The 72,089-nt window shown below is 40.2% G+C and overlaps 1 protein-coding gene across 1 annotated transcript; it reads right to left on the bottom strand.

The window, feature by feature from the left end:
- Positions 1 to 20,491: 20,491 nt before the first annotated feature.
- On the bottom strand, positions 20,492 to 59,209 carry UGCG (UDP-glucose ceramide glucosyltransferase). The gene is made up of 9 exons (XM_055579320.1): positions 58,712 to 59,209; positions 40,778 to 40,919; positions 32,968 to 33,070; positions 32,166 to 32,267; positions 30,526 to 30,638; positions 27,021 to 27,199; positions 24,564 to 24,650; positions 23,872 to 24,061; positions 20,492 to 23,066 (listed from the first exon to the last, which is right to left on the bottom strand). Exons 1-9 carry the CDS (start codon positions 58,807 to 58,809, stop codon positions 22,896 to 22,898), a joined length of 1,185 nt encoding a protein of 394 aa, XP_055435295.1. The 5' UTR covers positions 58,810 to 59,209; the 3' UTR covers positions 20,492 to 22,895.
- Between the last annotated feature and the right edge of the window lie 12,880 nt (positions 59,210 to 72,089).

Here is a 72,089-nt window from a genome sequence, read left to right as displayed (position 1 = left end):
TTGGTCATCTCTTTTTTAGGTTCTTTTCTATTATAGGTTATTGCAAGACATTGAATATAGTTCCCTGTTCTGTGAGTCAGTCCTTTTTGTTTATCTAATTCTATATATAGTGTGTATCTGTTAATCCCAAGTTCCTAATTTATCCCTACGCTACTGCCCTCCTGCCTGTACTTCTTTCTTAATAGTATAAGTTACAAGATACACTCAACTTTTCCTTTGAGAGTAATATTCCAATTTCTGAACTTTATGAGGAGTTTATACTTTAATCAGGTGGCAGCCCCCTGACTTTTCAGTGGCTACATCTCTCACTTTTGGAGAAGGAAATGGAAACCCACTCTAGCATTCTTGCTAGAATCCCATGGACAGAGGAGCCTGACAGGCTACAGTCCATGGGATTGCAAAGAGTCAGACACGACTTGGTGACTAAGCAACAACAACTACAGACTCTCACTTTAGATACTAGTCAAAGTATCTAGAGCATCTGCTACACGCTGGCTTCCAAGTCTTGTTAGTTTGATGTCATCAACATAAGAAGCCAACATCATGTCATGTGAAATAGGGAGTAAGTCAAGCATGGACTAAATTGTGGCCCAGATGCAGAGTTGACATAATCCCAAGGCAAGACAGTGGAGATGGACAGCTCTTCCTGCCATGTGAAAACAAATTGCAACTAACACTTTCTTCCTGTTTGAATAGACGGAATAGTTACTACATCCAAAGTTGAAAGTGAAAGTTGCTCAGTCGTGTCTGACTCTTTGAGACCCCATGGACTGTCCATGGAATTCTCTAGGCCAGAATACTGGAGAGGGTGGCCTTTCCCTTCTCCAGGGGATCTTCCCAACCCAGGGATCGAACCCTGGTCTTCTGCATTGCAGGTGGATTCTTTACCAGCTGAGCCACAGGGGAAGCCCAAGAATACTGGAGTGGGTGGCTTATCCCGTCTCCAGGGGATCTTCCGGACCCAGGAATCAAACTGGGGTCTCCTGCATTGAAGGCAGATTCTTTACCAACTGAGCTATCAGGGAAGTCCCAAAGTTGCATACCAGATGTTAGGAACTGTACTGGTTTACTCTAGTAAAGAGGCCACATCTGGGACAGCAGGTGCAATTTGAGTCATTAGCTAATTAAGGTTTTAATAATCCTCTGTCACCAAGGTTATTTTGTAACAGTTGTGCTGCTGGAGAAGACTCTTGAGAGTCCCTTGGACAGCAAAGAGATCAAACCAGTCAATTGGAAATCAATCCTTAAGATTCACTGGAAGAACTGGGGCTGAAGCTGAAGCTCCAATACTTTGGCTAACTGATGTGAAGAGCCAACTCATTGGAAAAGACCCTGATGCTGGGAAAGATTGAGGGCAGAAGAAGAGGGCGACAGAGGATGAGAGGGTTGGGTGGCATCGATGACTCAATGGACATGAGTTTGAGCAAATTCTGGGAGATAGTGAAGGACAGGGAAGCCTGGTGTGCTGTAGTCCATGGGGCAAAGAGTTGGACACAACCGAGCGACTGAACAACAATAAGGGAAAGAATCTGAAAAAACTAGATATTTATGTATTCCCTGATAGCTCAGTCAGCAAAGAATCCGCCTGTGATGCAGGAGACCCTGGTTTGATTCCTGGGTCAGGAAGATCTGCTAGAGAAGGGATAGGCTACCCACTCCCGTATTCTTGGGCTTCCCTTGTGCCTCAGCTGGTAAAGAATCCACGTGCAATCCAGGAGACTTGGGTTCAATCCCTGGGTTGGGAAGATCCCCTGGAGAAGGGAAAAGCTACCCACTCCAGTATTCTGGCCTGGAGAATTCCATGGACTGTATAGTCCATGGGGTCACAGAGAGTTGGACATGACTGAGCGACTTGCACTTGCATAATTAAATCACTTTGCTGTACACCTGAAACTCACACATTTTAAATCAACTAGACTTCAATTTTAAACAAGTCACAATAAAAAATAATCCTCTGTATTTATTCAAGATCTATCTGATAGTTGCATAGACAAAATAGATATGTTAAAAAGGATATAATAAAAACCATAATCCCCACAACTCTCAGTCCTTTTTTGATTTCATTGCACATGCATTTCTGAGACTCTTCCAGGAATAAGGCACTGTTTTGGGGTTATTCTTGCAGTGGGGAGGGGAAGCTCTGAAGCTGTGCTAACACCATAGCTACTAGCCACATGAGCACTTGAAATGTGGTTAGTCTATAATGAAGTATTCTATAAGTGTAAAAAAAATATGCATCACATTTTGAAGACTTGTTGAGGCCCTTTAATGGACCAGAACCTGGTCGTCTGGAGTCAACTGACAAGAAAGTAAAGGAGAGAGAAAGAGGCTGATAGTCCTTGGTTTACGCAGAAAGCCAATAAAGCCCCTGGCACAAGGCTTGCTCTGTTCACGGAGGCCTCAAGCGCCCTCTCGATGGGGTGAAGGCACAGAGCGCCTTCTCGAGAGTGTCTTAGAAGCCTGGGCAGGAAAATGAACTCAGAGAGCCTCTGCGCTCCAGGGGATCAGCCTGAAAAAGAGAGAGAGAGAGAGAGAGAGAGAGAAAGCAAGACATGGGGACCAGAGCTCTGATGGAGCAAAGGTGTTTTATTCAACATTGTGTAGGTATTCATACTGTCTTACAAGATAGCTATTTTCAGCAGAGATAAAATCAAAACTTACAAGGAAACATGAGGTCATCCATATGAAAGACAGAGGGTTGTAAATAATCACTTTTACCGTATGGTTCACAAGAAGGAAGCATTCACCGTATAGAAAAACTAATGAAGGAAATGCCTGGATCCCTCAACCCCCGGGAGAGGCTTGCCTCTCCTCTTAATTTCTGAATATTCAGGAATTAATAAGGAACAGAGAATTCCTGACGGATACAAAACAGCACACAGGAAGCCTCCTGTTAAATGCTTCCTAACAAAGACTTAGTACAAAAACAGGTATATTAAGAAGTTTTGTATTAATTGTATATTGCAATGATAGTATTTTGGATATATCATGTGAAATAAAATATCCTATTAAAGTTAATGCCATGTCACTCGTTTCTTCTTGTCTTTTAAAAATATGGCCACTAGAAAAGTTAAAATTAGATTTATGTCTCACTTTATATATCCAGGTAGCAACTACTTGAAGGCTTCAATTGCTTTTCTTACCATAATAGCTTCCATGACAGAGGAAATTGGAAATTAGGCCAGTGATTGAATTTATCTATTCCAGCTACATGCATAACCTCAAGATGAGTTTGGGATCTTGTAGTGTCCATGGTAAAGCTTATTAAAACTAATGCATTTATAATTCAAACACCATAGCCTGCAATTGACTTGTAAGCCATAGTGACATTCTAGCTTACCTTTATTTCAAAGCCAAAGGTTGAGGTTTTTTTTCCCCTAAATGTGCATTTACCCTGATAAATAGCTGTCTCTTTGGAGAAGGGGAAGAGTAAGAGGCACAGTACAAACCTGTCACATTATCAGAGTCTTTTGTCAGGGGTATGCAACCTTCCTTTCATTTAAGGGGTTCAGAGTTTCTGAAATAAATCAGGCTTGGGGATTGAGGAAGGAAGTGGCATTCTGTATAGTAGCAGCTCAAGTAAGGTCTCTTTCCAGCAGACTTTTTTCTTTCCCCAGGGGCTTGTGATGGTGGTGGTTCATAAATCAAGAAAAACCTTGTGGTTGGCTGTCTTTGTTTCACTTCTGGATCTTCTGTTTAGGTAATTGGATACCATAGTACTTTTTCCAGTTATGATAATTATCCATACCATGCCTCAGAGGGTTAAGTCTGATGCTTGGCCTTGCTTAAGTGTCCTGCCCTTTTCTTATTACCATTGTTGGAAATCAAAGAGATGATTTCAGGACAGCTAGTTCCTCCCATCTGCATTCCTGGCCTGTATGTGCTTTTCAAAGTTTCTAGCTCTTCTAGACTGATGTATTTTTGAATGGTACTGTGATATGAGCACAGATCAGATCAGATCAAATCAGTCGCTCAGTCGTGTCCGACTCTTTGCGACCCTGTAAATCGCAGCATGCCAGGCCTCCCTGTCCATCACCAACTCCCGGAGTTCACTCAGACTCACGTCCATCGAGTCAGTGATGCCATCCAGCCATCTCATCCTCAGTCGTTCCCTTCTCCTCTTGCCCCCAATCCCTCCCAGCATCAGAGTCTTTTCCAATGAGTCAACTCTTCGCATGAGGTGGCCAAAGTACTGGAGTTTCAGCTTCAGCATCATTCCTTCCAAAGAAATCCCAGGGCTGATCTCCTTCAGAATGGACTGGTTGGATCTCCTTGCAGTCCAAGGGACTCTCAAGAGTCTTCTCCAACACCACAGTTCAAAAGCATCAATTCTTCGGCACTCAGCCTTCTTCACAGTGCAACTCTCACATCCATACATGACCACAGGAAAAACCATAGCCTTGACTAGACGAACCTTTGTTGGCAAAGTAATGTCTCTGCTTTTGAATATGCTATCTAGGTTGGTCATAACTTTCCTTCCAAGGAGTAAGCGTCTTTTAATTTCATGGCTGCAGTTACCATCTGCAGTGATACGGGCACAGTGGGCTCCATATATGGGTTCAACATCCAGGGATACAGAGGGCCAACTGTGTACTATGCCATTTTATATAAGAAATTTGAGCATCTGTGGATTTTGGTATCACCAAGGCCTGAGGAGTGGGGATGAGGGTGTCCGGGAACCAGTTCCCTGCAGATCCTGAGGAATCGATATATTCTTGATTTCTACTGGGAAGAAGACTGAATCACCTATGATAAATCCACTCCTAAATCCCTATCTTCCTAAGTCTTTCTATTTGTTCCTCTCTATTAAACCCTGGAATTTCTGACTTCTTGGCTTATTTGATGTGGTCCATCTTTGAGTCAGTTCTCAGTCTGCCAGCTGAGAAAAACAATTAGATTCACTCCAGCTGCTGGAGCTATCTTTTCATCCAACATCTCTGGAAAGAATACCAGATCGAAAAATAGAGTCTAATCTTTATTTATGTCTTTCTTTCCTTAGCCAAGCCCTTAATCTCACATACATTCTCCAAGGTTTTGCTGATAAATTAGGAAAGACTTAAAGTCTTTTTATGTCTTAAACTTATTCCTGGTTCTGGGTCCCTGGGGACATGCTAGGCTATAATTCTCATTATAAGTCTGAAGTCAATCAGAGATGATAAGGATCTGGAGAGAACTGGCTCCCTCTTGCAAAGTAAATATCTATAGCAAGATAACTGTAGGTTCCCAGACAGGAGAGGAGGAAAAAGAGGAGGGGGAGGAGGGAGAAGGGAGGGGAAGGTATTAGGGGAAAGGAGGAACTGAATCTGCTGCCAAGAGAGGCTCAGTGGGGATTTGGGATACTCTGAGTCACATGAATTCCCCCAAGTCAGTTCTTGGCACCCACTTCTTTCTGGTCAATGCCATAACTTTTGCAATAGACTTGATGAAGCTCTGAATTTAACTAAGGTTTGAATTTAATATGCTTCAGAATCAAACTTTGAATGTTAGGAAGCATCAGGGAATGCAAGCTGGCCATCACATGCAGAATGTGAAGGAGACCAGACAGGAAGAGAAAGTCAGTAGCACTGAGAGCAGCCAGCCATACAATGGAAGCAACTAGAGAATGATGCCCTGGATTGCTCTGGTAAAGCTGGGGAGTCAGATGAAGTGGCTGTGATCCTGACATGGACTTTTCTTGGCTGTCAGCCTTCTGGGATCTTAGGGGGTCAGACCCTCTAAAGGCAGACTTGGGGGGACTTCCCTGGTAGTTCAATGGTTAAGAATCTGCTTTGCAATGCACGGGACACAGGTTCAATCCCTGAATGGGGGACTAAGACCCCACGTGCTGTGGGTCTATGGAGCCCAAGCACCACTACGAAAGATACCACGTGACACAGGAAGACCAAATGAAGCCAAAGAAGTAAAATAAAGAGCAAAAAAAAAGGGGGGGGGGGAGACTGGGTTTTTATGATACAAAAAAGCATTCTCATTGTAGAAAGTTAGCAGCTTATAAGTGATACATTCCCATCTGACCCGTACAAAAGGAAAAAAAGAAAAGCTTCTATCCACACTTGGGTCACAGGGCTGTATAGGGTTTCTGTAAATAAATAGAATTCCTCAATGGGATTAGAGAAGCAACTTCCCTGCTAGCTTCTCTGCCTTCAAGTTCATCCTGTCTACAAGCTCATTCATCTCCAGACAGCAGCCAGGGATATCTTTCAAACACATGAAACAGCTCCCCACTGCCTTCAGAAAAAAGCCCAAGCTCTTTAACCAGGCTCTCAAACCTCTGCACGCTCCACTCTGCTGACGTCTCCAGCGTCATCTCATTGTCCCCATCTCCATGCTTATCCCTATTCTCAACCCTATAGCTTTTCACTGAAAGATGACACACGTTCTTTTTTTCCTTAATTAATTAATTAATTTTGGGGTCTTTGTTGCTGTGTGCAGGCTTTCTCTAGCTGCAAAGAGATGGGGCTACTCTTCATTGTGGTGCATAGGTTTCTCATTGCAGTGACTTCTCTTGCTGTGGATCACAGACTCTATTAGGTCCACGGGTCTCAGTAATTGTGGTGCACTGGCTTAGTTTCCGGGTGACGTGTGGAATCTTCCCCGACCAGGGATCAAACCCATGTTCCCTACAGTGGCAGGCGGATGCTTATCCACTGTACAACCAGGGAAGTCCCTGATACAACTTCTTACAAGACTCTGGAGCTGATGGGGAGAAATGTTCTTCAAAAAGGCACAGCCTTCTAATGAGGGTGGATGCTGTCCAAAGGAAGATCATAATCACAAATTTTCTGCTAGGCTTTTTTATGACTAAAGGATAAATTGTTCCTTTTGTTCAGCTATCCTGGTGGACTTTGGATGGGCAGAGGTGAGTGTGGAGTTAAGTTTGAAATCTATAGTTAATTTGGCCTATGTAAAGACTGGGATGAAGATGGGAAGGGACAAAAAATGATGAAGAGCTCAGAAGGTAAAGAAAGGAGACAGCTAGATTAAAGAGAGAAAAGAGAGAGAGAGTGAGACTACTGCCAGTAAGAAATCCTCGGTGAAAGAACAAAGGGCTTTTCATGTCTAAGGAACAAGTTTAGGTTATTTTTTTGTCACTGTAGCCCCTCCTTCAAGACAAAAACTCATCAAAGCTTGGAACAGCTTTTACTTCCCCAATTTCTTCTTTCACTCTCCTACTGCAAGGTTTTGAGATAACTTAGAATTTTAGCTAAGGCTATTGAAATTTCTCCTAAAGTAGCTCTTATCTGATTAAAAAATTCTTAGTATTCCACATCATGCTAGCAATGTCCATTCAGATTATAACCAATACAAGGTTCATTAATCACCATCTTTTTTTTTTTTTTTTGGTACTCTTTGTCATTTTCCATGCAGAGATTTTTGTTTGGGATTGTTTTCTTTGGAACTTTGTTAACTATTTTCCTCAGAGTACATGGGTGCAGACTTTCTAAGCCACTATGCATTTCCAAAATGCCTTCTTTTTGTCCTTATATAATAATATTTTGACTGGATATAAGATTTTCAGATCATAATCCATTATCCCCCCAATAGCCTATTGATATCATCCTTTTGTCTCTCAAGAGCTTCCAGTATTGTTGATAGTCCAATGACGTCCTCTGTCTCTCTTTTTTTTCCTTAATAATTTGCTCTTTCCAGTTGATCAGAGTTAAATTAATCCTTGAAGCTGAGCACTGGAGTGTGTCATTTCATTAAACACTAAACAATGTTTCATTTCATTGTTAAATCTAAACAATCAAGCCTTCTTGAAAAACAAATATTGTATATTAATGCATATATGTGCAATCTAGAAAAATGGAATTGTTGTTGTTCAGTTGCTAAGTCATGTCTGACTCTTTGTGACCCTATGGACCGTGGCATACCAGGCTTTCCTGTCCTTCATTGTCTCCCAGAGTTTGCTCAAGTTCATGTCCATTAAGTCGGTGATGCCATCCAAGCATCTCATTCTCTCTCGCCTGCTTCTCCTTTTGCCTTCAGCCTTTCCCAGCATCAGGGCCTTTTTCAGTGAGCTGGCTCTTGATATAGATCATCTTATGTGCAAAGCAGAAATAGAGACACAGACATAGAGAACAAACACATGGATATCAAGGGGGAAGAGGTGGTGGGATGAACTGGGAGGTTGGGATTGACATATATACCCTATTGATACTATGTATAAAACAGATAAATAATGAGAACATGCTGCATAGCACAAGGAACTCTACTCAATTCCCGGTAGTGACCTAAATGGGAAGGAAATCCACAAAAGAGGGAATATATGTAAACACATAGCTGATTCATTTTTCTGTACAACAGAAAGTAATACAAAATTGTAAAGCAACTGCTGCTACTGCTGCTGCTAAGACGCTTCAGTCGTGTCCGACTCTGTGCGACCCCATAGACGGCAGCCCACCAGGCTCCCCTGTCCCTGGGATTCTCCTGGCAAGGACACTGGAGTGGGTTGCCATTTCCTTCTCCAAAAAAGCAACTATACGCCAATAAAAATAAATCAATAAATAAAATCAAGTTTTCCTTTAATTTTCTTCTATCTTCTCCTTCTGGAACTCTTATTAGACTACTAAGTCTCCACCTGATTGGTCCTTTATGTCTTGTATCTGTGCATTTTTCTTAGTAGTTAGTATGCTGTACTTTCTTTTGTATTGGGTTATTGGGACAACCCCACCCGCCCCCCCCAACACCAAATACTAATTTAGTTTTCATAAGTTATGATTCTCTGTAACATCTACATTGAAGTTCTCAATTTGGCAATCATGCTGTTTAGTTGCATAATTTCATTTTTTTATGCTCTAATTCTATCTTCTTAAAAGTTCTTGTTATGATTCTTCCCTCATTATGTTCTAATTGAATTTTGCTTCTGTGTCACCCATGAATTTTGCCTCTACTTGTCCCCATCTCCTGGCCATTCAGTTTGGACTCTTTCCTAAAAATGACATGTTCCCTTTGTCTGTAATCTCTCTCGCTTGATAATTTGGCAACTCAGCAGTTGGAATCTCTCAAGCAGAGTGGATTGATTGCCACTGTAACATGGGCCAGCAGTACTGGGACAGGAAGTCGGAAGTCTTCAGTTGAGTAGGTTGTGGCTTGGGGTGAGATCATTGTTCTCAGACACAAAAAGCTAGATCTGCTTTCTAGTCCTTGGTCTCAGTTTTCCCCAGAGGTGATCACAGCAGGGAAGAGAAGGTAAGGCAGACAGATCTGGATCCTTACCCCTAGATGTTAAATAAGGAACTTTTAGCTCTTTCTGATAGTTCTGGGCTTCCCTGATAGCTCTGTTGGTAAAGAAGCTGCCTGCAATGCAGGAGATCTGGGTTAGATCCCTGGGTTGGGAAAATCTTCTGGAGAAAGGAAAGGCTACCCACTCCAGTACTCTGGCCTGGAGAATTCCATGGACTGTTTAAGTCCATAGGGTTGCAAAGAATTGGGACACGACTGAGCGGCTTTCACTTTCACTTTCTTTCTAGCTTTCTCTGGAGGCTTCCCTGGTAGCTCAGCTGGTAAAGAATCTGCCTGAAATGCAGGAGACCCCAGTTCAATTCCGGGGTCAAGAAGATCCCCTGGAGAAGCAATGGGCTATCCACTTCAGAATTCTTGGGCTTCCTTGGTGGCTCAGACTGTAAAGAATCTGCCTGCAATGTGAGACCTAGGTTCAATCCCTGGGTTGGGAAGATTCCCCCAGGAGGAGGGCACGGCAACCCACTCCAGTGTTCTTGCCTGGAGAATCCCATGGACAGAGAAGCCTGGTGGGCCACAGTCCATTTAGCAACTGAACAGCAACAATGGAGTTCCCATGCCCTCTCAGAGCCTACTGTTCTCCCCAGATCTCCACGTGTTCATCAACTAGGAAGGCCTTTGAGCTCTGTCCTTTTGACTTTTTATGGAGGCTTCAATAAAAAGACACTATTGATTACATCATCATCTATTGGTAACTGATTCAACTTCCAGCCTCTCTCCCTTTCCCCAGGTCATGGGGGTGGGCCTACAAGTGACAGCTCTCTCATCACAGGTTCTCCTGACAACCAGCCCCCAATTTAGAGGTGGTCCAAAAGTCACCTCATTCATATAACAAGACACTTTCATGACTCGCATCCCTTAAGGAATGCTTTAGGAGCTCTGTGCCAGGGATGGGGATGAAGACTGAATATATGGTTTTCATTATCATATTCTTATTATAAATCACAATATCATGGCCACTTCACCTAGAGATCATTTGTCCTAATGATGTCCTAAGAGTGGAGTCTCAACCCTCCTGCGCCCAAGGCCACCACCTCGCTCCAATGTCCTTGACATCCTTAAAGTACATCCCTTGGTGATAGACCTCCACTGAAATGCTCCTCAAAATGTACTGGGAGGTGCCTGCATCAGAATCTCAGGAGAGCTTATTGAGGCTGAGCATTCTCAACGTGTGGTTGGCATTTAAAATAAGTCTTACTCATATGACAGTTTGGGAACCATAGAAGCTATAAAGCCTTGCAGAAGAAAGCTCCTAGTTCTAGAAAGATCTCAGTTTCCCACACCCACTCCCACCCCATCCCCCCCAACCCCCGCCACACACACTGCTCTCAGTGCCCCAGGTCGTAGAACACCTGGGAAACTGCCTTCGAATTACACAAAATCAGTTGTCTTTTTAAAGAATGATAGCTGGGAACATTCCAGTCAGATAAAATTCCTTGAGTGCTGCCCATCTCGGGGTGCATCTCATTTCACAGAGCATGTGCAACGCCCTACCATAAAAACCAGGTTCTCTCAGCTTTGTGGCTTCATGGATTATTCTCGCAAGAATGTAGGCTTATGTCCTGAGCTCTTGTAGCTGCTTGCCATGCTTTGCAGCTCAGTCCATTGGTATTAACATTCTGGATAGCACTATATAGGCTTACAATAGCACTGTTTATAATAATTCTAGTTAATCTGATAGATGTTTCTCCTTGAACACCAGAATATTGACTCTGAACCATCAAGTGCTGAGGGCGTATTGTATAGAGAAGATCATGCTACCCGCCTCCATTAGATTCGGAACCATTCTTTTCCTCAAGCCTTGAAGGAAAGAAGAGCTACTTTGTGGACTTGAGTAACCAAGTTTTCATTCTCACTTAGTGACCACAGTCTGGCGCTGGAGATCCTTATCATAGTAACACAATGCTTTTACTGAGAATGTGGCTTTGCATATGCATTATCTCTAATTTTCAGATCCATCTGAAAAGGAAGTAACACTGGTTTCCACTGGAGGCACAGAGAGGTACACGGAGCAAGTGGTGATGCTGGCAAGAGAACCCAAGAAGGCTGGCTCCACTGTCTGCATTCCTAGCTATTGAGTGATTAGCTATAGGCATAAGAGTCATGATCAAGACTTGCTTACCTGGATTTGTTCATTAATTCCTTCAATACCATGGACTTTGTGTCAGGTCCTAACCTAGGTTCTTAGGACAAAAGTTGGGTACTACTGACTCTCTCTGCCCATGACATTTCCAATCTAAGGATGAACACAAACAGCTAAACAGGCAATTAAAATAATGAATGTTAAGTGAGGGGTGAAGTTATAAAGCTACAGACATGGGGGCACATAACCCATAGTTACATAAATCTTGGAGGAGTTGGCTTCTGAGTAGAGTCCCAGGGTCAAGGTAGGGGTTAGTTAGAGGAATTGGGGGACCCAATTAGAGGAAGCAAAGCAGAATGAAGGCTCAGAGGAGGAAAGGGCACATGTCAGGGGAGCTGCAAGAAGTTTACTACCAGGAGAGTTTCTCTGAGTGGGTTAGGGCAAGTGGCAGGGGACGAGGTTGGAGGGGTTGCTGTTGTTTAGTCACTCAGTTGTATCCAGCTCTTTTGTGACCCCATGAACTATGGCCCACCAGGCTCCTCTGTCCATGGGATTTCCTGGGCAAGAATACTGGAGTAGGTTGTCATTTCCTCCTCCAAGGGATCTTCCCAACCCAGGGATCAAACCCAAGTCTCCTGCATTGTAGGAGAATTACTTATCAGTGAGACACAGGGGAAGCCCCTGGAGGGGTTGGCAGGGGCTTAAATGGCCTCTGAATAAGAAAAGCTGGGCTTTAACCCAAAGGTAACATGAAGCCATTCAAGTATTATAAGGGTAAGAGGGTCAACTTTTCTGTATATTAAGAGGATACTGGCGCCACAGGAAGGGCGGCCTCACATGTCACTCACCTCTCAGATCCCAGAGGCCCAAGTTCAATCAGCACAGGGGCTGCAAAGTTCCTGGACAGCAGCAAATTTGACCAGAGTTTGTAAAGAATTATGAAAATGCTATGCGCATCTCTATGATGTAAACCACTAAAACTGACTTTTTAAAATAATGTACAAAATATGAACTGACTATTATCAACGAAATAAACTCAAAATGCACTCAAGTGCCACATTCCTGAAGTTTTATGGGTAAATTGTTTTAAGCTTTCAAGCAACAGATAATTCCTAGCTAAATAAAAATTTTTTTCTGGAGCATAGGCTTTGTTTCCCCATCACTTCATGGAAATAGATGGGGAAACAATGGAAACAGTGACAGACTATTTTCTTGGGCTCCAAAATCACTGCAGATGGTGACTGAAGCCATGAAATTAAGACGATTGCTCCTTGGAAGAAAGCTATGACCAACCTAGACAGTGTATTAAAAAGCAGAGACATTATTTTGCTGACAAAAGCCCATCTAGTCAAAGCTATGGTTTTTCCAGTTGTCATGTATGCATGTGAGAGTTGGACCATAAAGAAAGCTAAGTGTGAAGAACTGATGATTTTGAACTGTGGTGTTGGAGAAGACTCTTGAGAGCCCCTTGGACTGCAAGGAGATCAAACCAATCAATCCTAAAGGAAATCAATCCTGAATATTCATTGGAATGACTGATGTTGAAGCTGAAGCTCCAATACTTTGGCCACCTGATGTTAAAGCAGACTCATTAGAAAAGACCCTGATGCTGGGAAAGATCGAAGGCAGGAGGAGAAGGGGATGACAGAGAATGAGATGGTTGGATGGCATCACTGACTCAATGGACATGAGTTTGAGTAAGCTCCAGGAGATAGTGAAGGACAGGGAAGCTTGGTGTGCTGCAGTTCAAGGGATCACAAAGAGTCAGATACGACTGAGGGACTGAATGACTGAACAACAAATTGACTTTGTAGTCAGCATAACCTCACTCTATAGCCTTGATAATATTTCATAAAATGTGCGTGTATGCTCAGTCACTCAGTCTTGTCGGACTCTTTGAGACCCCATGCACTGTAGCCTACCAGGCTCCTCTGTTCATGGGATTTCCCCAGCAAGAATACTGGGAATACAAGAACACAAGCAAGAATACATTTCCTCCTCCAGGGAATCTTCCTGATGCAGGGATCAAACCCATATCTCCTATGTCTCCTGCATTGGCAGGCAGATCCTTTGCCACCGTGCCACTTAGGAAGCCCATTTCATAAAATACCAGCAAATAAAGTTCAGAAATGTATTGAAAAACCAGTATGCCAAAGCTCTAAGTAAACTTTATTTTAGAAATGTGAATATATGTAGACTCTGAAAATAATGTTACTTCAGAGTCAAAAATGGTTTTCTTTTAAAAGAAGAAGAGAAATAGCATTTGGGAAAAATCAAACTTTGATCTGGACACCTGGAGAAGGCAATGGCAACCCACTCCAGTACTCTTTCCTGGAAAATCCCATGGGCAGAGGAGCCTGGTGGGCTGCAGTCCATGGGGTTGCTAAGAGTAGGACACGACTGAGCGATTTCACTTTCACTTTTCACTTTCATTCATTGGAGAAGGAAATGGCAACCCACTCCAGTACTCTTGCCTGGAGAATCCCAGTGACGGGGGAGCCTGGTGGGCTGCTGTCTATGGGGTTGCACAGAGTCAGACACGACTGAAGCGACTTAGCAGCAGCAGCAGCAGCAGTGTCTGACAAATGGATAAACAAAATTTAGTATAGCCATACCATGGAATAGTATTCAGCCTCCAAGAGGAATGAGGTACTGATACATGCCACAGCACAACCTTGGAAACATTATGCTACATAAAACAAGTTAGAAACAAAAGGCTACATAGTATACGATTCCATCTGTGTGAAATCTCCAGGGTCAGCAAATTTGTGGGGATAGTAAGTAAGTAGATCAGTAGCTGCCAGGGCCCTGGCTGGAGGATGATAGAAAAGAGGAGTGATTAGTTACACATATGCTAATCAATTATTTCCATGCCTACCCCATCTTGCCTTGGGGAAATATCCTAAAGGCAAGATTTTAACAGTGTGTTCTGGTTGGCCTTGCAAATTCTTTTATATGGTTTAAGAGGTTAAAAAAAAAAAAAAAGAGGTGTGCAATAAACAATAAGAAAGCCTTAAGACTCTCATGTAAATAAGACTAAGAAATGGAAGAGGGGCTTCCCTGGTGGCTCAGTGGTAAAGAATCCATATGCTAATGCAGGAGACATGAGTTCAATCCCTGGTCTGGGAAGATCCTACATATTGTGAAGCAACTAAGCTTGTGCACCACAACTATTGATCCTGTGCTCTAGTGCCCAGGAGCCGCAATTACTGAAGCCCAAGTGTCCCAAAGCCTGTACTCCACAACAAGAAAAACAACCACAACGAGAAGCCCTCACACCACAACTACAGGACAGCCCGTGCAGCAACAAAGACCCACACAGCCCCAAAAAATAGAAATGGAAGAAACTTCAGTGGCTAAAAATCATACATACAAAAATACTCAACCTCAGTCAGTCATTTAAAAAATCTACAAGCAATGAGAATATTGCTTATACAAAATCTACAATATTTTCATCTGTCAAATTTAAAACAATTTACAAAAAGGCAATTCTGAGTTCTAGCCACCATGCCAAGTAATGAGCAGTTACAAACCTCCTCTCTTGAAACATTTCAGCAATATGTGTCAGAAAGAAACTGGAAAGAAATTATGCATTAACATTTTATTTTTATTTTTTATTTAAAAAATTGAGATATAATTCCCATACCATAAAGTTTGCCTTTTAAAGTGTGCCATTCAGAGATGTTGTGTGTGTGTGTGTGTTTTTAAGTATAGTCACAATGTTGTGCGACTGATCACCACTATCTAATTGCAAAATATTTCCATCATTTCAAAAAGAAACCCTGTATCTGCTGGAGTCACTCCTCTTTCCTACCATCCTCCCGCCCCTGGCAGCTACTGATCTACTTCCTGTCCCCACAGATTTGCTGACACTGGACATTTTATACAGATGGAGTCATATACAATGTAGCCTTTTGTATCTAACTTGTTTTATGTAGCATAATGTTTCCAAGGTTGTGTTGTGGCATGTATCAGTACTTCATTCCTTTTTGGGACTGAATACTATTCCATGGTATGGATATACTAAATTTTGTTTATCCATTTGTCAGGTGATGGACATTTGGGTTGTTGTCCACTTTTTGGTTATTATGAACAATGTTGCTATGAATATTCATGTTCAAGTTTTTTGTGGGCACATAGACTCCTTGTTTTCAATTCCCTTGGGTGTATATCTAGGAGAGCTTTTATTTACCTATGCATCCGTTCTTCTATAGTAAATGTGTACTATTTTTATAATTTGAAATGCAATACGTTACCTTAAAAAAACTAAAAACACAAGAACCAATAGGCTTATGGGGTGTTGGTGACGTGGTCACCTCTGATTGCTTCCAATAATCACTGGCTTCTCAAATTTAAAACCAAATAAAAACAAAACAAGAAAACAGAACTTGACAATTCCAGAAGAGTGAAACAAAATTTTAGTGTTTTACTCACATGCAGAGAAATCCTTTTGTCAAGCAGAAGGTGGGGGGGGGGGGTGGCGCAGGAAGGAAACAGCAAATACACTGCCAACACAAGCAGGTGAAAAGATGCTAAGTGATATTTGAACTAGTATTAGGGAGTTTCTCCTCCATTACCAATGAGAACCATTTGTGAAAGTACTGGAGGGAAGGGAAGGTGAGAGAGAAATGGACACAAAAATGACTAGAAGGACATGCCAAGTTCAGGCCATTAAAACGCTGGAAATAACTCAAGGACACAAAACTAAATGCCTGACCAAACATAACAGACAATAATGTGAGCACACAGCGCTCTGGAGAGGTCGTGGACTGAAAGCGAGTTGAGGGTTAAAGGGCAGAGGATCCTAATAGAGAAAATGAAGTTGGAGGGAGAGAGAGGAACTTTCAGACCACAGAAACAGCATGAGAAAAAGGAAGTACTGGCTCAATTTGAAGAACAGGGGGTGGAGTTGGAGTGGTGGGAGAGAAGGTGGGATGAAGTGAAAAAAGGAAGGAGTCTTGAGTGATGCTGAGGAACATGGGGTCAGAAAGAGAAGCCAAAGTCAGTGAGAGGTTAAGCTCTAGGTTAATATAGAAACAGAGCAGGGAGTAAAACAAGGAGAAAAATAAAAAGCAAAATAAGAGCAAAATTAAAAGGTGCAGACTATGGGCAGATGGGCAGGGCTGGGAAGTCAAAAATGTTTGTTGAATGCTGATCATGGTATAGACAGTATCTGTACTGTCTCAAATTAAGTGAACCATCTCAAATAGTCACCGGGCTGGAAGACTGGAAGGGATGCTTCATTGCCTGTGTAAGGAATTCAAGTCAGAATTCTTTTTGGCCTAGGATTACTGGGACCTTGGATGAAAAATGCATCACTGTTGCAATTTCCAAGTATCTGTAGTCGAAACTTTCATTAATTCCTGGCACGCTCCTTAAGTCCTAATAATCTGATTTTGGTTCTTTTCACTCTTCTGAATGTGAGGAGCAGCCAGCCACTCATTTTTTGGGGGGTTTTGGCCCTGCTGTGCAGCTTGTGGAACCTTAGTTCCCCAACCCAACCACAGATTGAGCCCGGTCCCACAACAATGAAAGCAGAGTTCTAAACACTGGACAGCTAGTCCAGACAGTGTTCCCAGAGCAGCCATTCTTAAAACTTTTTTTTGGCACAAGAGTCAGATGGTTACTCTCAGGGTCAGGAGCCATTTATAGCTCTATCAGAACACCTCTCCCTTTTCTCTTTCCCTGAAGAAAATACAATGTAAACCAAGACAGACCATCCATAAAGAAGCTGAATTCTCATGTTGTTGTTCAGTCGCTCAGTCATGTCTGACTCTTTTCGACCCTGTGGACTGCAGCACGCCAGGCTCCTCTGTCCTTCATTATCTCCTGGAGTTTGCTCAAACTCATGTCCACTGAGTTGGTGATGCCATCCGACCATTTCATCCTGTCACCCCCTTCTCCTCCTGCCTTCAATCTTTCCCAGCATCAGGGGTAATGAGTTGGTTCTTCACATCAGGTGGCCAATGTATTGGAGCTTCAGCATCAGTCCTTCCAGTGAATATTCAAGGTTGATTTCCTTTAGGATTGACTGCTTTGATCTCCTTGCTGTTCTCACACGCTGACACTGCAGGAAGTACGTCTGCTCCTGAACTCACCAGCCTTCATTCCTTTTTGTCCACGACCTCACTATTTTCTTCTTGAAATCTAAGGCACCTGTGATATTCCTTGCACTACTTTTCTTCTTTGAAAGGAGAGAGGAACTAGCCATCACTGTATGTGTATATATACATATATACACATATATACATATATGTATATATATGGAGAAGGCAATGGCACCCCACTCCAGTACTCTTGCCTGGAAAATCCCATGGACGGAGGAGCCTGGTAGGCTGCAGTCCATGGGGTCGCTAAGAGTTGGACACGACTGAGCGACTTCACTTTCACTTTTCACTTTCATGCATTGGAGAAGGAAATGGCAACCCACTCCAGTGTTCTTGCCTGGAGAATCCCAGGGATGGGGGAGCCTGGTGGGCTGTCGTCTATGGGGTTGCAGAGTCAGACATGACTGAAGTGACTTAGCAGTATATATATATATATATATATTATTACCTCCCCATTTCACATCGTTAAGAAACATAGGGTCAGAAAGATAACTGCCTCAAACTCCATAGCTACCAAAAGGCTGTCTGCCACATTGGCAACCTCTTTACCTGGGTGCTTTTCTCCCACTGAATGTCTAAATAGGTGACCAGGATCCTGTCCTTAGTTCTTGTTCGTTGACACTGTCTTTGGTTATTGTTTTCAGTGGTTCTCAGCTATCATCTCTATGGAAATGACCCCAAGTCTCCACTTCCAAACTCACTCCTTGCCATGCTTTGCAACCCCCTGGAATGTAGCCTGCCAGGCTCCTGTGTCCATGCAAATTTTCCCAGTAAGAATACTGGAGTGGGTTGCCATTTCCTACTCTAGGAGATCTTCCCGACCCAGGATCAACCCCGTGTCCCTTGCCCTGGCAAGCGGATTCTTTACCACTGTGCCACCTGGGAAGCCTCCACGCTCCACAGCAGCCCATCAATGGTCTGTGGAATTCTCTAACCTCCTGCCTGTGTTCCTTCCACTGGCCTGGTATTGGTCAGGTGTTGGAATATGACACAAGTCCCAGGGTTGATGCCAAGGGTAAGGAAACAGCAAAAACAAGGTCAAAATGGGAGCTGTGGAGGCAGCAGGGGAGGGCATTAACAGATACTTTCAGTCCTGGTATAAAGAAATGATACCCTTATATTGTTTCATTACAAGTCCATGGTGTTAGCACAGCTGTCTTCATGACTAATAGACCAAACAACAAAGCACATGGAGCCACCCAGAGTCTCTGCCAATCTCTCCCGGGACAGGGCAGGGGTTGTGCAAAGTGTTTAGCACATTCTGGTTCTTAGGCAACTAGCTGCTTAAGAAACAAAGTTATATACGGGCTTCCCAGGTGGCACTAGTGGTAGAGAACCCACCTGCCAATGCAGTAGACATAAGAGACATGGGTTCCATCCCTGGGTCAGGAAGATCCCCTGGAGGACAGCATGGCAACGCATGGGATGCCTGGAGAATCCCATGGACAGAGGAGCCTGGCGGGCTACAGTTCATAGGGTCACAAAGAGTTGGACACGACTGAAGCAATTTAGCACACAGTTACATATTTTTATTTGTTTAAAAAAAATGTGGAGCTAGTGATTCTAAGCTATCTCACAGAGGTTCGTATTTTTAAGACAAATTACTCAAATGCAGTCCCTGCAGTTCTGCACAGATAATTGCCCACCATTTTGTAATGCTGGTCTCCCTTCCAACCAAAAGAAGTTTAGTCATAAACTATAACTTGAAAAGAATAAATAATCCAAACATTATACTCTAATAAACATGAGAGGGAAATGTCTAAACTATTTTCATGTACATGAACATAGTTCTGTAGTATGTAGTAATCTCATCTATCAAATGATACATGTAAAGCATTTAAACTAGCTTTATAATTATATTGTTTGGCAGGTTTGAGTTTGGTTCTCTAGAACAACTTAAGAGTTGCAATATGGATGGTTATTGAAATTAACAGATTTTTTTTTTTTTTTAATTTAAGGTTTATACAATGAGTTTTAAAGCTCTGTAGGCAGAACTTTAAACAACAGGATCTAGTAAAGGGACCTGAAAGACGCAGGTGGGGGCCACTCCCAGATCTGCCAACAACTGTATATCTAACCCCCTGTGATCATAGCTTTCATAGTGGACGTCTCAGCTTTTTACTCTAAAATAAGGGCAAGGGCTCTTCAAAGTTTGCCTAGCTATAAAAACTCTAAGACCTACACACAAATTTTGTTGATCATTTCTGAAACATTAGAAGTCTACTTTACAGACCAAGAGGAATGAGCTTGTTGACTGGGTCAAGGTGTTAGGTGTGGGGCCTCTGGCAGGTCACAGCCAAACCCCTTCTACAGTCTTTCTCCCTTGGGATTGGCTCTCCAGTTAAAAGCATTCTTCTCTGAGGGCTGGTGGTAAAACAGGCCTGGGGATGCCTCCAAGCTCGGGAGGAGCCTGGTCATGGATAGTGTGCGGGGTGGCACGTAGTCTATTTCTCTCTGAGGTCTCCAGCAGCAAAGCCACTCCATTCATTTGCCTGGACCTACCTCTCCTAGCCATTGGGTGGTAAGATCTCAAAGGCTGAGAACAGGTTGTAAGTGCAGGTGAGAAGAGACTCAAGGACCACCGAGTATTTTCTAAATGTTTTAATGGGCCAGGAATTCTCAAATCTGCCTGCAAAGAGCAAAGAGCAGTGCTCAGGCTTCACCCAGAATAATTAAACCAGACTTCAGAGGCAGGGCCCAGGCATCTGTAGTCTTTAAAAAAGATTCTTCAGGTGATTTTAACATTAGGCCAATACAGAAACCCTGACTGCCTGATAGCTCAGTTGGTAAAGAATCCACCTGCAATGCAGGAGATCCCAGTTCAATTCCTGGGTCGGGAAGATCCCCTGGAGAAGGGAAAGGCTACCCACTCCGGTATTCTGGCCTGGAGATTTCCATGGACTGTACAGTCCATGGGGTCACAAAGAGTTGGACACTTCTGAGCAACTTTCACTCTCTCTCATCTCATCTGTAGCACAGGTAAATTTTCTTTGAAAAATTCTGCTGTGAATGGTAGAACATGTTATTTATAAAAATATAAAAGACACGAGTCAAAAATACATTATTGCTAATGTTTTGATTGTATTCAAATTTTTTATTTTTTGAAAAACTTAAGACAGTGATTTTAAATAATAAACATAGTATATTATAGACACTTTTTTTTTAGACAGTTCATTAAATTTGGACTCCTACAGTTCTGCTATGATGCTTTCTTCAACATGTATATAATTTCTTATCATTTTATCATCACTTCAAACTTGCTAATAAACAAACAATCGCTCTGTCTGCTTAACTGAAACTTCATTGGAAGGAAATACTCCACTATCACATAAAAAACACATATACAGAACAGTCATTTTTTTAATATTTACAAACACAAGAAGTTTGTCCAGCCATTTTGGTTTTGCTGTTACACTGCCCATACTGAGATCAGCGAAAAACTAAGGAATAAGCAAGATTTCATTTCAGCAGTGCAAAAGATGGCATCAACCAAACTTCATTAAACAAAACCAACAAATCACAAACATGGTCAGCAAAATTCAGCTTGTATGACAATGACTTAAATAAACAGAGTGGGTCACAACTAGACTGGTTTGCACTGTGCAACTTTCCTCAGGGAACAATACTACCCCCCATTTCACAGAGAAAGGAATATGCATCAAAGCCTTTGTTCATGAAGAAAATGCCCTTCAAACAAATTCATCATAAGGCAAAAAAAAAAAAAAGAATGAAGCAGTTTGGCCCAGAGAAAGCTTGCATATAATGTGTACACACAGTATATACAGGTTTATCGATACACTGCAATTTAAACCATGTATATACGCATTACACAATTAAATGAAACTGGCTCAGTGAAGTGAAAAAGTATTCATATAAATATGTAGTTATTGCTAATAAGTGACACATTATGCTTTGACATGGAAACTGCAGGAAAAAAAGAGTTTGAAGCTGCCATATTGCCAGTGTCAGCCCCGTAGCAGGCATTCATACGGACAACATGCCATCCGTTCCTGAAGAAAAAGCAAAAAAATTCCACTACAATAAAAAAAAGAGAGAAAGGCTTATGCACTGTCCCTTACATTTTTGCTTTTTTTTTTTTTTTAAACAAAACAAAACAAAAACAAGTCCAGTTCACCACAAGTTAAGCACGACCTGACAGCGAGTTTAGCGGCATGAAGGGGAGAAAGCAGCGAGACAGAGCATGCGTTTACAACTGGAACTGTTCTAGTCTATTTGTCATACAGACTGGAATACAAAAATCCAATTTAAATAAGACTAGACTAACAGGAATTAAAAAAAAAAAACACACACACAGTAGACTTAGTTTGATACTGATTAATTTTAAGAGTAAAACTCATTCTGTCCCCTCTTAATACTCTACTGCAATTTATTTCTTGATGGCTAGAATATTTACTTAAAAAAGATATTAAATACCTGTATCATGAAATTACATTCTTTTTAACAATAAGACAGACTGTGTAAGAAAATAGCTCATGTGTGAAATGTGTCTGAAATGCATTTTTCCTCACAACTATCAAAACACCCACTCACGCTAAAACAAACCCCCCTCCCCCCACCCCCTGACACAAAGTTAAGGAAAGACGGGGTGGGTCAGGCGAGGAGCAGGGAAGGAAAGGGTCACCAGCACAGTGATTAACAATGGTTCAAGACAGAACCAACAAGAGTTGGTCAAAAAGATGCCTTCGAGACATGGCTACAATTAAAAACCAAACTCAACCACTTTTGGTTCATTGCGGTGAGACCGAAAAAATATTTCTCACAGATTCAATATAAATACTAGACTCCAGCTCTCTTGTTATTATTACTTTTAAAGTTTTTTTCCGTTTGTTTTTGCAAGGCCTAGCTATTGTATTACAATTTATATTTGCTCTGCAACGACTACAAGAGGTAGGCATGAAGCATGAAAAAGTTTCTCAGTTAGTACCTCGTTGTGGGCGCTTCACTGTGTAATACCTTTCACTTTAGACATGAAGAGGGATTACACCTTTTCGTCTCTTCTAACCACCCCAACAAAGCTGCTGCCATCTCACACGTGTTCTAAAGGAGTGTACTCACCAGGAAGAAACTTTCTCTACTGAAGGATACTGTCATAGTGTTTGTTGCAGAACATTCATTTATATATAGATTTATTTATATACTTTTAAAAAATAAATGACAACAACAAAAACTGAAGCCAGGTTCCTAGAACCAATTCTCTTGATTCTCTACTTCCACAAAATAAAATATAACCATTTGGCCAAGACTACAGATGTGTTGTTTTTTTTTTTTTCTTCCTTTTTTTTTTCTTTTCACAGATGCAAGCGCCATGCAAAAATAAATTAAAGAACAGATACCAAAACATACATGTGATAAAACTACTGAAGGTAGATTTTTTAAAAGTATTTATATAAAGATAATTTATAATACTTCTCTTTTTTCCTTTATGTACAGTCACAAAGCTGTAGTTATACATCTAGAATTTCCTCAGCTGTGCCTCCACAGCGCAGTCTGTAGCGACCAGTTCTCCAGCTTATCGTTGGGTCCCATAATGCCGACAAAAAAATGTATATTGTCATGGATTCACGGATGAACCAGGCTACTGCATAATCAAGCTTTGAAAAACACAGTGTGCCGCCCTGGGAAGTAGAAATGTAAATAATTCACTGCCTGATTACAGACCCGGTTAACAAGTGAGGTACTTCCATTTAACTCTATTGAATACATCACATAAAATCAAGTTTGGGGCTTCCCTGGTGGCTCAGTGGTAAAGAATCTGCCTGCCAATGCAGGAGACGTGGGTTCGATTCCTGATTCCGGGAAGATCCCACATGCTGTGGAGCGATTAAGCCCGTGTGCTACAGCTACTGAGCCTGTGCTCTAGAGCCCAGGAACCACAATTGCTGAAGCCTGTATACCCTGAAACCCGTGTTCCACAGCAAGAGATGGTACTGCAATGAGAAACCCACACACCACAACTAGAGAACAGCCCCTGCTTGCCACAACTACAGAAAACCCCACGCAGCAAGACCCAGCACAGCCAAATAGAAAATAAATAAATAAAAACTATCTAAAAAACACCAATTTGTTTCTTTAGATAATGTAACAGTCATGTTATAGTGGTTAAGAAAAATGTTCATTAGGAATAGGAGCAGTATTAAAATAAACTGCTATCCTAACATATTTTAAGTTTGAAGACTTGTCAATTTGCTTTAACATCATTTTTTTTGGAGTCTTAATAAAAGTGACTGTATAACCAGCTGAAAGTTGAAAATCAAGTTCCATTTTGTGTCCACATTCCACTAAGGAAACCAATGCTTAATTTGATTTTAATCTTTACTGGGGGGCTAAAAAATGGCTCAGACATATTTTCAACTTTTTCTAAATCAAAACTATTTTAGTTCCACCAAATGACCTCCAACCTTTGCACACCTATCCACATACCTGGACACCCCTGAGTTGAATGTAGTCAAATATAAACCATGCCAGGCAATGACACATGAAAAATACCATAATATCCCATCTGAATACATGGTGGGCTGCCCATCCAATAATTAAACTGGCAACAAAGCATTCTGAAATTGGCTCGCAAATTATTGTAGCAGGAAGCATGTTAATTCGCAATTTGGTCCACCTTGGGGGGGGGAAAAAAAAAAAAGGATTTTCTTTAAACAACAGCCTGATTACAAGACTAATCAATTTTTCTCAAAATGATCAACATTATATCCCATTAAAGGCCTTTTACATAAGCTTTACAGAGTATTTAATGAATCTCTTTTCTATTTTTATTTAGTGTTTCAAAGAAAAATGTCTATACATTTATTTGCATGGCCTATATTCTGATGAGTAAAGATCATAAAATTTCAGGGGTAAAAAAGTTAGAAAATAGAGGTCAGCATAAAAAACCCCAAAGTCTCAACATCTGTTTTTTGAAAGCTTACAATGGAAAGAAAATATACTGAGACATTAACTTTATTTTAATGAAGAAGTTAACTTCTCTTTTCTGGAAGAAAACAAAACCTGACTTTTTTTTTTTTTTTTTTTTTTTTAAACCAAGTTAAGACCATGTAAAAATATACTCCCCATTCCCTTTTTCTTTTAATAAAGTATAAAAAGAAGAAACCCAGCTGACTTACCTGATCATTCTGGACTGAAATTGAGAAATTGAATATGAGCCAGAGTTTTGCATTGCAACTTGAGTGGACATTGCAAACCTCCAACCTCTGAAAATTAAGACAGTTATAAAATGAACTATGATCATGAACACATATGTGCAAGGATGACAGGTTATGTATTCATTACTGTAAAGAGTAAGCAGCTTTATTTACAGTAGCCAAGATATGGAAGCAACCTGTCAATCAACAGATGAATGGATAAAGAAGATGTAGTCCATACATACAATGGAATATTGCTTAGCCATGAAAAAGAATGAAATCCTGTCATTTACAACAATGTGGATGGACATAGAGGGTATTATGCTTAGTGAAATAAGTGAGACATAGAAAGATAAATATTCTGTTATCACTTATATGTGGAATTTAAAAAATAAATGAGTGGCTAAATAAAAAAGAGACTCACAGAGTTAGAGAACTACTGGTTACCAGTGGGGAGAGGGAAGGAGGGAGGGGCAAGATAGAGGAAAAGGATGAAGATATACAGACTACAATGTATAAAATAAATAGGCAACAAGGGTATATTGAATAGAACAGGGCAATACAGTCATAATTTTGCTATAACTTTAAATGGAGTATAATATATAAAAATACTGAATCACTATGTTGTACACCTAAAACTTTAAAATACTGTAAATCAGCTATTTTTTTTTTTTTTTTTCTTTTAAAGTAAGCAACTGCGAGTGTTTAGGGTGAGCCTCGTCCCAGGATGGCACCCTACATAGGGTGTATCATACTTAAACACATTTCAGTCATTACAGAAGCCCATGACAGTACCACCTAAGAACTAGAAGGAACTACAACCCCTCAGTTCACAGTTTGATAAACTTAAAATACAGACATTCTGAAAGTACTAAATGGAGTGGGGCCTGTATTTAACAGTCTCTGAACACTATTAACCAAAAAAGGAGTAGTGGGGGATATGTATGTGAATATTTAAGAAGAAATATAAACCAAAAGTGGCATTCCATATCTCATGAGAAACAATACGAAACCATGGACCATACTAACACCACCAGAAGATAAGTTTGAAAACATACTTCAACTTTTAAGATCACACCTTCAGTAAATTATCACAGAAGGAAACAACTTCCTTTAAAAAAGCAAATGAGTATCATTTTGTGGTAGAAAAGTGTGATTAAGCCAATCGTGAATCATTAGGTAGCTTCTTAGCAAAGTATCAAATAATCTACTGAGAAATTTCAAAATTTGAAATCTCATTCTTTAAATTTTCACCTATTGGCTTTATGACTGAACTGATACTTTTAATTCTTCTAAAACACATAAACATTTACATTCATAATAATGAAAATTTACAGTCACAGAGAAGCTTCAATTTAACCACTTCAAATCACATAAATTTTTTAAGAGTTTAAATGTATTCATTTTTTAAATTGAAGTACAGTTAATTTACAATTGTAGTTTTCAAGTGTACAGCAAAGTGATTCAGTATTTACTGGGTTGGTTTTCCCATAAAATCTTACTATATATATGTGTGCTATACAGTAGGTCCTTGTTTACTTGTTTTATAAATGATGGTGGTGGTTTAGTCACCAGGTCTTGTTCGATTCTTGTGGCTCCATTGACTGTAGCCCACCAGTGTTCTCTGTCCATGGGATTTCCCAGGCAAGAATATAGGAATGGGTTGCCACTTCCTTCTCCAGTGGATCTTTCCTACCCGGGATCATACCTGCATTGCAGGCAGATTCTTTACCACTGAGCCACGAGGAAGTCCCTTATTTTACATACAGTAGTGTGTATATGTTAACCCCCAAACTCCTAATTTATCTCCTCCTCCTGTCCTCCACTATCCCCTTTGGTAAACATTAAGTTTGTTTTCTATGTCTGTGAGTTTGATATTTGTCTTTCTCTGTCTGACTTACTTCACTCAATATGATAACCTTTAGGTCCGTCCATGTTGCTGCAAAAGACAGTATTTCATTCTTTTTTATGACTGAGTAATATTCCATTATATATTCAGATCACATCTTCATCCATTCATCTGTCGATAGGCCTGTGAGTTGCTTCCATGTCTTGACTATTGCAAATAGTGCTGCTATGAACACTGGGGTGAATGTATCTTCAGATTAAGACTTTTCTTCAGAAATATGCCCAGGAGTGAGACTGCAGGATCATATAATAACTCTATTTTTAGTTTTTTAAGTAAATTCCATACTGTTTTGAAACCAGATTAATTTGAAGAATGTAGAGAAATTAGAACATTTATTTGCTTCATTAGTGTGTACCTGAATAATTAGCAGGAATTACATTACATTAGTAGGAATACAAAGTATTAAACTATTCTGTACTTACTAGCAAAAAATAAAATAGTGCTTAATCCATGGGTTTAACAAACAGAAAAAGCCAACATAAGTTCGGAAATAAAAAATACAACAACCTAATTTAATTTAGTTTTCTTACCGGTCAGCTATTGCTTTGGCCATAAAGTAGTCTTCAGCAATATACTGAGCAAAAGCTATAAGCCCTCCTGCTTGATCTAACACATCCTTTCTCATTAAACAAGACATTCCTGTTACACATTTGAAACCAGTGACATTGGCAGAGATATAGGACCTTGGATGAGAGGTTCCAAAATACACCTGCCAAGACAAAACCGAAAACATACATGTACAATTAGAAGCTTATGTTAGAAGTATGATGTTTATAAATTTGTTTTCCTAATGAACTTAAGAATGATTGGATGGACAGTCTATTATTCTTACATAAACTACCTGAATAAACAGTGGTATAAAATAATGTTTACATATAGCAAGCAGTCAGTAATTTCTAATTTGATTGACTACTCTTGTTGTTATCACTTTTACAAAGAAGTAGTATGTACTTCTTGGAGGGAAAAGTATTCTTTATTCTCAAATAAATATTGTCTTTCCTAAAACGCCAAGATTTAAAGATTTATTGAAGTCAAACAATTTGGATTTAAATAAGAGAGGTGAAAATATCACTTACTGATATACGATATTAATGTTTAATGTGTCCTCTTTTCATACTGTTCACATAAATATACACACATCTACATACATAGGCACGTGGCAATACACACACAACACTCACAGGTACATCAGCCAAAAGAACAATCCTATTTCTTAATTCCTCTTCCTGTATATTTTTGTAGTTAGCTGTTTCCTGCCCAAGTCACTAAGCTCAAATTCCCCATTTTTCAGTGTATTTTTCATAAACAGGATGGACACTAATAGTCTGTCTCCCATTTTACTGCCCCTTTGATAATTTGCTTTGGAGTCATCAAAAATGCAAACTGCTAAACTAATGGTAGAATAAAATGGTCATCCAAACTTACCCAACTTACCAGATAGAAAACCTATTTATTATTTATATCTTAAATATGTTGCCTTTTCTAATTAGTCATCTCTGTATCCTAGGGGGATTGGTTCTAGAAGACCTGGACCAAAAATCCACCAATACTTTTTGTGTATTATCTACACCTGTCAGATTACTTACCATACCTAATACAATGTAAATGCTATGTAAATAGTTGCTGGCTCAAGGCAAATTCACATTTTGCTTTTGTAACTTTTTTTTCAAATACTTTGAGGCTATAATCGGTTGAAGCCACAGATGTAGAACTCACAGATGTGGAGGGCAATAGCACCTCGAAATGGAGAGAAGTGATCTTTCTTAATGGCAGAAATCACATACATGACATGCTGCTGCTGCTGCTAAGTCACTTCAGTCGTGTCCGACTCTGTGTGACCCCATAGATGGTAGCCCACCAGGCTCCTCTGTCCCTGGGATTCTCCAGGCAAGAAGACTGGAGTGGGTTGCCATTTCCTTCTCCAATACATGAAAGTGAAAAGTGAAAGTGAAGTCGCTCAGTCGTGTCCGACTCTTAGCGACCCCATGGAACTCAGCCTACCAGGCTCCTCTGTCCATGGGATTTTCCAGGCAAGAGTACTGGAGTGGGGTGCCATTGCCTTCTCTGATACATGGCACAGAATAAGCTAATAATCACAGATGATTAAGAATGCAATTCTTCCTACCTAACCTATGCCCAGACTGGAATGAAGCCCTAATATTTGTGGGATAGAACTGAACCAAACTTCTAAAACTAAAAGCACCTATCTTAATGCCTTAAGCAGTTACTAAGTGAGGTTTTTGGAATGAGGTGGGACCGGGCACTGTGATGAAGGCTCCCATGATTTCTTTACAGACTGGAATAATTCCTCGGGCCTACCTCCATTCACTTTAAGTAACGGTGACTTTTAGGGATTAAACCTAAACTAAGGGAGTGAGTATATCTGGGAGATATCTATTATTGACATACATATCAAGTTGGATATTTCCAAAGCAAAAATATAACATGGAGCATAAGAATAAAAAGGATCTAATTTTAAAGTAACTACCTAGAGTTTCTTTACTCAACAAAAATTGTGGTATCTGGGCTTCCCCAGTGGCTCAGTGGTAAGCTCTGTTTGCAGTGCAGGAGATGCAGGAGACTCAGTAGGATCCCTGTGTCAGGAAGATCCCTGGAAGGAGGGCATGGTAAGTAACCCATTCCAGTATACTTGCCGGGAAAATCCCATGGACAGAGGAGCCTGGCAGGCTATAGTCCACGGGGTCACAAAAGAATGGGACAGAATGGAAGCAACTGAGCATGCATACATGTATGATTCACACTGCCAAAGGCTGAATGCAAGTTTCTACACTGTACCCTTTACCCTCAGATGACTGCAATTCAAAAGAATATAAATACAGATATGCTTCAAGTTGGTATATTTGGAGATTGAAACTGTATACCCTTCTGTTATAACATTAAGACAAGTCTTTTCTCCTAATGTTTAACAGTACAGGAGTGGTGACGTATAGAATACACTTATATAACAAACTATGATCAAGCCAATAAAAATTACTTTTATAAAATAATATTAATGATATGGGGAACAGTTTATGAAGTAACTAAAATAAGATACAAGTTATTTTTTGTATAATCTCAACTTTGCTTTTTAGAAAGTACACAGAGAAAAAAAAGTCTTAATGCTAAAATAAACTAATTTTTAAAAATAGAAACTTCCTCTAACTGGTCGGGTTCTGGGAGTGGTTTGTGTTTTGATTTATTCTGCTTATTATACTTCCTCCTAACTTACAGTTTCCTACATGTAAGTCTGTATATTGTTAAAAGGTGTGGAGTAAAAATGGAAAACATGAGTTGTTCAGATAATTTTTAGAAATCTGTTGTAGAAGGAAGGTGGATTTTACAATGATTCATATGAACAATTTTCCTTTTTTTTGTATATACTGAAATACTTCATGATACTTAAGATGCATTCTTTGCAGACCGGATCTTTAAAAGAACTATATAACACATACTTTTATGTAAGTCAGTAATCCGTTACTGAACTCAAGAATTGAAAGTAAGGACCACAAGGAAAAAGAATATACTGTGCTAAGCTGGTAATAAGACGACGAGGTGTTTCCTGGGCACATCTGTTCCTTGCCAGGGCACAGGAAGTTCAGCTGGGAGGGATTCCAGGGCCCAAGTATTTCTTCACTAATGCAAACAGCTACTCTCAACTTGAGGCTGCCAGTACTCAGCAGGTTGTGTGTGTGCTAAGTCACTTCCGTCGTGTCCAACTCTTTGCGACCCTATAGACTGTAACCCGCCAGGCTCCTCTGTTCATGGGATTCTCCAAGCAAGAATACTGGAGCGGGTGGCCATGCCCTTCTCCAGGGGATCTTTCTGACCCAGGGATCGAACCTGCATCTCTTATGTCTCCTGCACTGGCAGTTGGGTTCTTTACCACCAGCGCCACCTGGGACGCTCACTCAGCAGGTTAAAGCAGACTTAATACAGTTAACTTCAGGCACCTCAGCCCACTCTCAGCATAGCCTCAAGCTTCTGGGAGATTAGGGATCTGATAACAAGCGTATTATCTATAAGCATTGTACTTACCTGTTCTAACGTAGCAGCAAAGCCCTGTCTGTCTGCTACATATGGCAGCCCGTGAACCAGCCCTACTTTTTCTGTCATTTGGTTAACCATGTCCGTGAGTGTGTCTGGAATCACTATGATGCAAAAGAAAAGGTACAGAGGGAGAGGGGAAAAAATTTCCTTTTAGTAAAATGCCCATGAATGTAATATATTCTGTGAGTTACTAAATTCTTAATAAATGTTTTCTTTGAATATAGGTCTAATAAAAAGAATCTCAATCACTTTTCCTAGTAAAATAGAAAATTTCAAAAAGAGTAATATATGGTAGGGAATTTATTCTGGACCTTTGCAGGCTGTTGAATACCTAATATGTACCAGAGGTGGGATGTATCTTGAAAATGTTAGCAGTCCCTGTTTCTGAACCTCCAGACTGGAGTAATGGACAATGTGTCCTAGTGGAAAAGGTACAGGAGCAAAAGTCCAAGGACCTAGTGTTTATTCTGGCTCCTGCATCACAATCATAGGAAATGAGCCTCCTCTTTCTGAGAGTAGGACATGTTCTTTCTCTTAAAACTGCTCATTAGAACTGAATGAGAATATACCTGATGGAGGTTCGTATACTGAAAACATAACAAATATATGACAGTAAACAATTTAAGACAGCAAATGTGAAAAATGAACCTAATCTCTGACCAAGAACTGTTAGTCCTGTAATGATCTAATTAAGTCGAAGTGCCACATTTACTACTAATTTGCAAATTTTAGGCTGATAAAATTTAAATCATTGTCCCATTTTTAAAGAGCAAAAATCTCATATGATTTTACATGACTTCATTTTTATTTCCTTCAAGTGTTTAAGAACTCAATCTACTGTACAAAAGTGCATTTGGGCCTTATTTATACATGTCGTCTGGGAAGTGCTTCTCAACTGCTGCCCTGCAGGTGACAGATGGCGTGTCCAGGGACAGTTCTGATCGTCACAACCAACAGAGACGTGCTACTGGCAGGGGCCAGGGATGCTGCTAAACATCTGCAGGACGGCCCTGACTACAGAGAAGTACCCAGCCCTGAGGCGCTGAGGTTGAGAAAACTGAGGTATTAGAATATAATGAAATCATACGGAACACTGAAATTATAAATGTTTTAAAAATGCAAAAATACAAATTATAATTTCAATATATAAAAGGTGTCCTGCAAAAATCTGCTAAGTAAAAAGCCATGAATGTGTTCTAAAAATGCATGTAATTCCAGTAAAATACGTATCAATTAACTTCTGTCCCTTTGCATGAGATAGTATATTGCACATGCCACAAACAGATTAAAGTAAAAGATAAATATCACTTGAATAAGGGAAAACTTAGACCTATGAAAAAGCTCATTACACCACAGTTGTGGCATAATGTACCACAACTGTTTTTTTTTTTTTAATGGTTGGAATTTTCTCTTCAAAATGAAAGCATTTTCATATGTGTAACATTCTAGTTTAGCATTAAAAAACTTCAAAATTTTAGTAAGTATAATGACATACTACCATGAAATAATGATAAAATAACTTACTTTATTAGGTAAACAAATATGATTGATAAATGTATTTTCAGGTTGCTCTTGGAACTTTATTATTGAATCAATAATTTTATAAAATAAGTAAGAAAAAACCTTACCTCTTATTCCACTATCACAAATCCATATAAGATCATACTTTGCAACTTCATATCCTGGCATTAAATTATTAATCTTAGGATTAATGCCAACCTTTTTACCACCTAAAATTTTAAAAGTATAGCAGTGAACAATTCATGCCATATTGAAAATATTTTCTATTATACATGTACTTAGTAGAGAGAAGTGAAAAGTACTTGCATATTTAATAATTAAAACAAATATACTTTAACATCATGCTTATTATTCATAATAACATATTTAGAAAAAAGTTATTCATTCTTAAAAAGAAAAGTACATCATTTATCTTTGAAAATTCATTAGTTTCAGTTTTCTAATTAAGAGCTTGTATTAACAGTAAACATTAATAAACATTTAATAGCAAGTATATCTCTAACGAGTATTTAGAATAAGTCTGTAGGTTTTGGGGAAAATATTCTTTTTGCAATATTACAAAAATGAATTCTACCACTCAATCTCAATTATAATCAATGAGATATAGAAAAAGCCACAGATTGAAATTATTAAAGAAAAAAAATAACTGATTCTCATGTGTGGCTGATGAGTAAAACATAATCTGGAATAATTTTGTTAATCCCTGATATGAAAAACAAAATTTGTATTTATAACTTGTCTTCTCTAAAGGATAGAAACACCTTTCACTATATCTAACAAATATGCATAAAGCAAACATGTTAATAACTTCAATGGTGCCTAGGACCCTAATCTATAGTTTAATGCAAAGAAGATTACTGATACTTAATATATTAAAGCAAAAAGGTTATTGTAAAATTTGTTACTTACCTATAAACAATCTAGCATCAACATTTGGATATTTCCCAAGAAGCTTCTTACACACATCAATGGCTGGATCATCATGGTCTTGGACACAGAGGAGTACTTCATACTAGTCAAAGAACATATTTTATGTAAATTAACCTCTTACAAAGATAATCACTTATTATTAGCATTTACTGGTGGATCAAAAAGCATTAAGAAAAGCAATTGTACACACAAAGTTTAGAAGTTAAGAGAGTATTCAAAATGGATGCAAACACTTAAGGGATTATCAAGTGTTGCTTTAACTGAGAGCAACTTCTCCAGAAGGGGCCTGTTTGCCAGCCAAAGAGAGAATGAAGAGATTGGCAGGGCCCACAGCTGAAGCGTGGCTGGATTCCCAGCTTCTCCATGCCATCATCACTGAAAATTTACCAAATGCTCACAGGGTGGCCAGCAATGTAAAAGCAACACAGAAAGCCAGAGAAATGAACACACCCTTTGTTGTCTAGAAGCCTTGTCTCTGAACTTACTATTATTTCATCAAGGTGCTAAAAATTACATATCAAAGACCATTACGATACATTTAAAGGGCTTTCCCAAACTCTCTCAAGACAAAGTGAGATTAGATTTTCTGTTGAATAATAATTTTTTGAAGTAAAAGAGACTCTGACTTGATTAAAAATGCAGGGATTCCCAGGTGGCTCAGTGGTAAAGAATCTACCTGCCAAAGCAAGAGACACAGGGGACACGGGTTCCATCCCTGATTCAGGAAGATCCTCTGGAGGAGGAAATGGTGACCCACTCCAGTATTCTTGCCTGGGAAATCCCCAAAACAGAGGCGCCTGGGGGGTTTGCAGAGTTGGAAGCGACTGAAAGTGCACACGTGTGCACACACACACACTAGTACGCACATATCCTCCTAAAAAGCATGCTTAGCCTTTTAACTATGAAAACACCCAGGATTTAATTTTGCTCAGAGCTATGTTTACTCTGACAGTAAATTACGGAAGTCATTCCTTAGCACTTGGCTGGCTGTGTCAAAATCATCCTGGAACAGTTTTTTTCCAAAAAGAGAATACTGGGCCCCATCCTTAAACTTTTGAATCAGAATCTCTGAGGTGATTCTGACACATAACCAGGTTTATAAAATCCTGAGCTCTAAGTTACGATTTTGTAAACTACTAAATTTTTTTAAAAGTGTTTGCTTTCACACATAAAGATGTTCCTGTATTAGTGTGTGGGCTATGTATTCTAAGCAGTAACTTTTTTCAAAAGTGGTGATAAATTCACACTGACTCTAAAGCAAATTTCCTAGCAAACTCTCTTTCTAAGATAGATTGAACATTTTTAAGCAGAGGAGGAAAGTTAATTATGTCCACGAAAAAAGATAACAAAGTTATATGATCTAAAAAATACAAAGGTGGCTCAGTGGTAAAGAATCCATTTGCGATGCAGGAGATGCAGGTTCAGCCCCTGGGTGGGTGAGATCCCTGGAGAAGGAAATGGTAACCCACTCCGGTATTCTTGCCTGGGAAATCCCATGGACAGGGGAGCCTGGTAGGCTACAGTCCATGGGGTCACAAAGAGTCTGACATGACTGAATGACTAGACAAACAACAACATACAAGGAAGAGGGTAATGGGAAGGCTTGTTTGCTTTAGTTCCATTGATAAGCATACACAAGCAAAAAGTGTGGAAAAAATGCATACAGTGCCTTGAGTGCCGGGAGCCAGAGAGAGGCACTCCACTCATGGCAAAGGTCATGAGGAAGGAGGCTCGGCATATGCAAAGGCGGGATCGAGCCTCAGGAGTCCCCCTGGATATTCTCGAGCATCTACCCCCAAAAAACCAGAGTCTGCCTACTTTATTGCTTTGTGCTCTCACCTCTGACTTTACTGGGGGCTGTCCCCCACCCACCGTCTTGCTCTCTCTAATAAAGAGTTAACTTACAGCTCCAATTAATAAAGTTCCTGGGCATTAGGAGTGTTTAAATCCAAACCCCTCAGATAGCTCTCTAACTCGCCTGACAAGCTTACCCGGACTCCTACAGCTATGCATATGATTGTTTACAGTCTCCCAGCCTTGAGAGGCAAGGGAAGCTTATGATAGTCAAATAGCTTAGAGCCTCTCAGAGAGTTAGAAACTGTCAGAATAAAACTAGTCAAAGATTTCATTGATGAGCCAATACTTGCTGCCAAGTTTCCACATCCCCTGTATTGTATCCTTGAATCTGTATTAACATAGTTGGTATGTAGAAAAAATAAGTAGTGGCCTTGGTGCTAGCAACTTTAGACCCTTAAGGTAATAAATTCTTTCCTTTGTTGTAAACCCACTGCACCTCTGCCCTATAGGAATGCAATTTTATCTAACACCTTTGGAAGATGGCACCAAACCTTAAAATAATTACTCTTAGAGAAAATAAGTCTTATGGTTGACAAACCTTTGTCAAGAGTCATAAAATGTTAATAGGCCTTCTGGCCAGAAGATGATGTAAATCACCTAAACCATTTGCAGGAAAGAAACCCTAGTTTTTGATAAGGATCAAAGACTGCTGACTTTGCATCCCCTATTATCCTCTATGTGTAACTTAGGGTATAAAAACCCCTGTTGAAAATAAAGCTACAGGCCTTGCTCACCAAAGCTTGGTCTCCCCATGTCATTCTTTTTCTCAATTTCCAGCTGAGTCTCCATCTGGAGTGCGGAGGTCCTCTGTGACCATTTATTTGCCTGGGCTTCTAAGACCCACTTGAGAAGGTGTCTAAGGTGGGGCACCTTCCACTATTCGAGAGGGTGCCTGCAGCCTCCGTGGTCAGAGCTAACCTGGTGTCACAGGTTATATTGATTTTCCACGTAAACCAAGCTACTCAGCCTCTTTTCTCCACTGAATTTTCCTACTGAGCTATCCTCATTCTATTACTCTTTATATCTTTGATGAATATTTAAATTAAGTCGCCGACGCCGTCTCCCCTTCGAATACCCTGGATCAGCCGGGGCTGGACCCTGGCACTTGAGTGCAATAATTAATTACTGTTCGCCTAATATACATTATCTCAGCAAAAAGTGGCAGCGTAGAATTTAATAGTTGAGCACTTAAGGACCAGGATGAAGGTAAATGAAAGTTTAGCTAACAAGGTAAGATTTTTTTTCAAGTGGAAAAAAAAAAAGTTTTCTTAATAATTTAAGTAAGGGGAAAGCAATGTACACTTTCCTCATACTTTCTATCTATAGTTATTACACATTCCATCCAATATCTACCTTCATGATGACTGACCAAAATTACCAACTGAGAGGTACTGAAATAACTAAGCAATTTTACAGCCACTGGTCTCCAGAAATCAGATAAAAATCTGAGAACAGGATGAGCACCATTCCTGCCATACCCTAAAATTTCTTCAAAGGTTGACTCTAAGTCCCCTAATACGTCAGCCATCTTCCCAACCAAAATTTTTGCTTGAACCACCAAGAGGCAGTGACCTTAATGATGAAGATTAGAAAGGTTAAGTGGCTTCCCTGATGGCTCAGAAGGTAAAGAATCCACCTGCAATGCAGGTGACAAAGGAGATGCGAGTTCAATCCCTGGGTCAGGAAGATCCCTCAGAGGAGAAAATGGCAACCTACTCCAGTATTCTTGCCTGGGAAATTCCACGGACAGAGGAGCCTGGCGGGTTACAGTTCAAAAGGTCAAAAGAATTGGACACGACTGAACACACATGCACACACGCAAGTGACTTTTCAAAGGGTGTAAATAACGATTCACTTTCCTACTACAGTGAGCCTCTCAGTCACACTTGCTCTAAAGAGTTCATTGTTTTTTCAAACATTGCATAGTTTTATGCTTTTAGAGTTTATGCTGTTTTACAGGTATAAGTGAATATAGTGAAAGAAAATGTTTACAAGTAATACAATTCCATAAAATATTATTAAAAATCTACTTTCAGCTATTTCCCCAGCAAAAAAAACCCCTGTAATATAGCACTAGATATCTACTTGATGGAAAGATAAGAGCTATACTAGGCTGCAGCAAAACTTTTTCAGAAGTATATAGTGTTAGTATAAGTAAGGGAGGTGTGTGTGTCTATCAGCCATTCAGGCAGGTCCAACTCTTTGCTACACTATGGACTGCAGCCCACTAGGCTCCTCTGTCCTTGGAATTCTCCAGGCAAGAATACTGGAGTGAGTAGCTACTTCCTTCTCCAGGGAATCTTTCCGAAGTCAAATGCAAGATTTAGAATTTTTGTTTTTATTGATTATACATTTTAAACTTAACTTCAAATGAAAAATAAATACCACCTTTTTAGCCAAAAAATGAAATTCAATTTACATCATCTAAAAAATGTTCAGACTCTCATTAAATAACTTTTGCTTTGTTGTTTCTGATATCAAAACTTAAACCAAATTGGAGGTAGTATTTCAAGTTTTCTCTGAAGTGTTAGATTTTAACCAGGAACTTTCATTTTCAGCTCCGTGTTTGAGCTCTGGGTTTGACACAGCCCAAACATGTAATTTGCTAGGAATCTCTGTATTTGAATAGTTAAATCATGCCAACTACACTGCAACTGGTAAACACAAGATAGTAAGTTGGTTAAAAGTTTTCTTAACTGACACAAGAATAATTTTTCAGATATGTTTATACTATCAAAAGAACATAAATGCATGGTCAAAAATAAAGCATTTATTAAAAATATTATACTTTAAAAATATTTTAAGAAAACATTTATTTTATAAATCTTAAAGAAATACAAGGTATAGTAAATTCCACTATAAATGGCCACAGTAATAAATATGTAAAATCTAGAAATATTCCCAGAATATTGTAGATGAGGTTAGCCTCATCTTAGTAAAGCTTTCTATACAAATAGTGAAACTAAATTTCCCTTTTGCTTTTCAAACAGTGAAATGACTGAAAGGCTAAGTCCAAAAGAGGTATAGACAATCTGTAAACTGCAATTTGGTCCTTTGATATTTAAGAATGAAATATCTGAAACTGCAATAATCATAAATGTTACTCCCATGAATAAATTTAGATGGATAAATGAATATTAGAAAAGTCTCCTCATTGAGTCAGTCCTGTAGATATTAGGACTAAAAACTCTGTACTGTAGTAAACCACATAAAATATTTTCTTAAAGTAGAAAAATATTTTAACACATATTAATCAATTATATTGCATATCAAGTAGGAATATCTTGAACCATTTATAAATAACTACACATGCTTAAAGAAAAATGTTATGATGATATTTAGATTACAGCAGAATATAATAAATTCTGTTACAGGATGGACTTAGACCACAAATGTCTAGAACAGTCTCTGCCACTGAGTAAATAATGAACTATTTTAATACATTTGTCCTAGGGTGATTTTTAAGTGAAAGATAGATGCTTCCTTTGAGTGTAGGGAAGATACCTTGTAAGAAAATTGTTCTGAATTCAAAGTTTTGACAAGTTATTATTACAACTTACTTACTTTCAAAAACTATATAGTTTATACAATTTTTCAAATTTATCTGGTAAAATTCTAGTCTTTCAGACTTAATAGTTTTATTACATGTATTATACTGATCTTTCAATAATTGAACCTATTCTCAATCTTTTAAAATTCTTTATTGTCATCATTGACAATAAAGAATCCAAGTATGGCACCGGACTTTCAACACCGTAAACCCATTTCATATTTGCAAAAAAGAAAAGAAAATCACAATTACCATAACCTCAATCTGTTAATAACTCTGATTATTAATTTTAAAATTCTTCATATGGCCAGAATTTACTAAAGTAAAGCCATCAGGCCACTTGAGATACAGATTACTGCATCTTCCTGATATGTCTGAACTTCTCTCTAAATGCCTTCTTTTATACTGATGCCCAATAAGTAATCGATTTTGTGAAAATTGAGTTTATTTTTTATTATTATATTTTTCTAAGAAAAATTTCCCCCAGGAATAAATATCAATATAAGGTAGAGTTATAAGATATTTAAAACACAGATATCTTTTAGGGCACTTAGTATAATAACAGTCTCACCAAACTTTAAACCTAGAAATTCAGAACAAGTATCAGTAATAAACCTTTTTGCATATGTCTAAAACTAAACAAAATTTTAGAATTTCATGTTTTATATATAAGCTTGTGTGTGTGTGTGTACATGTGTGCTCAGTGGCTTCAGTCGTGTCCGACTCTTTGTGACCCCATGGACTGTAGCCCGCCAGGCTCTTCTGTCCATGGCATTCTCCAGGCAAGTATACTAGACTGGGTTGCCATGCCCTCCTCCAGCGGATCTTCCCCACCCAGGAATCGAACCTGCATTTCTTGCCTCTCCTACATTGTCAAGTGGGTTTTTTATCACTAGCACCACCTGGGAAGCCACATATATATTTCCAAATGGCCTATAAGGTTCCACATCAAATTAACAGAGAAAAAGAGTTATATCTAGAACAAAAATATTTCTGTACTTTTGGAAAACAATGTTTACATTTGACAAATAGAGAATATTAAAGTCTGCTGGGCTTGGCAGTTACACAAATGTTCATTTCATGACTACATGCCTCCTTGATGACACAAACGACTCATGCTTCACACTCAGATTTGTGCAATTTCAGTGGTTTAATTTGTCTCTTGTAGAATATGTGCCACTGCACTTGGTCTTTTAAAAGCAAATAAAATGCTGTGAGATCAACATTTTCCTTTAGAGTGCAGGTACTCTGCACTTTTGCTCTGTTTTCTAAATGTTCTACTTACACAACAACTCTTTTATAATTAGAAAATAAAATTGTGAACTAAAAAAGAATTAAAAAAATCTCTTGCATATAATATTATGCATTTTTGTAATGTGTCCAAACAACTTTCTCCTTAACCACATAAATGCCTTAATGACATAACTAAGTGGAAAAGAACTAAGTGACAAAAATCTAAGTGAAAAACTCGAGCTCTGGAGATAACTCCAAATTGTATCTAAAAAAACCCAAAAACCTCATTCAGAAGAATAAATTGATTACTGATTCATCCCACATGTTCATAATTAATGGATACATATGTTCCTGGGGTTATTCTAAGAAACTCTTTAAACCCACAGCTAACTTCGTAAACTATTTAAATGTCATGACTATTATCTTACAAGAGTGGCAACATAAAAATTTCGTAACTAAGTCTCAAGAGTGGTTGAATACAGAAAGGGGAAAGGGTTGGATGATAGTTAAAAAATTGAAATGTGAGATTAAGTTTCACAAGGATAAATGCATATCCTTTTTCATTTTCACTGCAACTCTCATGATGTAAGATTTTTACACTCAAACTACTAGGCACTTAACAATGCCTGAGTTTCAGGAGCTTTACTCAGGGATTTCTAATTCTTCACATCAGGGGGATTCCCTGTGGCTCAGATGGTAAAGAATCTGCCTGCAATGCAGGACTCAGGTTTGATCCTTGGGTTGGGAAGGTCTCCTGGAGAAGGGAATAGCAACCCACCCCAGCATTCTTGCCTGGAGAATTCCATGGACAGAGGAGCCCGATGGGCTACAGCCCATGGGGTCACAAGAGTCGGACAAAATTGAGCAACTCACACTTTCACTTTCAATTCAGATCGACATACGGGTAGTTAGAAAAGGAATTAATACCCCTTCCTCAATCCCACTTCTGTCCTGTGACAACTACTACTTTTATTACTATTACCATTACTATTAATACTGCTAAAGCATAAATTTGATGAAGCCAACACCATTGTACATTTTTAATAACTTCACCTGATACCATGTCAAAATTCCTCTGTGTTTACTATACATTAAAAAAAAAAAAAGGTATGGTTCAGTCCATTCCTATGAGCACAACACTGCACTTACCTTGGGATAATCCAATTCAAAGAATGTTTCCAAGTTGTTGATGAGGTTAGGATCTACCCCTTTCAGCGGTTTCAGAAGAGACACCCCGGGCAGCTTGCTATATGGCTGTTTGTCTGTCGCCTTCTTGTTGAGGTGTAATCGGCTAAAAAGCAAATGACACATATATTAACATACATTTCTAGAGAATATCTTAGTGCCAAATCTATATAAAGTATGCATCAAGCTACCAATAAATTACTGAATTCTAAATTTAAAAAAAAAATCAATTGGTAGCTTTTTAAAGGGGTCTCTGGAAATGAAAGAAAGTATCAATAGAACAAGGTAAGGTTCCAGTGAGGAAAACCTGAAGGAAGCAGAGTGAATGTCCCAATGAAGGCTAGAGCTTAAGACTGTTGCTTTTTGCCGTATTCTCAGATGCCAGAACTATGCCAGCCCTGGAGCAAGCACTCAATAAACACTCGGTGAAGGAATGAATGACAGTGTTATTAGCCCACACATTAACTGCCTTTCCTCCCAAATCACCATCAAGGTGGCCAAAGAACTATAAAAAGAGCAGAAGGAAAAATCCCTATCTTCACCAGAAAAATATGGACGTGTAACCAGAAAAATTTGAGAAATTTCTGTAACAGCCCACACAACAACTAATTGGAAGAACTACCAAGCCAGCCTCCATGGCAAACAAGGAGATGGGATACCTAGCAGAACCCCCAGTGTTCACAAGCTCAGAATGGCAGTGATGGAATGGAGGGAAGCTGAAGGTAAGGCGGGGGGAAACCTCAATGATGAGGGAAACATCTATTAAGACACTGAAAGATAAACCAGTGCCACTGATTCCCAGATAAGCTGACCAAGGTTCTCAGAGCTGCTCCAGCCCAAAGGGTGGTGCAGCACAGCACTCCTTTGCTAATTAGGGAAGAGAGACTGTGTCCCAGTTCAGGTCAGGTGTGGGTCACAATAAAGAGTGTTTCAGCAGAGTGCTGAAGTTTCTAAAAGAAGTCACCAAAGGTGTCTTCCCTCCTTCTCCTATGCAAGTCTCCAAGCACTCAACAGTAATTAGACCCTGGAACAATCACAGGGCCATCTGCAGGGTATGTTAAGACACATTCTTCCACATTTTAACATCTCTGAAATCAACGGCATCTTACAATCGCTGGCAGCCAGATGGCAGTCCAGACTTAGCAGCATGGAAACCATCCCTTCTGGAAGATCAAGAAGATGCCCATATCAATGCATCTTAGGTTAGATGAAATATACTATTCATCTATGGGTGATTTCTGGAAGTTCACTAGTACCAACAGTCTATAGCAGTTAGTCACAGGCTCACTCCCCCAATTAAGGCAGAGATGTGCTGCAGCAAATATCTCACGTTTCAGATAAGACCATAATGTATCTTTGTGGAAAGAAAAGCAGGCTACTACCTACAATGGAAAAAAATAAAGCAACACAAAAAATTTTAAAGAGCAGCGTGGTCTTGGTTTCTGATCCACAATGCCGAATGCCAGAAAGTAACGAGAACCATCCACAGCAGTGATGCTCTGCGTGGCAGCAGTCCACAAGTTGCTTTATACTGGCTGGTGATGAAATGGAGAGAAAGTATTTAGAAACTTTTCTAGCAGTTTGACATTGCCATGCCATCCAAGCATATGATCAGTCATTTATTTTTACTGTAGTTTACCAAAGTGTCAGTCCATGACAGATTGGAAAACTTGAAAAGAACTGATCCTTTGCCACAGACCAGTTTGGCAAATATTGATCTATAGAGTTCAGCCAGAGGGCTGGATGATCTAAAATTTATATAACCACAAATATGATCACTATTCCGTTGCTAACAAAATAGTAGACTAGATGTCTGGAGAAACCCACCCTGTAGAGAATATCTAGATGGCCAGGGGGGAAAGTTTATGTTTAATTGGTTGAAACAGTAATATATCCACATGGTTCAAATCACTAAAAATATTAAGACTTTCATATAAAGAAGTCTCCCTGTCATCTCTGTTCCCCATCAGTCTTGCTCCCATCACTACCTCCACAGCATTATTAGTTTCTTATCTTTTCAGAGATTTTTCAAAAATACATACTAAGCCAAAACATACACAGATGAAATTCTTATATAGTATTTATAATTTTCTCTACGCTTTCTTAAAACAAGAACCCTAAAAACATGTTTTAGGGGCTTCCCAGGTGGTGCTAGTGGTAAAGAAGCCCCCTGCCAATGCAGGAGATGTAAGAGATGCCAGTTAGATCCCTGGGTCAGGAAGATCCCCTGGAGGAGGGCATGGCAACCCACTCCAGTATTCTTGCCTGGAAAACCCCATGTCAGGCTACGTATGGTCCATAGCGTCGCAAAGAGTCAGGCATGGCTGAAGCAACTTAGCATGACTTAGCACACATGCAAAAGCATGTTTTTAGATATCCTGTTATGATAAAAAAGAAAACGTCTCAGGTCAGAAATGAAGAGAAACCTCTGAGTAAATGAGTGCTGGATACAATACTTACACCGGGACCACCTGCTGGTCTCTAGTTACCTAGAGATGACGACAAGCCCGAAACAGGAATGACTGAAATCTGTTCCAAGAATCTTGTAGAAATATGGAATCTTTGAAAGGCAAAGTAGAAAACTCCTGGCCCACAGAGGAAAGATGGGGATGCTGCCTAAATTGGATTCAGTCCAAAATAAAATGGAATAAAAACAAAAAGTATTTCTGAAAAACACCTAACTATGCAGGTCTTGGGACCCAGAACCCAGAACACAAACTGCAGGTGTTGCTTGAACAAAACCCAAGAGATGGAATGAGAGACCATCATATGTGACCATGAATACATGAAAAGAACCACATAACATCTAGAAATGAAAATGGTGGTCACTGACACCAAAAACTCAATAGACAGGTCATGTAGAAGTTGCACATATACAGTTCAAAAAAAACCTGGAGAAGTGGAATCAGATTTGAAATTATCCAGATTACCGCATAGAGAGAATAAGAGGCCAAGAAACTGAAATCAAGAAAGGGTTTGAGACATGGATGATAGAGTAAGAAGTCTAAAATCCCAGTAGCTGTTATCTATTAATTCTACTGTATGATCATTGAAAGTAAAAGTGAAGTTGCTCAGTCGTGCTGACTCTTTGCGACCCCATGCACTGTAGCCCACCATGCTCCTCGGTCCAAGGGATTTTCTAGGCAAGAGTACTGGAGTGGGTTGCCATTTCCTTCTCCAGAGGATCTTCCCAACCCAGGGATTGAACCTGGGTCTCCCGCATTATAGGTAGACACTTAACCGTCTGAGCCACCAGGAAAGTATGATCATTAAGTGCTATTAAACTAACAAAACCTCCATATAAGGTGATGGCAAATTACAGAGAAACCTAGCCCACTAACACTGCATTTGGGGAGGCTTTAGATTAAAAACAACAATAATTTAAACTGCTAAATAGTCTAGTGTTGACTCTATTTTTCCCTTTTTCCTCTTTGTCTTCATTAAGACATCTTACTAATGCTAATATATTTACATAATGCTAATATAGATATACCTCCTATCCTTTCATATCAAGAATGCTGCATTTTATCAAAGATAGACTGACCTGCCAAACCACCATGAAGCTTTCTCTAGGTTTATGGTGAAGTGAATTGCTGATAAGTACCATGTCTGAAATATCTACTTAAGATTATTATAAGTCCAACTATATTACAGGGCCTTTAAAAAATTCTAATTTGTGCCTCCTCCCAATATCTATGTATGTATCTAGCCCTCTCCCTCCCTTCTCCCCTCCTTACAATTTTCTTTCTACACCCCAAGGGATCATCTTGCCGTATGCCAGCTAGGATACCAGACTACTACTCTGGAGAGCACTGTTTTGACTTAGGTAATTCAACACACATGCAATCACATAGCTCTGCTGTGCGCACAGTGGTGCTCTGTGACTTCTAAGCATTCCCTTACTGAATAATCTCTTTTGACTCCAGGCATTATCCTATGCACTGGTGATATAACATGATGAGAAAAGAAGTGTTAGTCGCTGAGTTGTGTCCGACTCTTTGAGACCCCATAGACTGTAGCCCACCAGGCTCCTCTGTCCATGGAGTTCTCCAGGCAAGAACACTGGAGTGGTTAGCCATTCCCTTCTCCAGGGGATCTTCCTGACCCAGGGATCAAACCCAGGTATCCTGCACTGCAGGCAGATTCTTAACCCTCTGATCCACCAGGAAAGCCCAAGGTACACTCCATACTGTCAAGGAACTGGGATTTAATGGGGGCGGTGCCCACATACAGACGCCTCTTCTACTCACAGAAATGATGCTGATGGGTACCTTGGCCTTGGCCATGGCCGGTGTGTTGGAAGCCAATCTGTGCTTTTCAAATTACAAACAACAGGCCATTTACCTGGAGTCTCAAAAGTGGCCTGAATGGTGGAATCCCCCAAGGGGGCCAGTTTCACGAGTGGCTTTGACAGAGCCCTGCAAGGTTTCCTGGTTTCAAAGCAGTTTTTAAGGATCTCAGGTCAGGGTTTCCGCGTTACCTAGATGGCATGAACGTGAGCTTACAGCCCCCATACCCTGCACAAGATTTCCTGTGGGTGGCGGTTTCCACCCTTAGCCTGGTCAAGTGATTTGCTTCCTTCCAGGATCCTGGGATCCTTTTTCAGTTTCAGCTGTCATCCTGGGAATCCACTTCTACCTTCCCCTCATGCATTTGGCTTGCAACCTTGATGCTTTTGTAGGGGAGGCAGGGAGTACTTTTTTTTTTTGCTACATAACACATAAAGTTACATGAAAGTACACAGCTCACTGAATTTTCTCAAAGTGAAACACCCATGGAAACAGTAGCCAGATCAAGAAACAGAGTCCTACCAGAACACCAGAAACCTGTGCGTGTCCCCTTCTACTAACTACCCTCTCCTCAAGGTAACCACTATTCTGACTTCAAGTACCAGAGACTAATTTTGCTGGCTTCAAAATCTATCTAAATGGAGTCCTGTAGGATGCACTCTTCTGAATCTGGCACCTGAAGACACTATAGTAGGCTGTTAAGTCTCCAGGGTCCAACAAAACAATGATATATAGTGTGTTCTCAAAATTTTTCAATTTTATGTTTTAATTGAAGTATAGTTGATTTACAGTGTTGTACCAATCTCTGCTTTATAGCAAAGTGACTCAGTTATAGACAAATTGACATTCTATGCATTTTTTTAAGTTAAATAAATGAAGAGTGAAAAGTGGTTGGCTAAATACAGTTGGAAGAAAGTGTAGAGAGAAAAACATGCGAGCCATCCACAGTTTAGTATGCTCTCCTAGGTGGGGCATGCCATTAGCAGTTGGTTGCATATCAATATAATTAATATTTACATAACTGGTAATGCATGAAGAAGACCAAGAGTGGAAAGAGCCAGGAAGAAAGTGAAGCCACAGAAGGGTTTGTTAGGCTAGGCTGTTTTCTTTTTGAATGGGTTCAAGAAAGAATAACATTGAACGCTGCCAAGAGGACAAGGTAAGAACTGAAATGTCACTAGAATGTGTGAACACTGGTGACCTCAGAGTCCTCTGGGCAAGGGGCAGATCAATAAAAATGGCTGAGAAGCAAATGAATGAGAGGTGAGTGGTGATAACAGTGAATAAACACTAGTTTCTCCTGAAATCTGACAGTGAAAAAAGGCCAAAGTTATAACCAGGTGGAGGAGAGTTTTTCAGTTTAATTTTTACTTATTTTTAATTTTTAAAACTTGAGTATAAACAGTTAGCGGAAAGAGCTAGTCAAAAGGTAAACAGAGAGGAAATAAAAGCTAAGGAATGGCCTGAGAAGATCCACAGTGTGAAGCAGGAGTCAAGGTGATGTAGTAAGGATGAGGGGTAAGATGATGAAGATTTAGAAGAGGTGCTGCCAGTCACGGGTGTCAGAGCTAAAAATGGAAACAAAGTATTGTCAGATGCCAGCACCAGCTCCGGGGTGAGATCTGAGCCCATGAATATGTAGTAGTTCAGTCCATTTGACTGCATGATTATATCCCTTTTCAGGATTCTGAAAATGGAGAAGCTATAAATTGAGATAGATTCAGGATAACTGGGCAGACTGATCCAAGGGAAGGCAAGGGCAAGATGAGGAAGTGAACTGTAGTGGAGAATTCAGTGAAGCCAAGTAGCACAAGGGTGAACAGCCTAGGGCAACTGTTCTCAGCCTTGACTGTAGAAGAAAATCACCTGGGGGTGTGTGTGTGTGTATATGTAAGCTTGAGCTGAGGCCCAGGCAGCAGTATGTGTTTTTTGTTTTTTTAAATCTTCCCCAGTGACTCCAATGTGCAAAGTTGAGACCCATGGGCCTAGGAAGTCTGATTACTGTAAGAACAGAAGATGGCAGAGATGGAAACTCAGAAAGATCAGCTATTACAGGACAGATGAAAAACAAGAAGGCTCCAAGGAGCCGTACAAGTTGGGGAAGGGTTGGAAAAGAGAGAAAGAATGGGGCTGTCTCCATAGTGATCTAAATGTTGCTAGTTATCAAAAACTTAAGATTCAGAGCAACTGGAGAAATTTCCATACAGACATTCTATCCCAATGGATTACTTCCAGGGTTACTTTTTAGGTTACCACCCGCAGTATATACAGCATATTGGTTTAAGTAGTGAGTGCATGTGTACTTAATCCTGTCTGACTCTTTGCGACCCTGTGGACTGTAGCCCACTAGGCTCCTCCCTCCATGGAATTTTCCAGGCAAGAATACTGGAGTGGTGGCCATTCCCTTCTCCAGGGGATCTTCCCCTGACCCACAGATCAAACCCGCATCTCCTGCATTGGCAGGCAGATTCTTTGCCACTGAGTCCACTAGGCAGGTCACAGTGAAGTTTAAGAGCCGTGGCTGGAGGGAGGCTGTCTAGATTTCTGTACCAGCTTCACAGCTAACTAACTGTGTATCCCTGGGCAAGGCATTTCTTTATCTCAAGTTGCTCTTGTTTTTTAAAGTGTGGATAAGAGTACTCACTTATTTCATAAAGCAGTTGTGAGAAATAGATGAGATTAAGCCACAAAGTAAACATTGAGTGATAGCTATTACTAGCAATTTTTCAAAAAGAACATTTTTCCACTAAATGTAACTCCTCTGAAATTTCATAGTTCTGATTAGAGATTTTGAGAGATCAAACACTGATGCAATGTATATAACCAAAAAGGAAGGACTGGAAATTCATATACTTAAAAGTTATTTCATGTATGTTTAAGGAGTAATCCATTATGTTGATTTTTCTTTTTAAAGATAAAGTCAACTCTTATGTACTAAGGAAAATTAAAAGGTAGGGGGCGGGGGCTTCCCTGGCACCTCAGTGGTAAAAAATCCACCTGCCAATGTAGGAGACATGGGTTTGATCCCTGATCTGGGAAGATCCCATATGCTACAGAGCAACTAAGTCCATGCATGCACCACAACTATTGAGCCTATGCTCTAGAGCCTGGAAGCCGCAACTACTGAGTCCAGGAGCCACAACTCCTGAAGCCCGAGCACTCTAGAGCCCATGCTCTGCAACAAGAGAGACCACCACCACGAGAAGCCCAGACACCGCGACTGGAGGGCAGCCCTGACTCGTGACAACTAGAGAAAACCCTGTGTAGGAATGAAGACCTGGCACAGCTAAAAATAAATTAATGATTTTTTTTAAAGTGTAAAAATATTTTTTAAAATGCAAAAAAAAAAAAAAAAAGACTAAAGGGGGAAAGTAAAGTTGCTCAGTCGTGTCTGACTCTTTGCGACCTCATGGACTGTAGCCTACCAGGCTCCTCAGTCCATGGAATTTTCCAAGCAAGAGTACTGGAGTGGGTTGCCATTTCCTTCTCCAGGGGATCTTCCCAACCCAGGGATCGAACCTGGGTCTCCCACACTGCAGGCAGACGCTTTACCATCTGAGCCACCAGGGAATCACTAAAAGGGGGAAAGGGAATCATTAAAAGTCTCAAATCATGGTTAAAACAGAATAAATCAAAACATGGGATAAAACATCTAGTGCAAAGTATTAATATATACCATATTTAAGTTAAAGTTATATTCAAGGTTAAAATTACACTCAAAATTTAGGAACGAATTTAAAGTTCTATGGGCATAATCCAAAAGTGTAGAAACAATGCAAGTGTGAGATTGAGAGACTTTACGTGACACAAATTATTATTGCCTAAAAATGACCTGTTACTGTTTTCTTAGCTGAGCTCCCCTTTAAGACTATTAAAAGGGTTCCCAGCTGGGCAGAGGTGCTGGCTTCTTGAAATTTCTCCACGCTCAGAGCCTGGCTCAGAATTTGGATTCTACAGTCACAAGAATCCCCCTTCCCTTGGCTCTGCTGGATGAAGAGACTGCCACCCTCAGAACTGAGAGGCAGAGGCATGATAATTCTTCCACAGTGCAGCAGGTACAAGGCACAAAGTGACTGCTGCTGCTGCTGCTAAGTCGCATCAGTCGTGTCCGACTCTGTGCGACCCCAGAGACGGCAGCCCACCAGGCTCCCCCGTCCCTGGGATTCTCCAGGCAAGAACACTGGAGTGGGGTGCCATTGCCTTCTCCAATGCATGAAAGTGAAAAGTGAAAGTGAAGTCGCTCAGTCATGTCTGACTCTAGCGACCCCATGGACTGCAGCCTACCAGGCTCCTCCGTCCATGGGATTTTCCAGGCAAGAGTACTGGAGTGGGGGTGCCATTGCCTTCTCCGATATAATCCAATCAATACCGCCTTCTATCATGGAGATATTCTGAGGCATTCCAAAGGAGTCTATTCTGTTTGGCTGGCCATTCAATCACTACACCTAACACAGTCCCCAAAACAAAGACGACAATGCAGCCTTCCTCCTGGGGAGAAAACGCCCCTCCCCACAGCTTCTAATAACCTGGAAAGTTCTCATCAGTGGCAGCAGATCCTAGGCACCAGATCCAGAGTCTGGGATTTTAATACTAGTCTTAAGTTCTCTTGAAACAGAGCGAGTTTCAAGAGAAACTCTCTCCTAACACCCCTCCTAACTCCCCTCCTAACACCTGTCCATTTAATTGTTAGACATCTGATTTTATTACATTTTCAGGAACACATTAAGAAAGAGAAAGGGATAGACCATGTATATGCTAGTCAATGGTTTGAATGGCTTCGTTTTTGAAGAACAAAATAATCTTGAAACTAAGGGAGCCACTGGGGAAGACAGGAAAGTATGGTAAATTTTCAATATGTGTCATTTTCCCAAGGCATTATTTCTAAGTGACATTTTAAATTGAGAGCTGGAGTCACTCCTCCGTCAAAAAGAAAAAAAAATTGAATTCATGTAATTAAGGCCTGTCACTGTCAAGGTCACGGAGTGGGGTACTCACAGCAAGCTGCTGCAGGGCAGCAGCTGCAAGGCCAAGGAACAGAAGGGCAGATACCATCTGGGGTGCCTCTCAGAGTACCAGTTACTTCAGTCTAAAAGGTCAGGGGAGATGAATCACAGGCAGAGAGAGGCCCGCAGGGTCTTGCTTTCTATTGTGAGCTAAAAGGACATCTCTGCAGAGAACACTTCAAAGAACTCCAACGGATTGTAAGGAGTATTCGGGAACATTCTTCTGGACTTTATGGATGGTTTGGCTTGATGAATCTTAATCGCCTCTCTGCAACAAGACTTGTGAACTGATGGGATAGCCGTGCTTTTCTTTGCTGATTTTCATTCCCTAACATCTCAGTCTCTAAAATTGTTACTGTCCTTTCCATCATTTTAGCTTACTGTTTTATCCTTTGAATCTTTTAGTCCCCTTTCGGCCCCTCCTCAACAGTTTGTTTAATGGTTGGTATCATTTAAAAATAATTTATTTTATGGTTTTGTATTCAAATTGAGTTTTGAGCAGGAGAGGGGCCTGGAATGAAGGGAGACTTCTGGGAGAGAGGGTGGGCTGTGCTCATCCCCTATTATCAGCCTCTGGCTGCTGCTTCCTATGGATTTCCCAGGCAAGAATACTGGAGTGGGTTGCCATTTCCTCCTCCAGGGGATCTTCTCCACCCAGGGACAGAACCTGCATCTCCTGTGCAGCAACCTTAAGACAGCGCTACACCAGAAGTGAGGCACAAGAATTTCCCTCAAAGCTTCTAAGGGGGAAGACAGATTCCTTGAGGGCAAAGTTCACCTTGCTTAACAGCCCCAGACTGTGCTGTTTTTATAGCTCTGCTGTGCAAATCAGTTGAAGCGATTTATCTGACACTGAGAATTTTCTCCTTTGCTCCATGCCATCAAGCTTGTTAATATTTCATGTAAAATTAAGTTGATTGCTTGATCAGCAGATCCCATACTTCATATAGTCCATCCCAGCAATTCCAAATGATAAAAGGCTTCTTTTGTTGCTGTTTTTAGCTATGAATGTGCTCTAGAAGGTTGTTACCGTGTCTATGATCAGTAAGTGTCATGATTAATGTTACCTCCATATAGCATTTATCTTCAAAAATGGTACTGCAGCAAAATGGGCTTCATTAGCAAAGCACACCACATCACAAAACACACCTTCTGGTGCAACATTAATTCTGCAGACAGAAGATCCCCCAGAGAACACAGAACAACCCATCAGTGAGTTACCTTTATAGGAAAACACAAACTATTTCCATTGGACAACAGACTTGTACACTACAGAACACAAAAGATTCCCTCACGGGAAAAAACGAGGAGACCTTTGTTAATTTTGTTCCCTCTCCCTCCCGCCCAAAACAACCCACTAACCCAGTAACGTATTTTGCTAACAGAAACAAGTAGCTTTGCATTTCCCGAAGGGTAGATCCAAGTGTACAGATTATTGAAGGCATGACAGGTATTCCCTTTGGAAAACCCTGGGGGGATATTCAGATCTAACAAGTAATTTGTAGGTGAACATGTGATTGGGCTTCCCTGGTGACTCAGATGGTAAAGAATCAGCCTGTAATGCAAGAGACCTGGGTTTGATCCCTGGGTTGAGAGGATCTCCTGGAGAAGAGAATGGCAACCCACTCTGTTCTTCTTGCTTGGGGAATCCCGTGGACAGAGGGAACTGATGCGCTACAGTCCATGGGGTCCCAAAGAGTTGGATACGACTGAGCAAAATCAGGATCATGTGACTGATATGGCACTGTTTCTATTTTAACCCACAATAAGAAATAGTGAGACAAAGATTCCATTTGGTCCAACTCATTTCATGAAAAGCCATGGCCACTGAATCCGTCCCTAGTTCTGTCCATCTACCTGAAATCACAATGGCCAAATAACACTAAGTTAATGAGGGATCAAAAATCCCACCATTACTACTGGGAAAAAAAAATCAAAGATTATTCATTTGACATGCAATGATCAGCTGCTGAGTAGCACTGAAGATACAATAGTAAATAAGACACCTCCCCACTCCCCAAAGTTTATAATCTTAAGTGGGGAAAGAGACAACAGAACACACAGTTTTTTAGACGGGTAAATTCAAGGTACTATGGAAGGACATAAGAGGGGGTGCCTAACCCAGTAAGGAGCTAAAGCTGAATGAGGAGGAGTTAGTAAAACAAAAAGGAAGGGAGGGAAGGAAGAAGGGAGAAAAACAGAAAAAAGGAAAGAAAGAGAATTATAAAAAAATTACATTGCACATTCAGAGGAATGCCGGTAATTCAATGTGGCTGGAGAAACAGGCACAGGAGATGGCTCACCTCCTCAAGAATTACGTCTTGTTAAGGAGTTTGAATTTTAACCTTAAGGCAGTGGGGAACCTTGGTAAGATTTTAAGCACATGATCCAAGATTGTTGCTCCAGAAAGATTAGGCTACAATAAGAAATACAAAGTAGATAAAGAGCAGCAGCTACTGCTGCTGCTAAGTTGCTTCGGTCGTGTCCGACTCTGTGCGACCCCACAGACAGCAGCCCACCAGGCTCCCCCGTCCCTGGGATTCTCCAGGCAAGAACACTGGAGTGGGTTGCCATTTCCTTCTCCAATGCATGAAAGTGAAAAGTTAAAGGGAAGTCGCTCAGTCGTGTCCGACTCTTCGCGACCCCATGGACTGCAGCCTACCAGGCTCCTCCGTCCATGGGGTTTTCCAGGCAAGAGTACTGGAGTAGGGTGCCATTGCCTTCTCCGATAAACAGCAGAGCATTAGGTAAAAATACCAGCAAGTACAGATAGTTCAATAATCTAGGGTAGAGATAATATATACTGAACTAATGATGTAGGTAGGAAAAGGGAGGAATGATGAATTAAGAGAACCGCCACTAAATACTAAATTTCCATTTTGCTTTTTTTTTAATGTCCATTTTGCTTTTTAAAGCTATCACAAAATCATCCAATTCCATATCTCCCCAAGGCTCAGGTTCAAGGGGCTGAACTACCTGATTCATGCACCCAAAAGTGGTTTGGGCAACAATGGCCCTGACTGAGCAAAATCTGTTCAAAGTCCAACTGCATCGTCAGGACTAAACCCAGAAAATAGGCTCCTCTCGTTTTACACTCTACTAAGGCTCAGAACACCATATATTTAAGTCCAAATTAAAAAAAAAAAATCATATTATCTAACAATAATATCTGAAATGCTAAAATTTACATTAAAAACATAATTACTTTCTGACAGGCAGTTTAGCACAGTTATCCTGATACAGTGAGTACTTAAACTCTACTCAAAAACTGTGCAGCAGGTTTAAAAGTTGTTATACTAGAAAAATTAGGAAAGGCAGAATTAACTTGAGAAAAAAAAAATCTTCAAGAAAAGAACGTTTAGTAGAGGGCAGTTAATATTGGATGGATACAAGAAGTATTGCCACTGTACCATGGCACCTCCAGTCAATTAAACTAAACATTAGTGTACCACACATTAAGGGGAAAAAATGATTAAGTCCAAGGAGCAAGAAGGATGGGGAGATGAGAGGAGAAAAAAGCAAGGTATCTTGCTTAGAAACTCTTATCTAGCAGAATGGTTCCTAATAGCTAAAGAGGGAAGAAAAAACATTGGTTCCAGACTTTTGTATGAATTAGCCACTGTCCTCCAGCTATCAAACCACACGAGCTCTCAACAAAAGAGAAAAAATTCCATAAAAAATCACTTAACTAACTATGCCTACAGAGGATATAATCATTAGTTTCTTTTTTTTTTTTTAAAGGAAACAATCTTCAAAATAAGAATTTTGAATTCTTGAATTTCAGATGCTCTAATCTAAATGTTTTCTTTAACCTTATAAGGGGAATTCCCTGGTGGTCCAGCGCCTTTACTGTCATGGGCCTGGGGTTCAATCCCTAGGCAGGAAACTAAGATCCCACAAGTTATGTGTGTGTTGTGGGGGTGGGCGGGGGGAGTGGGAGTGCGTGCAGAGACATTTTAGGCAAAATTCCACAAATGTCTGCCATCTAAAATATGTTGTGAAATGATGAGGCATCCGTCAAGTCAATATTAATTCTGGAAAGGAGCAAAGCAGTAGGTAAAGATACCAGTGAGCAGAGAACATTTCAAAATATTGAAAATAATGGTTCTCTAGTTATAAACCACTTCAATTTTTAAAACTGTAAGCTTATACAATTTATAAGATATTTATGAAATCAGAGCAAAAAATGTCATTGAACAATTGTTCACTGTATTAATTATATTCCGCTCCATTTTAAAAATACAGGCCAATACTTAGCTTTTTAATCTCATTTTAAGAAGCTACAATACAATAGAACATTGGATCCAAATTAACTAGATACCATTATACACTGTATTTAATTGTAAAAAAATAACCATGGGTTTTTTTTTTTTTTAATGTTCTATTGTTTTGTTTTTTAGCAATTTCACTGCAATGTTTGTATTACTTAAATATTTTTAAACATTAGTAGCTCACAGATTATGCTCCTTAATCTGACAACCAGATACGGAATCATATAAGGTTTGATAATAGGCTCCATTTCCACCAGTTTCAGGCACAAGGTTTTAGGAGGGGCATTGATTAAATCTGGCTATTTTAATTTATTTATACTTTACCATATTCAAAAAGGATTTGAGAGGATACAGATACATGTTCAGGAAATATATTCTTCAATAAAGTGCTTAGCATAAAATTTTAACCAAAATATCACTGCCAATATTCTTTAGCCTTGCTTGTCAAAATGTTAAGAATATCAAAATGTTGAGATTATCAAACCTGCAAATTTACTAAATACAGGAGAAAGAGGAGAGGACAAACCCTTAGTGCTCTGCTTGAAAACAACTCAAACTGGGAAGCATCTTCACTTCAGTAAGAAAGGAATCAAATCAAACAGTAAATAATTTTGAAGGTGGGATGAGATGAAAGGAACTTAATTTTTTAAAAGGCAGCATATTATTTATACATAAATTAAGCTGTTGATTATTTACTTCATGTTCTTTTACCTATTTCAGAAAAATATTCTGAAGATTCCGACCAATCTGTTATAAACTAATTACATTTTCTTTGTTCTATTTTCATTTGACTTTTCTGGATCCTGCTACTGTCAATATAAAAGGTAACTTTGAGGAGCATTAAAAAAGAAATACAAAGACTCTACTGTATCATAATTAAAGTTTGTGCTATTCTCAAAAACTGAAAGAGTTTTAAACAAAAAGGTATTTAAATTTTTTTTTCAGTCTATTATTAAAAACAAAATAACTTAAAATAATTCTGGAGTTGTCACAGTCTAAGAGTATAAATACTCTCAGATGGTTACTTGAAGTATTAAGCTACTTTGCTGCTGCTGCTGCTGCTAAGTCGCATCAGTCGTGTCCAACTCTGTGCGACCCCAGAGACGGCAGCCCACCAGGCTCCCCCGTCCCTGGGATTCTCCAGGCAAGAACACTGGAGTGGGTTGCCATTTCCTTCTCCGATGCATGAAAGTGAAAAGTGAAAGTGAAGTCGCGCAGTTGTGTCCGACTCTTCGCGACCCCATGGACTGCAGCCTACCAGGTTCCTCCATCCATGGGATTTTCCAGGCAAGAGTACTGGAGTGGGGTGCCAAGTGTGACTTTTAGGTGGTGCAGTGGTAAAGAATCTGCCTGTCAATGCAGGAGACGCAAGAGACACGGGTTCGATCCCTGGGTCAGGAAGTTCCCTTCGAGTAGGAACTGGCAACCCACTCCAGTATTCTCATCTGGAAAATTCCATGGACAGAGGAGCCTGGTGGGCTACGGTCCACAACTGTCACAAACAGTCGGACAGGACTGAGCATGCACAAATACACACACACATCACAGAGGTAAGGTGTTCCATCATACTCCTATGTTGAAAGAAGGCAACTTTCTTCAAATTGGGCTGTGAATTTAACAATTCCAATTTAAATACAAGATTACTTAGAGTCTGGAGGGAAAAAAGTTCTAAAGTTCAAGTAAAAATGTATAAAAAGTCATAAAAATTTACAAAAGAATAAGGAGGGGCCAGCCTCTAAGTTACACTGTAATTAAGGTAATAATACTTCACTAAAACAGTGGATACTGGTACACTTTATAAGGGGTAAAGTGTTAAAAAATAAAGAAAACTCAAAATACTAAAAGAGATATTATATAATAGTTAGGGGAAATGGAAAAGATAAAAAATTTTACCAGTTGGGGCAGGGGCGGGGGCGCGGAGGGCAAGACAAGACGACCTAAAACACACAGGCACACACACTTTTCTACATGTGAAATATATGTACAAAGTTGAAAGACAAAAAACAAGTTGGGCAAAAACTGTAGCATATCACAGAACAATCTTCCTATGAAAAAGATTAGCACAGCAATAGATTGCACAAGCAAAAGATTTATTAATATGAAATTTACAACTAGCTGTAACTGGCATTAAATAGATGAAAAACATTTGATGAAACCAGTAATTAAAGGAATGAAGACAAAAATCAAAGAACAGTAAAAACCCTAATACTTAGTAAGGGGAAATGGTGACCATCATACAATGTTACCAGCACTATGAATAGATACAACATTTCTATAGGGTAATATGTATCCAAGTTTAAAATGTGCACCCCTTCTGGTCCAATAATTCCTCTTTCAAAATGTAAACTAAGGAGCTGCTGTGGCTGCGGCTAAGTTGCCTCAGTCGTGTCCGACTCTGTGCGACCCCATAGATGGCAGCCCACCAGGCTCCCCCGTCCCTGGGATTCTCCAGGCAAGAACACTGGAGTGGGTTGCTGATCATCTCTTAAAGATGGTAGCCATTCATCACAGTGTTCTTTGTAATCGTGACAAACTGAAAATAGCCTAAATGCCGACCAATAATAGTAATGAACACAGATTAGTGCCTCATAAATAAAAATGTCATGCATCTATTAAAAGCGATGGAGAGATCATACATTTACTGACGAAAAAATTACTCATGACATTTTACATGGAAGCTCCATGAGAGCAGGGGCCTTGGATATATTGTTCTTCAATCTTATTTCCAGCACCTAGAACAGTGCCTTGTACAAAAGAGCTTCCTAGAAAGTATTTATTAAATAGATGAATTTTAAAGCTGGTTACAGAACAACCATGGTGTGGTCCCTTCCTCGTTCCTTCCGGACCTCCCTCTCTTCCTTTCCCTCCCCCTACAGAAATATAACTGGAAGGATAGTACAAAAGGTTGACAGGCAATGGAGTTTTGGTGTCTCTGTTTAACTTTGTTCTTTCTTCTCTGTAGTCTAATTCTCTATACAGTAAGCCTGTTTTATTTCTATGATCAGATAAAGTAACAAAACTGCTTTTTAAGAACTCATATATTTAAAATGAAGTCTAGAATGTTCACTGCCTACAGCTCACAAACTCCAAAACCTAAAATCAACAGTCTCCAAGAAGCATTTTTCATTCATCTTCAAAGAAATACCAGCATGCCTTTACAATGCATCAGTAGCATCTTTCTCCACTACCAGGAAATGCCACACTACACTAATAAAATGCAGCATTTCTAAAAGGAAGAAGTACACTTTTTTTGCAGTGAAAAGGGAAAGAAAAACTGTAAGCAATTAATTTCTTAAAGTCCTCCCCTCTCTACCAACATATACTCTATTCTAAATGGTGGTAAAGATCACTATGCACAATCTTTTTTTTTTTTTCCTTCCAGCTAAAAGTCTAGTGAATCCAAGAGTAATGGGCTGTGTCAATTCTTTCATTTCCTTACAAAGACTTTTTCCATTTTAAAGACATTCAAACAATTGAAATATCAAAAGTAGCTACACACCCTATGTCATACTCATCCCATTACCCGATTTTATTTTATTTCATAGTCTTTATCACTATCTGAAATAACCTTATTCGGATTTTAATTATGTCTCTCCCTTCTGGAATGTAAGCTCTATGAGGACAGGAATTCTGTCGTGCTTACTACTGTGTCTTCAGTGAATGGTATCTAATGAAAAGGTATGTGCCTGGGGGCGGGGGACCCAATCTAAACAAGACAAAATATAAGGAATTGGGGGGTGGGGGGGAGCCACACTGAAATGTACAAGCTGACATGACTTAAGGTTACAACACCAGTTCAGAGGTTTGGTGGACGTTTTTCAAGATGGACAGGTGCTTCACATCTATCTAAGGGCAGAAAGCTCATCCAGGAAGAAGAAAATCCACAGGGAGGTCTCCAGGTGGCAGCGTGCAGCTCCCAGAAGAGTGGAAACGATCATCATAATAGAAATGTGGCCCAGGTCGAGAGAGGGGAAAAAAACCCACAATACACCATACATCTTGGCCCAGATGAAAAACCACACGAATCCATAGCACATTAGCACATCAAACCAAGCAAGCAACCTTCCGCCCTACACATAAAAAGAGTACAGTCTCTTTCCCCTGGCTGTGAAGTCGCCTGCCGCCCAGCCACCCCCTCACCGGTGACTTCTCTCTTCCAATGAGCCCCCCGGCCCAGCTGAGCCAAGGCTACAGAGACTGGGAGGAAGAGTCTGAAAATTGGCTGTCTCCACCCCTATCCAAGCCCAATCTCCTCCAAAGCGAAATTCCTCCTACCCTCGCCTGTCCCCGAGGCCTGGACCCCTCCACGGGCTCCTCCAGCTGCCCCTCACTCACGTGTAGATGATGGCCATGAAATGCATCAGCCACAGCACCAAGAAGAGGACGAACCCGAAGACGGCCATTCCCTCCAGGGCCAGGTCCAGCAGCGCCATCCCCCGGCCCGGCCCGCTCCGGCCGCCGCAGCGGACAGCGCTCCCGCAGGAGGAGGACTGGGTGGGCGCCCGGCGCGGGGGCGCAGAAGAGGAGAGAAAGGTGGAGAGAGGAAGGGGCGGAGGGGGTGGGGGCGGAAGGGGCGGGCAGGGCCTGCGCGCCCCCGCCCGCGCGCGCTCCCTCGCGCGCTGGCCCGAGCGCGCTCGCGGATGTAGGCGCTGCAGTGGCCGGACTCAGTGGTCAGGTCGGCCGTGGCCCCGCGCTCCCGCTCGCCTCTCCACCCCCTCGCGGCCGCCTGCCGGACCCCGCGCGCCTGCGCCGCCGCCTCCGTCGCCGCCCCGCCGCCTTCCCGCAGCCTCGGCGCCGGGCTCCGGGCAGCGCAGCTCCGCGCCCTGCTCTGCCGCCGCAGCTCCGCGCACTAATCGAAACCACCGCCTGGCGCCCCGACTCCCCGGCGCACCCCGCCCCGCCCCGGCCCTCCGAAACCGCGGTCCCGCCCTCCGAGGGGCGGTGCGCGCCGCTCCTCTCCGCCCACCCTGCCGCCCTCGCGCTGGTGGCGTCACTGTCGTGAGCGCGCCCCTGGGAGGGTTAATCTGGGTGTTCCTCTCGAGGCTCCGGCCGCCGCCCACCTCTCGGTGACCGGCGAATGCGACCCGGGCAGCCAGCTCTGCACCCCTGGGCCCGCCTCTGTCGGCGGAGCGCGATCCTGTGTCCAGCTCGGAGGACACTTTCCCTTTGTCCGGCTCTGGTGTGCCAGGGCGTCATAGGAAAAGACCCGCGGTTCCAGGCAGCCCCGAGTTGCCTACCAGGGCAACTTACAAAGCTGCGTCCGCAGTCTCTGCGCCGGGCATTGCCCGGAGCGGCCCACATCTTCCAAGGCATGTTCCTGGGCGTCCGGGTGTGTCCCATTGCCTTTCTCCCTTGCTACTTTCGAGGCTATCGAGCCTTGGATCACAAAGTACCGAGAGTGAAATCTGTTTCACAGATCTCTTAAGCACCTTAGAAGCAGCATGTAACATACAAGAAATTCTCAAACTCAGGATGTTTAAGGATTAGCTGATTCTGAAGTCCTCTAAGACTCCTGCCCAATATGATAGCCATAGGGGGCTATTGCGCGCTTGAAATGTGGATAGTAGGAACTGAGAGAGTTGTGTTACGAATGTAAGTCATACACCTGATATGAAGTGATACACTTGATATCATTACTTTTATATTGACTACAAATTCTAAGAATATTTTTGATACATTGAGTTAATTTATTAAAATTGTTTCACTGTCTTTGCTGTTGTTTTTTAAATTCTGCTAGCTACTAGAAGATTTTAAGTTACCCAGGAGGATAGCACTCTAAAATGGAAAGATGTGGCATTTTGGATAGTAAGGTAACCTAGTGTTTATCTTAATTTTAAATCAGTCCAGGAGATGTTTTAATCTAGTACTAAACGTTTCTGTTTGTTTCTTTAGCCTAGATGAGTTTATATAGTTTCTTCATTGTTTTATGTTTAGACAGTGTTTATTATTTCAAATGATTTCTTTTTACATAATCCGTGACTCCCTAGAGAGATTTCAGAATAGAATTCAATTTTGGAAAGAAGTTGTTTATCATTGTTATTTATATAGTTGATATTGATCGAATGAACTACCTCAATCTACAATTAAATGATAAACTACAATCAGAAAGGGGCTTCCCAGGTGGCTCAGTTATAAAGAATCCACCTGCATGCATAACACAGGGGTTACCCTGTGTCAGAAAGATCCCCTGGAGAAGGAAATGGCGACCTACTCCAGTATTCTTACCTGGAAAACCTCATGGACAGAGGATTTTGGCAGGCTACAATCCATGGGGTAGAGAAGACTTGTATACGACTTAGCGACTGAGTGTACACACACCTTTAGAAAAGAGTTTGAATTAATGTCTATGTTGAGAACCAATCCTGGATTTGCTGTATCCTTTGTTTTACCTGGGTAAAGTCAGTAAGAAAGAACAAGGCTTAGAAACCAGACTTCATTGTTGAGAGTTACTGGTTGATAAAGTTATAGCCCGATAGTGTACTAGCATGGAAATAACACTACAAGTGAAAATTTTAAAATGTCACTATTTTAGTTAATCAAGTCTGACTTAAAAAGAAACATTTGAATACATTTCAACATTTCTGAAATGGAAATGGATCTCACAGTCAATGGCATCTTACAATTAATTGGTGTTTTTTTCTTAGTTGTATGTAAAATAATGCTGCATCTTACCATTAATGTACTGTTAAGATATGATGAACTACATCAATTGGTCAGTTTAAGCATTTTGTGTTATTCTGCATTTATCCAAATTGTTTTTGGAACCTTACAACGAAGGATTTTATAATCAATGACATGGAAAATGAAGCCAAAGAAAAGTGAAAGAATCAAATATTCTGAAGAGTTAACAGAACTCCTCTAATTGGGTATAACTAGTAGATAGAAGATTTGCTGTGTTGTACTTTAGCCTATTTAAACTTAGTCTGTCCAAGCCTGGTTGATGATTTTAAAGGAGTAGCGTTAGAATGTGTAATCCTAAGGTTATATAGGCTTCCCAGGTGGCGCTAGTGGTAAAGAACCCGCCTGCCAACGCAGGAGACATGAGACCCGGGTTCAATCCCTGAGTGGGGAAGACCCCCTGGAGAAGGGCATGGCAACCCACTCCAGTATTCTTGCCTTGAGAATTCCAGGGACAGAGGAGCCTGGCTGGCTACAGTCAATGGGGTCACAAAGAGTTGGACACAACTGAGTGACTAACACTTTTTTTTCACTTTCAACATTCTTTAGATATGGTAAAAGTATAAATTTCTTCCATGTAGCATAGCAGCATAGAAGTTTAGTAAAAACCCTGCCCGCTGATCTTACTTTTGGCAGTTTACATTGTTTTGGTTGCTTGTCTAAAGGGCTCTCCTGTCTCTTTGAACACCAATTCTACCAAGTTCAGGGCCTCTGATTTTTTTCAGTGGCAATTTAGTAGCACTAGTGATTTAAATACGTACATTTTTAAGGAGCAGTGTTTTTAGAGATAAACAAAACCCAAATTTGACTGTCATTTAATGGCCATGGATAGTTTAGTTTTAAAACCTTAACAAGAAAAGGATTTAAAATGTCTAGTTCAACCACGTAGTTGGAACACATTTTGTTTGAACCAAATCCAGACCAAAATAACTGTAGCTGATTCCAACTGAAATGGAATTATATTGGTTCTAGTTCTATGTCCCAGAAAAGACAAGAACAGAGGCTGGGAGAACATAGGTACTTAAGTTAGAGCAATGAAACAAACTTTGGCAAGTTGATTGTTACACTGTGCCCCAAATGCCTATATTTAAAAGTGCATTTACATTTTTAAAAGTTGTAATATTTTCAACAATCAGGATTCTTAATTTGGATTGTGTCTAAGAAAAAAATCATATTTAGTGAAATTTCTAAAAAAAAATCATGTTTAAAATGTGACACAAAAGCTATGCCTACAGAAAAAAGACTAAAAGATAGTGCATCAAACAATCAGTTATAACTACTTGTCTTTGAGAAATGAAATGTGTTGACTTTTAAAAATCTACCTTTTTATATTGTTGACTTTCTGTATTGAGCATTATTATTTCCACAGAGAAAAATGACCATTTTCTATTTTATAAATGAGTTAATCAATGATGAAAAACATCACATAAAATTTGAAAATTTTTAAAATAAAAATTATGAGTGATAAATCACTTTGGAAGATAGTTTGACATTTACTTACAAAACTAAACATACTCTTAACCATACAATCCAGCAATCACACTCCTTGTTGTTTAGTCAAATGAACTGAAAACATACTCATACAAAAACCTGCACGCAGATGTTCATAGCAGCTTTATTCCTAATTGCCAAAACTTCTCAGGTAAAGAACCCACCTGCCAATGCAGGAGACATAAGAGATGTGGGTTTGATCTCTGGGTTGGGAAAATCCCGTGGAGGAGAGCATGGCAACCCACTCGAGTATTCTTGCCTAGAGAATCCCATTGACAGAGGAGCCTGGTGGGCTACAGTCCATAGGGTTGCAAAGAGCTGGACATGACTGAGGTGACTTAGCACAAATGCATGCAAGCCAAAAGTTGGAAGCAACCAAGATATCCATCTGTAGATGAATGTATAAATCTATTGTCTGGTCCATCGATACAGTGGAATATTTTTAAGTGCTAAGAAGAAATTAATTATCAAGTCATGAAAAGACATGGAGAAATTTAAATGCATTTTATTAAGTATAATAAAATAAGCCAGTCTGAAAAGGCTACATACTGTAGAATTACAACTATATAACATTCTGGAAAAAGCAAAATTATGGAGACAGTAAAAATGTCAGTGATTGCCAGAAGGGAGTGAGTCGGGGGGGTTCCCACTTCCTGCAACAGAGGCAAGTCACAGAGGATTTTTATGGCAGTGAAACTATTCTGTATAATGGTGGATACACGTATTACACATTTGTCAAAAAACTATAGAATGTGCAACACCAAGAGTGAACCCTAATGTAAACTATGGACTTTGGGTGACTGTGATGTGTCAATACAGTTTCATCAGCTACAACAAATATACCAATCTGGGGCAAGGTGTTGTCAGTGGGGAACTGTGCATGTGTTGGGCAGGAAGTATAAAGGAACTCTGTATTTTCTGCTCAGTTTTACTGTGTACCTAAAACTGCTTTAAAAAATAAAGTCTATTAAAAAAAAATTAGTGAATGCTACACACACACACACAAAAGTATTGGAAACATTCCAAGTGTCTGAATTCATGAAATAAACTAGTTTGTCATCACATCCCAGGGCTTCCCATCTTCTAGGCAGTCAAATATTTGTTGAACAAGTGAATTAGTTTATTTAAAGGGATCTGCATTGAGAGAAATCACTAGAAATGTTGCTCAACTTTCTCCTTTGTTTGCAAATGCTTTAAACATGTTCCCCACCCCCCACCTTTGTGGAAAAGAAATACACATTAACTACCCATGCTCTTCCTTCAGATTACAAAGTTTGACCACAGAGTTAGGGTGAGAGTAACTACATATTAGTTCACCTAATCGCAATCTGAAGACCTGCCCCAAAGCCCATGCTCTACTTGGCAGAGTCAACAGCATCATTTTTATGTCAATATTGGACATTCAATATTGAACAACAGGGGTCCACTTAGACACAGATTTCTTTTTTCAGTAAATACTACTATAGTGCTACATGATCTGATGTTGTTTGAATGTAGTTAATGTGTTATTTTTAAAAGATAGGTTTACTGTAAATCTTCAGCCCTATTAAAAAAAAAAAAAAAAACTTCTTTAAAAAGTAAAAAGTGATCCTCCAAAAATTGGGTAAATTTTAAGTTTTGAAAACAAAGTTAGAATCCATTGATTCTACAAATTTGTGGTGCTAATGCCCAAAGAAACAATTTAATTCTTGGCCTTCCCCCCATCCCCTAAGCCTGTTTGAAATTAGTAGAAAAAATGCCTTATCTACTTATCAGCTCAGGTGCTTAACCTACAGTCATTTTGTTACCCATTAAATGGTAACTTTGTAAAGGCCTTCACATCCTAAGATACTGTATCACTATGAATAGACTTCAAATGTACAAAGGTTCTAGGCAGATTGTCAGTTCAGGGCCTCATCTTGATAAACCACTGGTATAGTGTGTTTGTATGTTACAGGTGTGGTCCAGGGTAGAGCTAAGAGTTTACTAGAGTTCATTTCATTCTCAGCTGTTCTGCTAACTGGTACCCAAATGACTAATTAAAATGTTAATTATACTCATTTCCTTTCAAATGTCATACTTGCTTTTGTTTTAATCCATAGTGAGCTAGGTTGAAGCACCAATGTTCATTCCTAAAGGAAGCTAAATTCTAAAGATTTCCAAAGGTATCCCATGTAAATATCAATTATTTTTTCAAAATGTTTTTAAATTTGCTTTTTTTAGATAGAGATTCATGACTCCATTCAATTATTTATTTAAATGTACAATGTCAAAAACCTTCACCTAGGCTTTGTGTGTGTGCATGTGTGTGTGTGTGTAAATCAACTTGGTAGATTTATTGGAGAATGAGAGAGAGACAGACACTAAGACTGAAATCTACTCCTCCCTTGGTATCAGTGGGTGATTATTTCTAGGACCCCCCAGACACCAAAATCCACAAATGCTCAAGTCCCTTATATAAAATGACATAATGTTTGCATATAACCAAAGCACTACAGGTATGTATTATATAAGCATATACTTTTGTATGGGTTTCCCAGGTGGCTCAGTTGGTAAAGAATCCACCTGCAGTGCAAGAGATTCATTGACCAGAGGTTCAACCCCCTGGACAGGAAGATCCCTTGGAGGAGGACATGCAACCCACTCCTGTATTCTTGCCTGGAGAATCCCGTGGACAGAGGAGCCTGGCAGGTTACATTCCATAGGGTTGCAAAGAGCTGGACACGACTGAAGTGACTGAGTAGCAGCAGCATACTCTTGTATACTCTAAATCATCTATTACTTATACTACCTAATGCAGTGTAAAATGCTTTGTAAACAGTTGCCAGGACATACAGCAAATTCATTTTGCTTTTTGAAACTTTCTGGAATTTTTTCCCAATTATCTTCTATTCTAGGTTTGAATTCCAGTTGGTTGAATCCATGAATTTAGAACCTATGGGTATGGAAGGCAACTATATTTATTGAACACAAAAACATAAGTTATGTGCCAGGCAAATTTGAAAATATTAACTTAATTTTCACAAATGTCATGAAATTGGAAGCCATAAAGATAAAGTAACTACTGAGTGACACATCTGATAAGTGAGGGAGCTGGAGTTTGGACCCAGGTCTGTCAGACTTCAAAGCCAGTGCTCTTTATATTTAAAAAAAAAAGTACAATATTAAGTTAATTTAAACAAAGTATAGTAGATGATCAGTCCACAAGTTTAGACAGCAAAGTATTGATAGATTTTGGTTTAGCATTATTTAGTTTGCTAACCAATATTCTGTAGATGTCACTTTCAACATCTGAGACCTGGGAAAGTGTATTAAGAATAGATCATATATTTCATGCTAAATTGCACTGACAATTTAAACACCTTACTCTTTTACCACATCTTTTTCTTCGGTTAAGAGGAATTTCATGAAATACATTGTCATTTCAGAACAATTCATCTAAGAGAGTAAACAACAAGTAGATAAATTTAAAAGATCAGGAAAAGGCCAATAAAACCTGTTTCTTGTTTTATTATTTCATAGTATTAATGGCAATATAACTTAAGTGTGAGTTTAAATTTTACTAATGAACAAAGGCTGTCAAGATAACCTATATCTTTTGAGTTCAGAATCTCTACAAAATGCTTTGTTTGAGGATACAGTGAAGACTATTGGTTAAGCACATACATACGTACGTTGTGAATATCACATTGGCTGGGTTTAAATTCCAATTCTACCATTTACCAGCTACATGACCTGAGTTGTGAGGGATGAAATTAACATATATAAAATATTCAGAATGGTTGCAGGTGCATGTACATTTCATGGAAGTTTTATTATTATTCCTTACTAGAAAACATTCATTCATTCTAATTTCATCTAGATCACTAATTTTTTATTTTCTCAATTTCTTCCTTTATGGTTTTTACCCATGAAAAATAAAATTAACAACACTTAAAAGGATTTTCTTTTTAAAGCAAATTGGTCTCTCTGTAAGCAGAAGCATTCAACAACCCCCAATTTTTGCTTATTACACAAATCAGGATGTTCTAGAGATCTCATTTTTCCCTAACATAACTGACTTAGTCAGTCAGAAACAAATGTAAATAGATAATTGTATAGAATAGGAATAATATTACATAGTAGAGAGCAAACAAAGGTACTTTTATCCCATGAGAAAAATCAATTTCAGGCCTTAAAATATTCTTAAAAGCAAAGAATAAGATTTAAAAGGTATTTAGATACACATGGGGGTTTCCCTGGTGGCTCAGATGGTAAAGTGTCTGCCTGCAATGAGGGAGACCCGGGTTCGATCCCTGGGTTGGGAAGATCCCCTGGAGAAGGAAATGGCAACCCACTCCAGTATTCTTGCCTGGAAAACCCCATGGACAGAGGACCCTGGGAGGCTACAGTCCATGGGGTCACAAAGAGTCGGACACGACTGAGCGACTTCACTTTTCACTAGATACACATGGGGTCTTCTAACATGTATGAAATGATATTGAATAAGTGTTAATATTATTTTCACTAATAAATATCTTTAAAATAGTTAGAATAAAATGCATCAGGATATCAGGATTAACAGAAGGCAGTTTTCAGAGTCTAGATTACATGACAATTTTTTTAAGCTCTAAATTTTTTTAAAGTAATATTCTGTATGAATGAGACCAAATTAACATGAATTTGTGAAGAAGATGAGCCCTCCACTCATTTTGGTAATTTAATTGTTCAGAAATCTTATCAGATTATTTTTAAGGTTTTATTTCCTTGTGGATATATTTGAGGTATTATCTCAAATACGAGAAGCATGAAACAGTTCATTGTGCAATTCAAAGAAACAGAAACAACTTCTGGGGGTCCTATTATATTAAGCTCATCCCTAAATTCAATTACCCAGTTTAATTATTTTGAGATCATTTGGGCTTGGGAGACATTGTTAATGGTTATTTGCTATACAATGGAAAATATTGAGCAAAATTATTTGAACAGACTGTTAAAAATGTCAAACAAATGAATGGCTTTCCTTCCATTTATTCAGCTGCTGCTGCTGCTGCTAAGTCGCTTCAGTCGTGTCCAACTCTGTGCGACCCCATGGACTGCAGCCCACCAGGCTCCTCCGTCCATGGGATTTTCCAGGCAAGAGTACTGGAGTGGGGTGCCATTGCCTTCTCTGTCCATTTATTCAGCAGCAAACATCAAAAGAAACTATGTTCCACTGAGTACCTTGTTCTCATTCTTTGGATACAAAGTTAAAAATGATAAAAATCCTTTTTTAAGGGGACTTTCACAGTTGGTTATGGAAGATAAACACAAGAACAGATCATGGTAATGCAATGTTACAAATGTGGATAAAGAGGGACAAGGAGAATTGTGTGGGAGTTGGGAATAATTACTTTTATTTAGAAAAGTCTAGCAAGACTGCATGGAGAGGTCCTGGGTCCTGAAGAAAGAGTAAGAAGAAAGCAGAATGTCTCATGTGCTTACTTTTTAAAATCTAGACAACTGAACAGCCTCTGGGAGGATGCTGGGAGGCAGTCAGAAAACAGTCCAAATGAACACAGCTCGAAAAACAGTTCACCTTGGCTAACTGCTAAGTTAATTGATATGTGATTGAAAATCCATTTATATTGAGGGTGACCATAGAAATGATTGTCCAAACTGGGACACTTTTGAGGAAGAAAACTATCAAGCTAGAAAAGCTGGTGTAAACTGAGGCTATCTCAGGCACATTGGCTATCTGGTCACACAGAAGGTCCAGCAAGGCTCAGTCGGGGCTCTGACTCCACTGTTGTTGGGTTTTTTGTGTTTTGTTTTTCTCTTTTGAGATACTCTTGGCTCTCCTCCTCTATGTGTCACTTCGGTCTTCAAGCTGACTTCTCTCATGGTTGGAAGATGGCTGCTAACCTGTACCTCATGGTTTTTCCTTCACAGGCAGGAAAGGAGAAAATGTGTTAGTTATTCACAACCTACCTAACAAAAATCTGGCCTCCCCTCGCCCCAACCTCCCCACAATTGGAATACCCTTGACGCCACTTGCATATTGGCCTATATTACGGCAAGAAAGACCAGAATGGTTAAATTAGGAACCACTGAAGCTGGTAGTAGCTCCTCTCGGCCGCCGCCCCTGACCTCGGACTTCGGACTTCGGTAGCTCTTCTCCGCCGTTCCTGCGCCGTAGCAGCCTGGCACTCTCGGCTGCTGCCCCTGACCTCGGACGTGGGGCAACTCCTCTTGCCCGCCGCTCTTCGGGCATGGGGTCCTCCCGGCTTCTGCCCCTGACCTCGGACGTGGGGTAGCTCCTCTCGGCCGCGCTTTAGTGCGCCGGTCGCAGCCGCCCGCGCTTTAGTGCTTTTAGTTTTCATTCCGATCCCAAAGAAAGGCAATGCCAAAGAATGCTCAAACTACCGCACAATTGCATGCTAGTAAAGTAATGCTCAAAATTCTCCAAGCCAGGCTTCAGCAATATGTGAACCGTGAACTTCCAAATGTTCAAGCTTTTTTTTTTTTTTAACTTTACAATATTGTATTGGTTTTGCCATATATCAAAATGAATCCTCCACAGGTATACACGTGTTCCCATCCTGAACCCTCTCCCTCCTCCCTCCCCTTACCATCCCTCTGGGTCGTCCCAGTGCACCAGCCCCAAGCATCCAGTATCGTGCATCGAACCTGGACTGGCGACTGGTTTCATATATGATATTATACGTGTTTCAATGCCATTCTCCCAAATCATCCCACCCTCTCTCTCTCCCACAGAGTCCAAAAGACTGTTCTATACATCAGTGTCTCTTTTGCTGTCTCGTATACAGGGTTATTGTTACCATCTTTCTAAATTCCATATATATGCGTTAGTATGTGTCAAGCTGGTTTTAGAAAAGGCAGACGAACCAAAGATCAAATTGCCAGCATCCTCTGGATCATGGAAAAAGCAAGAGAGTTCCAGAAAAACATCTATTTCTGCTTTATTGACTATGCCAAAGCCTTTGACCGTGTGGATCATAATAAACTGTGGGAAATTCTGAAAGAGATGGGAATACCAGACCACCTGACCTGCCTCTTGAGAAATATGTATGCAGATCAGGAAGCAACAGTTAGAACTGGACATGGAACAACAGACTGGTTCCAAATAGGAAAAGGAGTACATCAAGGCTGTATACTGTCACCCTGCTTATTTAATTTATATGCAGAGTACGTCGTGAGAAATGCTGGGCTGAAAGAAGCACAAGCTGGAATCAAGATTGCCGGAAGAAATATCAATAACTTCAGATATGCAGATGACACCACCCTTATGGCAGAAAGTGAAGAGGAACTAAAAAGTCTCTTGATGAAAGTGAAAGTGGAGAGTGAAAAAGTTGGCTTAAAGTTCAACATTCAGAAAATGAAGATCATGGCATCTGGTCCCATCACTTCATGGGAAATAGATGGGGAAACAGTGTCAGACTTTATTTTTCTGGGCTCCAAAATCACTGCAGATGGTGACTGCAGCCATGAAATTAAAAGACACTTACTCCTTGGAAGGAAAGTTATGACCAACCTAGATAGCATATTCAAAAGCAGAGACATTACTTTGCCAACAAAGATCCGTCTAGTCAAGGCTATGGTTTTTCCTGTGGTCATGTATGGATGTGAGAGTTGGACTGTGAAGAAGGCTGAGTGCTGAAGAATTGATGCTTTTGAAATGTGGTGTTGGAGAAGACTCTTGAGAGTCCCTTGAACTGCAAGGAGATCCAACCAGTCCATTCTGAAGGAGATCAGCCCTGGGATTTCTTTGGAAGGAATGATGCTGAAGCTGAAACTCCAGTACTTTGGCCACCTCATGCGAAGAGTTGACTCATTGGAAAAGACTCTGATGCTGGGAGGGATTGAGGGCAGGAGGAGAAGGGGATGACAGAGGATGAGATGGCTGGATGGCATCACCGACTCAATGGACGTGAGTCTGAGTGAACTCCGGGAGTTGGTGATGGACAGGGAGGCCTGGTGTGCTGCGATTCATGGGGTTGCAAAGAGTTGGACACGACTGAGCGACTGAATGAACTGAACTGAACTGAAGCTGGTAGTAATGATAGTCACACTCAGACTGCGTGGCAGCTATGTAATGGATGGGGAAAAGTAGAACTAAGTAGTAACTCTCATCCCCATTACACTGAGTTTTCACAAAATAATGAGAAACTTCTAGGACGTTTTAAATATGAAAGATCCTAGTTAAACTCTTTCAGTTTTTTGTTTTTAATAACAGCTTTTAAAATTTTTATTTATTTATTTGGCTGCATTGAATCTTAGTTTTGGCATGCAAACTCTTACAGGTGGCATGTGAACTCCTAATTGCAGCATGTGGGATCTAGTTCCCGGATCAAACTCAGGCTCCCTGCATTGGGAGTGCAGAGTCTTAGCCACTGGACCACCAGAGAAAAAGTCCCTTAGTAAAATTCACTCTTTTAAAGTATTCAATTCAGTGACTTGATGTATATTCACAAAGTTGTACAACCGTCACCAACCTAACTTCAGAACATTTTCATCACTGCAGAAAGAAACCTCATACCCATTAGCAGTCATTCCCCAGCTCCCCTTCCCCCTAGATCATTGCAACCACTCAGGGAATTTCTGTCTATAGATTTGCCTACACTGACATTTAATAAAAATGGAATTATACAATATGTAGCCTTTGGTTACTACCTTCTTTCACAGTGTAATGTTTTCAAAGTTCATTCCTGTCATAGCATGTATCAGTACCTCATCACTTTTTTATAGCTGAATGATGTTCCATCGTATGAATATACTGCATTTCGTTTACCTATTCATCAGTTGAGTTGGACTTAGGTTGTTTTCATTCTTTGATTATTATGAATTATGCTGTCATGAATAGCCAGGTACAGACTTTTGTGTTTATTGTTGTTTAGTTGCTAAGTCATGTTCCACTCTTTGCAACCCCATGGACTATATAGCCCAGCAGGCTCCTCTGTCCATGGGATTTCCCAGGCAAGAATACTGGAGTGGGTTGCTATTTCCTTCTCCAAGGGATATTCCCAACCCAGAGATCAAACCCCACATCTCCTTATATTCTTATTTCTCTTGGCTCTAAGTCTACAAGTACTGAGCTGAATGGGAACTTTAATCTTTTGAGGAACCAGCGAAATGTTTTCTGAAGTGGCTGCATCAATGTACAATCCCACCAGCACTCAATGTGGGTTCCCATTTCACCACTCCCTCACCGTAACTAGGATGTTCCAGCATCTTAGTCTGTGTGAAGGGTATTTCATTATGGTTTTGATAGCATTTTCTTAATGGCTAATAATGTGGCCATGGTATGAATATAACTCGCCAAATTTCATATGTTGAAATCCTAACTCCTAAAAGTGTGTGATATTATTAAGTGGGGCTCATTGAGAGGTGAATCAGTTGTGAGGGTGGAGCTGTCATAAATGCAGTTAGTGCTCTTATAAAATAGATCCTATAGGGATTTCTCTGGCTGTCCAATGGGTAAGATTCTGTGTTTCCAATGTAGGGGTTGTGGGTTCAATCCCAGGTGGAGGAACTAAGATCCCACATGCTGTGTGGCCTGTCCACAAAAAAAGAAAAAGAAAGAGAG

Source organism: Bubalus kerabau, chromosome 4, assembly GCF_029407905.1.
Source record: "Bubalus kerabau isolate K-KA32 ecotype Philippines breed swamp buffalo chromosome 4, PCC_UOA_SB_1v2, whole genome shotgun sequence".
NCBI classification, from domain to species: Eukaryota; Metazoa; Chordata; class Mammalia; order Artiodactyla; family Bovidae; genus Bubalus; species Bubalus kerabau.
This window is presented reverse-complemented; position numbering and strand designations above follow the sequence as displayed.

What these genes read in the sequence shown, in the direction of transcription:
- UGCG (XM_055579320.1), bottom strand. Translation starts at nt 58,809, where the DNA reads ATGGCGCTGCTGGACCTGGCCCTGGAGGGAATGGCCGTCTTCGGGTTC. An exon ending in TGATGCTAGATTGTTTATAG is followed by an intron (nt 32,268 to 32,967) that starts GTAAGTAACAAA and finishes TTAAAATTTTAG; the next exon opens with GTGGTAAAAAGGTTGGCATT. An exon ending in TTCAACTCAGGGGTGTCCAG is followed by an intron (nt 23,067 to 23,871) that starts GTATGTGGATAG and finishes TCTACTTCCCAG; the next exon opens with GGCGGCACACTGTGTTTTTC.